This window comes from Euprymna scolopes, chromosome 2, assembly GCF_053919585.1.
Source record: "Euprymna scolopes isolate OS-2025 chromosome 2, ASM5391958v1, whole genome shotgun sequence".
NCBI lineage: Eukaryota > Metazoa > Mollusca > Cephalopoda > Sepiida > Sepiolidae > Euprymna > Euprymna scolopes.
Genome location: NC_136483.1, coordinates 182648666 through 182720754, shown reverse-complemented (window position 1 = coordinate 182720754; position 72089 = coordinate 182648666). Strand labels below are relative to the sequence as shown.

General features: G+C 34.5%; 2 protein-coding genes across 2 annotated transcripts in view; one reads left to right on the top strand and one right to left on the bottom strand.

Annotated features, from left to right (window-relative positions):
• Positions 1 to 21467, bottom strand: part of LOC145299319 (sister chromatid cohesion protein DCC1-like) — a 58151-nt gene extending 36684 nt beyond the window's left edge. Inside the window, exons 1-3 of the mRNA XM_080144392.1 lie at positions 21334 to 21467; positions 9356 to 9520; positions 3022 to 3187 (exon numbers count right to left, since the gene is read on the bottom strand). Coding sequence (XP_080000518.1) covers positions 3022 to 3187; positions 9356 to 9520; positions 21334 to 21386 — 384 coding nt within the window. The 5' untranslated portion in view covers positions 21387 to 21467. The remainder of the gene's footprint in view (positions 1 to 3021; positions 3188 to 9355; positions 9521 to 21333) is intronic.
• A 16833-nt stretch (positions 21468 to 38300) lies between these two features.
• Positions 38301 to 69999, top strand: LOC145299303 (cleavage and polyadenylation specificity factor subunit 2-like). The gene is made up of 3 exons (XM_080144391.1): positions 38301 to 38491; positions 61287 to 61741; positions 67515 to 69999. Exons 2-3 carry the CDS (start codon positions 61327 to 61329, stop codon positions 69428 to 69430), a joined length of 2331 nt encoding a protein of 776 aa, XP_080000517.1. The 5' UTR covers positions 38301 to 38491; positions 61287 to 61326; the 3' UTR covers positions 69431 to 69999.
• Positions 70000 to 72089: the final 2090 nt, after the last annotated feature.

The following is a 72089-nucleotide window of genomic DNA, read 5'->3' as shown; positions in this document are numbered from 1 at the left end:
AGAAAACGTTCACAGTAGTTTAATCCACCTGCAAGTGTTTTTAAAGGTTTTTTTTTTTATTCGTTATTAAGTGTATGTCTCTTTGGCGTAGGGGTAACGTGTCGGACATCTTTTTTTCCGCCTTAGCTCCGATGCTTCGGGTTCGAGCCTGTCTTTCTACATAAACTTTTGTTTCCTCTTTTACACCTTTTTTTTTTTTTTTTTACGTTTGTTCGCTGTTTTGTTTTGGTTTTTCCAATTTTTCTTAACGTGTTTTTTTTATAATATTAAAACAGGGTCACCCTCTCCAAACACCCGGGCAACGTCGGGTACCTCCGCTAGTAAAATATAAAAGGCATTGCTTTTGGGACACCCCTTATGTATGTGCATATATATATATATATATATATATATATATATATGACTACTTTATTTAATCACATAAATTAATATACAAAAGTATAAATTTATGCGTGAACTTGAAATATTTACTTCAACACTGCTCAAGACATAGGTAGAGCTAGGTAGTAAGTTATAAAATATTTTGGCAATTAAGCTACACAGAATATTTCGCATTTCATCCACGCTCGGATTCATCAGGCATAAGCTCATTCTGTGTAGCTTAATTGCCATATATATTTTATAACTTACTATATATATATATATATATATATATATATATATATATATATATATATTTTATAACTTACTATATATATATATATTTTATAACTTACTATATATATATATATTTTATAACTTACTATATATATATATATATATATATATTTTATAACTTACTATATATATATATATATATTTTATAACTTACTATATATATATATATATTTTATAACTTACTATATATATATATATATATACATATATATTTTATAACTTACTATATATATATATATATATATATTTTATAACTTACTATATATATATATTTTATAACTTACTATATATATATATATATATTTTATAACTTACTATATATATATATATATTTTATAACTTACTATATATTTATATACACATGAATAGGTAAGTCACATGTTAAGACTCAGTTAATATTCAAAAAAGCAACCTTGCACGCACATCATGATACGAGGGCGGTTAAATCAAGCTCATAGTAACATTCTTGAAAATACTGTCATTTTATCATCTTGGTTCAATGTTTGCCTCTTTATGCCAAAAAGAAATAAACAAAATGACATTATTTGTATCAGTTCCAGGAATTAAACATCATCAATATTTTTGGCGTACCATTGTTTCTAAGATAAATAGCTTTTTCTTATTTATTAAAATTCAATTTGTCCTTAATCCAGCATCAATTAACATCACGATTTGGAGTTGAACACAAACACAAACTTTATTATCCTCACATACATAGCCATTATATATGGATATAAAATATAATAATTCAATATTCAAAGTCAGGATTTTACAAACACATTTCATCAGAAAAAACTACTGACTAAGCACTTGGATAACCTATCATACTTTGATAAATTAGAGTCCATTTTCTGTAGGCTGTTTTTGAACCCAGTCAACGACGGGCACTTTTGCTAGTATATATATATTTCCTGCAACATCCACCATGACCCATCAATCCCATATTATCGCCGACCACGAGTTGTCGATTTCATCACACTGTCAAGCAAAGATCAACACACAGCAACTTTGACTCTAAGTACATTCAACCTTTTGATCAGAATTAGCTGTCAGACCATGCGTCCACACAAATCCACTCACACTCAGCCACATGACCGACAACTATTATTGAGATTATTATTAGGTAGAGAGGATCCGTTCTGAATTTTTTAGACAAAGGTTGATTATTTGTATTATTTGGATTCTTCCGACTACTGTTTTCATCTTGAGTGTTATTTTCATAACGCTTCAATCAATGTAACCTCCAACCTTTTTCAGGCGTATCTTGTTGAACTCTGAATCTTTTTGTCAAACTCGGAAACCTGCACAGAATTTTAAACAGAACCCGTTATTTAATCCACGGGGGTAGCATGCTCTCGCTCACTGACAACCATGACTGGGTAGAAGTCCTAAGTAATTTACAATTGTATTTTTTGGCGGCCCGCACTAAAGACTAAATTTAAATCCCAAGTTCGACAAAGATTTCCAAATTCGACACAAGACATCTGAAGCAGGTCAGAGGTTACATTGATCGAAGCAGTAGTCAAAAGAATGTACATATGAAGAGAGATGAGCAATTTTCCAGTTTCTTTTGTATCGAAGAAACTGTGCCAAAAATCTTTTTCAAAATTGAAACTGTTTGATATAGTTCTATTATTTCCAATTAGCCATCAGAAATAATAAAATGCTGTTCTTGTAGTGCCATCATTTTTCATCTCCATTCCCCTTTTAAAAATGATCCTCCTCAAAAAAAAAATCCCCATGCAAGATCAGGCCTAAAAGTTAAAGAGCCCATGCCTTCTAAAACTGGGATAATGTTATGGAGAGGTATGAGCGAGCTATTGCCCAAGCAAACGAAAATGAAACAATGGAATCCCCGGGATCTGAAGCCATGACGTCAAATCGTTTATGGGTCAGACAAGGCAAACGAAAATGAAACAATGGAATCCCCGGAATCTGAAGCCATGACGTCAAATCGTTTATGGGTCAGACCAGGCAAGCGAAAATGAAATGATGGAATCCCTGGGACCTGAAGCCATGACGTCAAATCGTTTATGGGTCAGACCAGGCGGGCAAAATCCCCGGGTTGATGACGAACTGGGTTACCAGGTCGAAATACTTCAATAAAAGAGAAAGATAAACAAAGCAGAGAGAGTCAGAGAGACGGACAGTCAAAGAGACACTATTGTCAAGTTTTGCAATCACCCCTGCCATTACTGCCGTCATTGTGTTGAAAAGTGTATATTAAATATTCCGTAAAATAAACTAAGTCTGTTTTTATAAACAAAAGTATCTCGTATTCATTGATAACTGAATTAACTGTCCATTTTAATTGCTTGATGATCACCAAGCAGACATATACGTAACAATATTTTTATGAATCACCTTTAAATTAGTGAGTGTGCAGGGGCCTTCCGTGGAGATGTCACTGCCAAAAACACAGTCTGGTAAAATGAGTAGATTATTGGACATCTCTGCTTCCTTAAGTTCAAATGTTCGATCATCCGTACACAGAATTGCACTGTTGTTTTTCTCACCACGGATCACGAGACTGGAAGAAAATAGAAAATAATAATGAAAAGAAATCAGTGTTTGTCCAGAATTCAACCTAATTAAAAGAAAACACAAAAATACAAAAAAGTCATTAGGATGTATGAAAATGTCATGTTCAAAAATTCACATAAATTGATCAAGAAATTTGTTTTTTTAACTAAGAGAATCAAATTTTATGAGGAAGCGAGACAGATCCGCCATGTTTTAGAAATCAAGGGAGAAAACTCAATTTGCCTGATTTTTTGTTTATTTTAATCAACTTGTAATGGCTGCAAAATAATATTAATTGCTAAAAATCATAAATTTGGATTTTCTTAGTTAAAAAAAAAGAAAACCTACTTGATCAATTTATGTGATTTTCAGAATATGACATTTTCATTCCATACAGATTTTTATGAATCACAAAGATTTTTCTGAATTTTTGTTTTTTGTTAAGAAGGTTGAATTCTGAGCAAAAGCCAAAAAAGTCATATCTTTAGAGTGAAGAATTGTAATTTACATTATTTATAAGTGGTTGGTTTAGAATCAACGTCGAAATGCTCAGTTTTAAGGATTTAAAAACAGACTAAACTTTGCCTTTATAGAGCGGCAAGCAAATTAGGACACACGAAAATGGATATTGTAATGATTTATGTGAATATTTTTTTCATATTTTGATGTACTTCATGTAGAACAGAGCCCAAATTATCATCAACATATTCTGACAGAAGATGCTGAAATGCTTAGCCAATGAAAATCATAGCAGCCGACAATTGGTAAATGCAATAAAAATATTGCAGAGAATTCTATAAAATTTAGCAAAACTGATTAAAGTAGTCGCCATTTCAATAATTTTGGGAAAACATGAATCTAGTAGAGTTGGGAAAGATACTGCAGGAAACAAATATTGAATTTTGTCAAAAATGGTTACTAAAAGGTGAGACTAATATTTGCCAACCTAACCCTAACTTATCTTCAATATTGTCAAAAAGAAGTGGACCAAAAAATATTGTTGAAAACAAGTGGACCAAAAAATATTGTTGAAAACAAGTGGACCAAAAAATATTGTTGAAAACAAGTAGACCAAAAAATATTGTTGAAAACAAGTAGACCAAAAAATATTGTCAGAAACAAGTAGACCAAAAAATATTGTCGAAAACAAGTAGACCAAAAAATATTGTCAAAAACAAGTAGACCAAAAAATATTGTCGAAAACAAGTAGACCAAAAAATATTGTCGAAAACAAGTAGACCAAAAAATATTGTCGAAAACAAGTAGACCAAAAAATATTGTCGAAAACAAGTAGACCAAAAAATATTGTCGAAAACAAGTAGACCAAAAAATATTGTCGAAAACAAGTAGACCAAAAAATATTGTCGAAAACAAGTAGACCAAAAAATATTGTCGAAAACAAGTAGACCAAAAAATATTGTCGAAAACAAGTAGACCAAAAAACATTGTCGAAAACAAGTAGACCAAAAAACATTGTCGAAAACAAGTAGACCAAAAAATATTGTCGAAAACAAGTAGACCAAAAAATATTGTCGAAAACAAGTAGACCAAAAAATATTGTCGAAAACAAGTAGACCAAAAAATATTGTCGAAAACAAGTAGACCAAAAAATATTGTCGAAAACAAGTAGACCAAAAAATATTGTTGAAAACAAGTAGACCAAAAAATATTGTTGAAAACAAGTAGACCAAAAGATATTGTTGAAAACAAGTAGACCAAAAGATATTGTTGAAAACAAGTAGACCAAAAAATATTGTTGAAAACAAGTAGACCAAAAAATATTGTTGAAAACAAGTAGACCAAAAAATATTGTTGAAAACAAGTAGACCAAAAAATATTGTTGAAAACAAGTAGACCAAAAAATATTGTCGAAAACAAGTAGACCAAAAAATATTGTTGAAAACAAGTAGACCAAAAAATATTGTTGAAAACAAGTAGACCAAAAAATATTGTTGAAAACAAGTAGACCAAAAAATATTGTTAAAAACAAGTAGACCAAAAAATATTGTTGAAAACAAGTAGACCAAAAAATATTGTTGAAAACAAGTAGACCAAAAAATATTGTTGAAAAAAAGTAGACCAAAAAATATTGTTGAAAACAAGTAGACCAAAAAATATTGTTGAAAACAAGTAGACCAAAAAATATTGTTGAAAACAAGTAGACCAAAAAATATTGTCGAAAACAAGTAGACCAAAAAATATTGTCGAAAACAAGTAGACCAAAAAATATTGTTTAAAACAAGTAGACCAAAAAATATTGTTGAAAACAAGTAGACCAAAAAATATTGTTGAAAACAAGTAGACCAAAAAATATTGTTGAAAACAAGTAGACCAAAAAATATTGTTGAAAACAAGTAGACCAAAAAATATTGTTGAAAACAAGTAGACCAAAAAATATTGTTGAAAACAAGTAGACCAAAAAATATTGTTGAAAACAAGTAGACCAAAAAATATTGTTGAAAACAAGTAGACCAAAAAATATTGTTGAAAACAAGTAGACCAAAAAATATTGTTGAAAACAAGTAGACCAAAAAATATTGTTGAAAACAAGTAGACCAAAAAATATTGTTGAAAACAAGTAGACCAAAAAATATTGTTGAAAACAAGTAGACCAAAAAATATTGTTGAAAACAAGTAGACCAAAAAATATTGTTGAAAACAAGTAGACCAAAAAATATTGTTGAAAACAAGTAGACCAAAAAATATTGTTGAAAACAAGTAGACCAAAAAATATTGTTGAAAACAAGTAGACCAAAAAATATTGTCGAAAACAAGTAGACCAAAAAATATTGTCGAAAACAAGTAGACCAAAAAATATTGTTGAAAACAAGTAGACCAAAAAATATTGTTGAAAACAAGTAGACCAAAAAATATTGTTGAAAACAAGTAGACCAAAAAATATTGTTAAAGAATACATTTCTTTACCATCAGTTTTTTGTCATGAAAAAATTAAATATTTTTTCATGACAAACAACCATATGGCGAGTATTGTTTTTTGCTCTAAATTTGAACAAGAAAAAGAAAATATTAAAAGACTTGCTCTGAACTATGTTCAGTTTCCGTTCTGTCTCTTGGATCTTCCGACCACTCAGTTGTATCAATTAAGATAAAAATGAAATGTAATAAGTCCTCAGATGTACCTCTCCATCGTACAGTATATCGATACACTATGGCTGACTGGGATAGTTTCCGTACATTTATATCGGATCTTCCTCTGCGTTCCATGTTTAAAAAGTATGTGTCGTCTATAGTATCAGACCTGACTGAATGGTTAATTGTAGGTATAGACAATTTCATACCCTCGAAAAAGTTCCAGCAAAAACCTAACAGCCAGTCATGGTTTTCTCCAGAATGTGCTGCTGCTATTGCGCACAGTAATCACTTTTTCCACTGCTTCCAACGTAATAGATGTATGGAAACTAAAGCCGCTTTCAGGACTGCCAGCAACCATTGTAAGAAAGTAATAAAGAACGCAAGAGAGTTGTATGCTCAGTCCGTCAAGTCGAAAGTAGCTGAGCAGCGGCTTGGTTCCCACCAGTTTTGGCAAATTGCAAACAGAATCCTGAACAAAAACATGTGCTCTATCCCAACTATCATCAATGGACCGGAGTTAATCTCGTCAGCATCAGACAAAGCCAAACTCTTTGCCAAGAACTTTGCAGCCAATTCTACCCTTTGCGATCAAGGCCGCCAACCCCCAATATTTCCTCCTGTATCAGAAAACACACTATGTGATATACAAATATCTGTATGTGATGTTGCCAAGCTAATCAAAAACCTTGATTCCAGTAAAGCAACCGGCCCTGACGGTATTCCAATTATAGTACTCAAAAAACTTCAACCAGAACTAGCACCCATACTTACAAAACTGTTTAAACGTTGTGTTAAGGAAAATTGCTTCCCATCACCCTGGAAAATCTCATCAGTATGCCCTGTATTTAAGAATTCAGGTGATCGTTCATCCCCCTCTCAGTACAGGCCAATAAGTCTCCTGTGCATCATGAGTAAGTTGCTGGAATCTGTGTTAAATACAGAAGTAATCAACCATCTCAGCAAAAATAACCTTCTTAGTGACACACAATATGGTTTCCGTTCTGATAGATCTACAGCAGATGTGCTTACAGTTATATCTCATAGGATTAGCGAATCTCTCGACAGAGGCAACCTTTCTAGGGCAATTGCTCTTGACATATCAAAGGCCTTTGATAGGGTATGGCATAAAGGTTTACTTCACAAGATCTCCAGCTATGGTATAGCTGGAAATGTCTTCTCAATTATTAAATCATTTCTCTCTGATAGGTTTATAAGAGTAGTAGTTGATGGGCAAAAATCAGAAGCTCACAGAATAAATGCTGGAGTCCCTCAGGGGTCCATCCTGGGCCCAACTCTTTTCCTGATCTACATTAATGATCTTCCAAATCACATCCTTACATCATTCGTAGACATTTTTGCTGACGACACTACGATCTATGGTAGCACATCTAAGACAGTAAACGACCAAGTTCTCTCCTATTCTCTCTCCTCTGATCTTGATCACGTACAATGGGGAAAGGAGTGGCTGGTTACTTTTAATGCATCTAAAACCAAGCTTCTATCTTTACATCATCAACGTTCTGATCCCCATCTGGCATCAATTAAAATGAATGGCTCTCGTCTTGGGGAGGCCTCAAGTTTTGACAGGCTTCTGGGCTTGACCATTACTCCTGATCTTAAATGGAATACGTACATCAAATCTGTTGCCAAGGCCGCTGGAAAAATGGTTGGATCCTTCTATCGATCTAGTAGATATCTCACTGCTGACGCAATTCTCTATCTATATAAGAGCCAGATACGTCCAAGGATGGAATACTGTTGCCACATATGGGCAGGAGCTGCTAGAAAAGACTTGTCCTGCCTTGATAGAGTTCAAAATAGACTTCGGGGCCTGGTGGAAGATGTTTTTTTCTCTTCGCTGCAACCTCTATCTCACAGAAGAGATGTTGCGAGTTTGTCTCTGCTTTATCGTTATTTTCATGGAAAGTGTTCGACTGAGCTTCAATCTATGGTCCCCCCTCGCCAAACTTTCACAAGAAACACTAGACTAGCTGAAAACATTATCAATAATTTTCCCTACTCTTTATCTGTGCCTAAACCTAAACATAGATTCCATGATCAAAGCTTCTTTCTTAGAATTGCACGCCTGTGGAATTGTCTTCCGTTTTCCTGCTTTCCAGCTGTCTATAATATGGTTGTCTTCAAGTCCAACGTGAACAAGTTTATGATGAGCCGTTCCACTTAAGTTAACAAATTTACCGAACTTCCATTACTATTGATATTACTATATTGTCCTTTTGACTACTCTACACTCTTTAACCCTTATCCTTGAGTGGCCGATCGGTCTTGATAAGTGGTGACGCTTATGTAAAAAAAAAAAAGAAAAAAAAAGTGTTTTTTCCTCGATTTTTAATGTTTTTACTGCTAATTTTCTTACAACAAAAAATATTATCTACATTGAAAGATTTGTCCAGCATTAAAAAAAAATATCAAGTTTTCATTCAGCACCATTGGCAATTTTTGTTTTTCTTTTTACAAAGGAGTCACCACTTATCAAGGTCCCAATGCCACTCGAGGATAAAGGTTAATGAGTGTACAATGGTCACTGAGACAACAGCATAGTAACCACAAATTGGGTAGAATTGGATTATTCAATGGTACAGCTCAGCAAGGACTTGTTTACATTAGACTTGAAGACAACCATATTGTAGTCAGCTAGAAAGCGGAAGAGTTTCACAGGCTGGCAGTTCTAGGAAAGAAACTTTGTTCATGGAATCCATATTTAGGCTTAGGTACAGATAGAGAGTAGGGGAAATTATTGACAGTGGTTTTGGCTAGATGAGTGTTGTTTTTGTGAAAGTTTGGCAAGGGAAGACCATAGATTAGAGTTCATACGAGCATTTGCCATGAAAATAACGCTAAAACAGAGACAGGCTAGGAACGCCTCTACTATGGGAAAGACGTTGCAGGGAAGAAAAAAGAGTGTCATCTACTAGGTTACCAAGTCGGTTTTGAAATCTGTTAAAGCAGGTTAGAATATTTGGACAGCTTCTGCCCAGATTTCTGTAAGTTTCAAGTTACGAATAAAATAAAGTAAACCTTCACATTTCTTTATTTATGGATGTTGAACACAAAGACTCACCTTTGGCCAGCTTCTAAAACTTCCAAAGTTTTCTTGTCGACCTCCAAGAGTTTCAACTTTTCATTGTCAAGGTCTTCTGAGAAATAGACGCATTGCGTTAATGGCTTTACGTCTGAGACTTTCAGCTTGGCATATTCAAGAATTTGTTGAACTTCTTCCACTGTTCTGAAAATTAAAAGATAATCTATATAAATAAAACAATAAATGTATGCATGTGTGTGGATCTGTGTAAAAATATTTAAATCAATAAACTCTTAAACTACTGGTCATATAACACTGAAATTAACAAAAATAATAATCATACACCAAGAATGGTGAATGGTTTATAATGAGTAAAATCTTTGTTTGGATGTCTAGAAGTGTAAGCCATTTTGAGTTTCAGAACAGTTTCAGATGGTTCGCTGTTACACACAAGTCTTGGGAGGTGACTTGTTTGTAGTAGACAGTTCCACAGAACAAAATATTCTTACCGTGTCAAAACCCGGGAAAAGAACATGTGAAATTGCTCCAGAAAAGGTTTAATATTTATGAAGCAACTCTGGTTTCTGATTGGTTGGTAGCAGAACGTGAATTAATTTGATTTGTCAGTTCTTAGCAGCATCGTTTATAAATAGAATCGTCCGACTGTGTGGGATCATACCCCATTAGTGTTCCAAAATATTGCAACATCCTCCCTATTTTTTATAATGGGGAAGTCCGTTGTGTTTGTTCTGCTCAAAAATAAATATATATTTTTATATTTACTTAGACATAACAAAAATTAGAAATCATTTGGATCTTAGAATTTTAACATTTAAAAAGACGCTATTTTTAATTGTGTTCAAATGTCAAAAAGGAAAATTACAAAGATTTTTTTTTCTTTTTTTTAACCAAAAGTATTAGTTACGCATTAGTAGGTTAAAGTGTTAATACCAATAAAATGGATACAGTTTAACGTCTTGTCCAGGACCAATTTTTTTTTTTTTTTTTTTTTTTTTGTAAAAACCCATCTGGTAGAAATAACATGTATGTTTATCTCTTGGGAGAGGCACTACCGTATAGGTATCATTTTCGGTTAAGGCATCTATTTCTTTTTTTCATGGCAATTTTCCATTCATCACAATGTTCTGAATTAATTGCTTCGTTGAAGCTTTTTTGGCGCATTTTCCATTGAACAGCAATAATCAATTTGATAATCCTTTATATTGTCGACCACAAAAAAATCGGGTAGTCTATTTCTTTTGGGATATCTCTTGACTTTATCATCAAAAGTCACATAATTTTTGTACTTTTCTTAGGAAAAAACCTGCTTTTGGCAAAGTTGCATTTTGTATTCCTGGCATGGGTATAATTCGATTTTGGTGTTTTTATGTGTGTATTTTTAAATTTCATAATATTTGTGGATTCGTTTTTTTCTGTGATCATTTTTTCAGTTTCTTCGTAACTTCTGAGTGCTACCTTGAATTGGCTAAAAGTCATGGGTTTTTCTTTCTGCGTTATCACGGTGGTAAATGGCTTGAAATCACTCGGTAATCCCTCAAGGACCATGGAAATTAACAGACTGTCACTTATAACTTCATCAGACATTTTTAAACAATTTGCAGTTGTCTCAGCTCTTATAATATAATCAGTAATAGTTTCGGCTTCCATTCGTTTTAGAGAGGTCAGTTCAGTGTATAAAGAAATAATTTTGGGTTTTCCTTTCGATAAATAATGCTCTCTCAATATGTTTAATGCTTTGCAGCCGTCGTCCAGGGCTTCTCTCATTACCAGTGATAGACTTCGGTCATCTAAACACTGTATTAATTCCGCAAAGACAGTTGCGTTCTTTTCAATGAAGTCGGGGTCATTTCTGTTTTCAGGTTGTGTTTGTAGTACTTTGTGTAGCTTTTGGATTCGTAGATATCCCAGAAATTTAACTTGCCACAATTCGAATTTTGATTCAGATCCATCGAAATAAAGACACACACTAGGCGCATAACCTCTAGAAGTGTAAGCCATTTTGAGTTTCAGAACAGTTTCAGATGGTTCGCTGTTACACACAAGTCTTGGGAGGTGACTTGTTTGTAGTAGACAGTTCCACAGAACAAAATATTCTTACCGTGTCAAAACCCGGGAAAAGAACATGTGAAATTGCTCCAGAAAAGGTTTAATATTTATGAAGCAACTCTGGTTTCTGATTGGTTGGTAGCAGAACGTGAATTAATTTGATTTGTCAGTTCTTAGCAGCATCGTTTATAAATAGAATCGTCCGACTGTGTGGGATCATACCCCATTAGTGTTCCAAAATATTGCAACAGGATGGATGAATAACATGTACAAAAATATGTTGGTAAGTTGGAAAGCAAAATATTCAACCTGCCAACATATTTCTATTACATTTGCGCATGTGCAAATTCATTTATAACTTGAAGTGGTTGAGTTTCAAATCTTTCCCTAGCTATCTGTCAATAGCTCAAACAGTAGGGAACACGGTTGGAGTGCTAAATGTTTTGGTTTCGATTCTAGCTGATAGCACCCAAGTCATTTTTTTTTTAAACTTTTTAAATCAGTACTACATAATATATAAAAGGCTATATGTCTGTCTGTCTCCATATTTTCAAACTATCTCCTCCGAAACTAAAAGCCGCAGAGTGGAGCTAGGGGTCTCAGATGATTGGAGTTTTTTACGAACCGTTCTTTCATGGGTCATTATCAGGTTAAGAGGCCAAAAATGGGTTAAAATTGAAAAAAATTGTTATACAGTCTGCCTTTTAGTTCAAATTCGTGCAAGTCTCTCATAATTCCATATTTCCACGTAGTGTCGTAGGCCTTCTCCAGATCAAAAAATACTGCTGATAGGTGCTCATTTCTAATAAAGGCTTCCCTTATGGCTGTTTCCAATCTAACCAAGTGATCTGTTGTGCTTCTCTTATTACGGAATCCACATTGTAGGTTGGAGATAAGGTTGTTGGTTTCTAGGTACCAAACCAATCTATCATTTATCATTCTCTCCATTATTTTGCACAAGCAGCTAGTCAGTGAGATTGGTCTGTAGTTTTGTGGATTCGAATGGTCTTTTCCTGGTTTTGGTATTGCTATTATTGTGGTTTGCCTCCACGAGTCAGGAAATTCACCTTCTGTCCATAATTTGTTGTAAATTTTTAGTAGCAACTTCAATGATTCCAAAGGGAGTTGTCGCAGGAATTCGTAATGGATTTCATCAGGTCCTACGGCTGTGTTGTGGGATCTTTTAATAGAATCTTCTAATTCAGTTAATGTAAGTAGTTTATTATAATCTAGGTTTTTTGATTTAAAGTTTAGTTTGTATTGTTCGATATTTTGTTTAATTGTTATAAATTTAAAGTTATGGTTTTGGTTAGATGAGTTTTGAGAAAAAGTTTCGGCTAGAAGGTCTGCTATATTCTTTTCATCGGTTACTCTGGTGTTGTTTTTAAGCAGGTGTTTAATTGGTGTTGATTGATGTTTACCTGAAATTTTTCTAATCATCTCCCATACTACTCTCGGTTCTGTAGAGGAATTTAGTTTATTGACATACTTTTCCCAACTCTCTTTTTTAGCTGCTTTTATTACCCTACGAGCTTTAGCTCTATTTAATTTGTATTCTATCAAATTTGAAGTTGTGGGTTGTTTCTGAAATTTCTTCAGTGCAATTTTTCGCAATTTGATGGATTCCCGACATTTATTGTCAAACCAGGGTCTGTTGTACCGATTAGATGCTGAAGTTTTAGGGATGCATTCATTTGCAATTTCTACTAGTGTTTCTGTAAAAAATTCTACAGTGTTGTTTGTCTCTGAATCATTCAACTTATGTCGACATTTTTCTTTGTATAATTGCCAGTTGGCCTTATTTAGCTTCCATCTGGGAAGTTTTTCGCTGTTGAATTCTGGAGTTTCTATCACTAATGGAAAATGGTCACTGCAGCAAGTGTCATCATATACTTTCCAGGTTAAGTCCATATATAGTGATGGATCGCACAAGCTAAGGTCAATGGCTGAATGGTTTCCACCAGTTGGGTTGATGTGTGTAGGTGTTCCATCGTTGAGGAAGCATATATCGTTTTCATTGATAAATTCTTCCAACGTTTTGCCCTTTTTATTGGTGTCTTTACATCCCCATAGTATGTTATGACTATTGAAATCTCCTAATAGGGCGAAAGGTTTGGGTAATTGATCAATCAATTTTTTAATCTCGTTTTTATCTATGTCATCGTTTGGAGGTATATATAGTGAACATACTGTCATTGGTTTATGTAGTGTGGCATTAATAGCAATTGCTTGGATATTGGTTGTTATGTTTATTTTGCTATGGGGTATATCGTTTCTGATTAGAATTGTTACTCCCCCGGACGCCCTGCCCCCAAAGTTATGAGTGAAATTAAAAATTTCATATTGCTTAATATTAATTTTGTCTCCTGGTTTCAGAAAAGTTTCTTGAAGACACACCACTGCAGGGCGCTCCTGCGCTAGTAGCAGAAGCAGTTCATTCATGTTTGTTTTTAAACCGCGACAGTTCCACTGGATTATTTTTTGTTTTTTGTTAGTCATTGGTATCAGATCTTCGGTCTTCTATGTCCATTTCTTCAAATCTGTTTTGTGTAGGGATTCTTGGTCTGGAACTTGAGCGTGATCTGTCTAGTTTTGTTTTAGTTTCTTTTTTGAGTGGAGGTTTATTTCTTTTCTCTTCATGGGCATATTTTGGTGTCTGTTTTTTCCCCTCTGTAAGTGGAGATGTTTCTATGGGTGTTGTAATTTGGGGTTTTATGGGTTTATTTGATTTAATTTTAGCTTGAGTGGTTTGTTCAGTTATAGGAACTTTTTTTTCATTGTTGAATTGTTTTATAATTTTTTTAAATTCTTCCATAAGTTCCTTCATTTAATTAAGTAGTTTAATAATGTCCTCAGATTTAATGATGAGTGAATTTATTTTTGTTTGTTTATTTGGTTCGGTAGTTTGCTGTATGTTTTTTTTTGTTATTTCAGAATATTTTGCATTTTCTGATAGTTTGCGAGCTTCTTGGAAGGTAATATTTTTTGTATATTTTATTTTGTTGATTTCTTTTTCACTCTTCTATTTGTCGCATTCTTTTGAATTGGCGCTATGGCCTTTTTGACAATGCATTTTGGCTCTTTTTTACAGTCTATATGAGGTTCATTATCTCCGCACCTTATACATATTGGAGGGCGGGTACACCGGTCTCGATGGTGTCCGTATCTCTGGCAATTGTAACACCTGAGTGGGTTTGGTATGTAGTGTTCAACGTTTACCATTTCATACCCTATTTTAATTTTGTTTGGAATTTGGTGAGTATTGAATGTTAAAATGTAAGTATTTGTTTTTATTATTTCGCCAAGTTTATTAATTTGGACTCTTTTAACGTCAGTGACGTTTTGTTTTTGTAGGTTAGTCTGAATTTCTTCCAAGGGGCACAGTGATAATTCAGTACTCCTGATTACGCCTTTGCTAATGTTCAGAGATTTGTGAGGTGTGCAAATTCATTTATAACTTGAAGTGGTTGAGTTTCAAATCTTTCCCTAGCTATCTGTCAATAGCTCAAACAATGCTAAATGTTTTGGTTTCGATTCTAGCTGATAGCACCCAAGTCATTTTTTTTTTTTTAACTTTTGAAATCAGTACTACATAATATATAAAAGGCTATATATCTGTCTGTCTCCATATTTTCAAACTATCTCCTCCGAAACTAAAAGCCGCAGAGCTGAGCTAGGGGTCTCAGATGATTGGAGTTTTTTACGAACCGTTCTTTCATGGGTCATTATCAGGTTAAAATAGATTCTAAGAGGCCAAAAATAGGTCAAAATTGAAAAAAATTGTTATACATTTTGTACATTCATCTTAGTTTATTTTTAATTTTTAATCAGGTCATATGCATGTCACATTGGTACAGTTACGACAGATCATCACAAGATCAGTATTGTTTTGAAGCTCAACGTCCAAGACGACAAATATCAAAAAAATTGTCCAAAAGCATAATTCCTTCACGCTCAACTGAGTAGTTTTATACAAGGAGGGATTGGTTTGTGCATCATCATTTTTTGCAAGTCATCTTTTCTTTTCGATTGACTTCACTTAATTTCGACATTCTCAACTTCTGGTTTTACCATGGACGCAACGGCAAAGATACTACTTTTTTTTTTTCCTCCTTCACGTAACAGGTTCAAGCCTGCTTGCCTACTAACGCTTTTTTTTAACACCTCTCTTCACCCAAACTGCCTACTGTTTTGATTCTATTTTTTTCGGGTTGTCTTATTCAACACACCTGGGCAACGTCGGGTACCCCTGCTAATTTAAAAATAATTCCAACAGTGAGTGTACATTTTGGGTGGGGTTTTTTTTGACGATTTTTGCTGGAAATTACAGCAGCTTTTTCGAGTGCTAACGACCGAAAATGACTATTTTTTCAAAAATTCTTTTGATTCACGTTTCTAATCACAAAATGTATCCAAAATGAGATTGCACTTCTAGATTTGCAAATATAGACTACCCATTAAATTAGGGTATTTTTCCACTGCTGAATCAGGAAATGGCATCCATTTCTCTTCATTAGGTCAATTTTTTGTACTAAGTTGATTTAAATACAATCAGATCTTGTGACAAAATCGATTACATTTTTGTGGCGCTATCAGGCAATTATTGTCAATACATATAACATTAATTATGTTTTTTAAGAGAAAAAATTTTTCGCCAACAACACATTGATTACCTGATAGAAATATTGATTACTGAAATGGTGGACATTGATAAATGAAAGTACACAGAAATGGCATGTTTCTTTAGGATTCCTTCCATTTCTTCAAACTCCTGGAATGCTCAGTGGCAGGTACGTCTCTCTTCAGATTCCAACAATTGTCAGCTATCATGACTGCGTCCTAGCGAAACTGATACCTAGTTGCCATCTCTTCCAGGTCCTGATGGAATCTCTCCTCACTGCTCATAACTCACTGAACTCAGGTTCTCAGCAAACCACTCCATATGTGAAAATAAGTAGAGCATCTTGACGCTCATGTTTCAACCCAGGTTTCTGAAAGAAGTCAGCTTGTGGTTGACAAGATTTCCATAGTTCCTGGCCTTATTGTTGCCAAAAAAGTTCTTTACTACCAAGACAAATGCTTTCCACACTTCCAGTTCCACTTTGTTCATTGAGTTTTTGAACTTTGGATCTCTGATGAGCTGCCGGATCTGATAACCATCAAAGATGCCAGCTTTCAACTTCTCTATGGTCAATCCTGGAAAAGACTGATACAAGTAAGTGAAGTATTTACTATCTTTGTTCAGAGCATTGACAAACTGCTTGGTTAAGTCGAGCTTGATGTAGAGCAGTAGGAAAAGTATTCAGTCTTTGTCTACCAGAGGGTTTTTAATAATGTTCCTTTCTTTGCAAGACATCAATTCCTCCTGTAGAGGCCAGTTTTTCTTTGTGTATGCTGAGCACCAAGTTTTGAAAGATTTCGAGCTTTTATGACTTCAAACTGATTTCGTTTTCGACATCCAGAACTATCAACCTTGAAGATGCCGTCATTAAAACAACAATTTCCAACTAAAACTATTATTCGACATAGCATTTTACCCCCACGAACTTCTAAAATGCTCTACACATGTATACGAGAACAAAAATGTAGAATGTGGTTGACCTGATTGAACAAAACCAATGTGATTTTTGGATTCAGCACATCAAATTTACCCTAAAAAAAAAAAAAGGGCAGACAAATTTTTTATTGACTAGTGATTTTAAATAAACTTGCAATTTACTCCAAAAGCACTTTTTATTCGTAATTAATTTTCTACTTTATCATTTTTAATAATTTTTGGATATGTTACTAATTTTGACTTGACAATCAAGTGGATAAAATTGCTTTTAGCTGAAATTCAATTTTTCAATTTTTGATATTCCGAAAAAACATCTTTCTGTATTTTTGTTTCTTTATTTAGATTGAACTGTAGAATTCGCATCAACATCGACTTTATTATCAGTTAATTACTATTTGTAATTAAAAAAAAATTACAGCTTGTTATATTTCAAATCCATTATATATATAAAAAAAAATCTAATATGAATCAGAAAATAAATTATTTTCCTGACTAAATGAGTCTAGGAACTATTTTCCAAGGAGGGGGGGGGGGATACCGCTATTATCACAATCGGTTGTCATTGTAAGTGACAAATCTTCAATATTATGAATTTGATTATCTTTTTGATTACTGCTTCCACTTTACTTCCAGTTGTTCCTTCCATGTTAAGTCTTTTATTTTCTAAACATTGTTATTAATTAGAAAACCCTTCTTAACATGGAGGGAGGGGGCTTTGTTTATTAGGTACATGCTAAATGAATGGCTGATCCTTAAAATCTAAAAACATTTTGACCTTTCTCTTCACTTAATTAACAATTCATCAAAATTCAAGATTACAGATAGATTTTGAAATTTGCTAGCTGGAAGCGTTGTTGGCCAGTCTATAGCAAAAACTCATGGGAGTTTGGGTTTCTTCCGGAAGTTTCGTTTGTGTGAGTGTGAAATTACGCACCATATTCATTTTGCCAAAAATCTTCAGTTTCTGTTCTATTTCATTGACGTATCGGTCTCGTCTGGATGAGAATCCAATTCTAAAGTGAAAATTATTCAGACTCATTCTATTCTGTTGTAGTTTATTTCCTTATATGGGATCTCTGAATTATTTTCCCTGTTTGGGAAACTTGTATTGTGAGAAATTTCTCATATCTCAATTTCTTCCCTGCAGAGGCAAAAGAATCCACAAATACAAAAGCCATACCTTTCAAAATCAAAATTTATTCAAATGTAACTGCAATAAAAGTTTATTGGTTCTGGTAGTGTACATTTGCAGAACGGTGGCCCGATTTGCTCCCATACGCATGGAGCCTTTAGTTCAAATTCCTATTGTTGGAATGTTAGTTCGTTGTTCCTCGTAAGGATCCATGAATGTTTATGGTAAACTCGGCAGGAGTGATGGCACCTATAATTAGGCATAATGTGAGCCCCTTGGGACTCAAGATGAATTGAGATAAGATCCAATATTTGGTAAATAAACATGCAGAACAGTTCTTGAATGTCATCCTCAATTAGGATAAATACAGCAATATAAGTTGTCTCTGCTTATAGAGATGTGGTCCTTCGTTCACCAACTGTTTGGTGTTCATGAAGGAATTGTCTTAGCTCCCTCCAGTGGGATCCGCTTTGTTTTTGAGTCTATCCCGACGCCAAGCTTTGTCTTGACTGAAAAAGAAAGCATGATACAAAAGCATGCCAAGTCAATCACCTGACACATTCAAATTTAAACCAATGACAGCCAACCACTAATGAGTGGGTGGACAAACAAGAAAAGATGGCTGCCGTATATGAAATTTCTCACAGTATGAAAGAAGAATCGATCACAGCATACTATTTCCTTCTTTCCAAGTCCATGTAGAGAAAATTCCTTCAAGAATTTTATTGAATTTTTTAATATTTTTATAAAAATCCAATGTTGCTTTAATTACAGAATTGTTTCATCAAAATTATATTTTCTTACGCGGATTTTTAAATAAATGTCTTTTACAATTATTTGTTTTGGTTTTCAGATACTTTTGTGTTTGGAAAAAACATCTTGTTTGTTATTTTTTTGACCAAGAAGAGATTGGGGTTATCGCCCCCTAACAATGGCGCTCGCCCGAATATTGCAGAAGTGCCGAAAATAGTAATATATCCAAATATACAGAAAGGTCAATGTACTCCGTTATGCCAACTGAAGATGCCTCAACATTTTCTTTAAAAAATGACTTTTGGAGGTTTTCGGGTATGCTGAAAAGGAATATCGCAGGGAAAATTAGAGCAGAAAAATAGTTTGAGATATAAATATCTGGGGTTTGTATTACTGTACACATAGATTCGAAAAAGTTGTCAAAAAACAAATATATAACAAATAAATGTTATCAAAGGCAAGATAAGTTACTTTTCTACCAAACTGGATATATTTTTTGTGTTTTTATTCAATGTAACATATTTATTCAGCTCGAAAAACATAGTGTTTACCGATGTATTCGAAAATTCAAGATGGCGTCTCACACCCTCTTTAACACCGTAAGTTTGGGAAAAGGTGTTATAAATAATAAACTACACAAAATACTATTAAAAACCCGCCGAATCTATGTCAACCTATGTCACGGTAACATATATTGAGCGAGTTTTTAACAGTATTTTATTCGGTTTTTTATTTATAACACCTTTTCCCAAACTTACCGTGTTAAAGAAAGAATCAGACGCCATCTTGAATGTTCCAATACATCGGTAAACACTGTATGCTTTTCGAGCTGAATAAACATGTTACATTGAATAAAAACACGAAAAATATATCCAGTTTGGTAGAAAAGTAACTTATCTTTCCTTTGATAACATTTATTTGTTATATATTTGTTTTTTGACAACTTTTTCGAATTTATGTGTACAGTAATACAAACCCAATATCTGTATTAAGCAATGTGATTTCTAGTGGTTTGAATCGTCTGCCATCTTTATTTCAATGAAATGGTTCAGTGAGCATGTGCAGACGAACTGTGAAATGAAGTCTATGAAATGCAAACGTTTGTTCATCGTCATTTCTAATTAATTCCACTAAAATATTACTTTCGAGAATTCAAATTCAAGAAAATTCGGTTGTCCAACCCGTGTCCGGAAGGTATTCTTAATATGGGGAGATTGAAAATAAGACTATGCCTTTCGGAATAAACACCTCCAACCTCCTTATGTTAAGAACGGATTTCGGAATTGCGCTGAAAAAATCTTTTTAAAAAAATTAGGGTTTGCCGCTTTCATATGCCGCCCGTACAAACATGGCCGCCAGTGATTTACATTTCAAAATAAAGGTATTTATATCTCGAAAATTATTTGTCTGCTCTAATTTACCCTGCGATATTCCTTTTCAGCATACCCGACAAAAAGTAGATTTATCGAAAAATGTTGAGGCGTCTTCAGTTGACGATACGGAGCATATTGACTTACGAAAATTCGTTGAGTGGAAAGTTATTTACTATTAAAAATTATTTGTTGTCAAAAGTAATTTGCATGTTTTTGGAGTAAACCGTGAAGATTGCAGAAACAGGAGATATAATTCAGAACGCATATTTTAGATTACATTGTGAGGGCAACCAACATGTTTAGGCGATACATCTTTTTACTAAAAACTAAATAGCAGTCGTTGTACTCGATGAATTTTCGTAATTTTGGGATATATTACTATTTTCGACATGACAAGTAAGTAATATTGTTTTTACTTAAAAGGGGATTATGGGGTTGTATTACTGTACACATAGATTCGAAAAAGTTGTCAAAAAACAAATATATAACAAATAAATGTTATCAAAGGCAAGATAAGTTACTTTTCTACCTAACTGGATATATTTTTCGTGTTTTTATTCAATGTAACATGTTTATTCAGCTCGAAAAACATGCAGTGTTTACCGATGTATTGGAAAATTTAAAATGGCGGCCGACTGTCTCTTTAACACGGTAAGTTTGGGAAAAGATGTTATAAATAATAAACTAGACAAAATACTATTAAAAAACAACCCAATATATGTCAACTTATGTCACGGTAACATATATTGAGCGAATTTCTAACAGTATTTTGTCTAGTTTATTATTTATAATACCTTTTCCCAAACTTACCCTCTCCGAGAGAGAGAGTCGGCCGCCATTTTGAATTTTCCAATCGGTAAACACTGCATGTTTTTCGAGCTAAATAAACATGTTACACTGAATAAAACACAAAAAATATATCCAGTTAGGTAGAAAAGTAACTTATCTTGCCTTTGATAACATTTATTTGTCATATATTTGTTTTTTGACAACTTTTTCGAATCTATGTTTACAGTAATACAAACCCTAAAAATCAATTAAAAACATGGAGCAAACGGAAGTGAAGTGGAAACGGTAATCTTAAAGATAGATACTAATTCAATTGTTAACAGAATAAAATAAAACATTAACTAACCTTTCTTCTTCAACTTCATTGTTGACGTTCTCAGAAATTAAGCTGTCTGCCATGTTTCGCGCGGTAACCACCAAATAAAGCTAAAGCTAGTGTAACCGAAGTTTCGTACAAAAAGTTATTTTAAATTTTTAAAATTTTTTTAAGGTTTTTAAAAAATATTCTTTGAATAATAAAAAATGATATATTGATTATTCATCGTTTCTTATTATTTACCGAATATTCTTTCAACTTATTTTAAAATATACTAAACCCAATTTGTTCATCTTTCGTCTGATATCAAGTATTCTTTCTACGGATGTACAAATGGGCAATAATTATTATAGATAGTACTATAACGTACACGGATTTTTTTTTTTAAATATACAACAGATACTGTTCTGATACTACACTTCATCTGTTCTGACGTCGGTGAAGAAGAAATTCTTCTGGACTGAGGCAATTTTTATTTGTGTCTCACTTCAGAGTGCTCCTTTTGGGGGGGGGGAATGGTTTTTCTCTTCATTAAAACTGACCTTGTGTCTAACTCTGCAAAGGTGGGCTCCCTTTACAGTGCTAGAAAATTACTCACACCAGAGAGTAGTCTATATCTTTACAAAGCCACAGTTTACTCATTCATGAATTATTACTGACGCATCTGGGCTAGTGCATCTACTGCTAGTCTCTTACTTTTAGATAGGATCCAAGAGGCTTAGATTTTGTGATTAAAATATCCAATTGGAGGCATCTCATTTGCATGTTAGGTGACATTATTGCTAGCATATAAAGAGAAAAGGTGGCCATTTTTTTTTTCTTTTTTCTTCATTCTTTCTGTCCACACGGAACTCTATAGATTGCACACAAACAGGTTTTTACTAATTTTTTTAGTGTTTAATTACAGAATAGCAACGTATTTTGCCTTTGGTAGCATTTTAGACCACAAATCTAATAGTCAGCCAAGCTCCAACCTCTGTCCCTTCGCTGCAATATTGTGTCCCTGCACTTGTTTTACAAGTACTTTAATGTGCTCTGTGTCCCATCGACGTACTTTCTCCCAACTAAGCTAGAAACTAAGCAAAATTCCACCTCTTCACTGTTGAGGATTGGTAAAGCCTTCTACTCTAAGAAATTTTTCCTCTGGGACTGCTAGACTTTTGGAATTCCTTCCCTGTGTCCTGCTTTCCTGACTGTATTAACATGCAAAAGTTTAAATATAATGTGAACATCTTCCTACTGTACGCTGTTAGACACGATTCCAAAATAGTAACCCCTTGCATTCAAATGAAAATATTCTTTTCTTTTTTTAATTGTTTTTTTTTTTTTTTTCACCCCAAACAAGACACAGTGCCACTTTGATATAGGGGGTTAGTATTTGGGACACATTTTGCAGGGACACTATGTAGAGAGTTGAGCAGCAAGATGTCTGTTCATATTACACTTGAACTTCTGTATGTCAGTACAGTTAGGAAAGCAGGAGCTTGGAATGACATTCCAAAGTCTAGTGGTTCAAGAGAAGAAACTATTACAGTAAAAGGCTTTCTGGCAGCTAGGGATCTCTACTGTCATCAGTCTGTGTCGTTAACCACGTGACTACTGTCACTTGACTTATTTTCTCTCTCTCTGAGAAATGTCCCTGCTAGATGATTTGGTTATATACTGACCAATCAGCTTGCAGGGTGCATTGATTCTATCTGTTTCCTGAAGAACTACTTCAGCCACTTTGGGAATCACAATTGGTCAGCTGAAAGAACCCTGGAAGCAACAAGGAATGATATCTCTCCTCTCACTCCTGTGCCTGTCCACTGGACACTCTGTTGACTGAATTTCTGTATACTTTCTATCTTTCCTTCCTTCACTTGGACATTGTCCAACATTCTTACGCTTATAATGAACAAAGTAAACAAATTAAATAAATAAATCCTTTCATTGTTGTTATAAAAAACGCTTTTGTTTTTCCCTTTGAGTTATATTTTTTTCTTTTTTTTTTTTTGCAAACTACGAATATATAGGAGTTGGTTTTAGCACCTCCCTGATGAAGCCAGCTCTTATAAAACTTTTCTCCAATAATTTATACAAATATCTATAAAAAAAGTTTGTATTTAGACAACCCACCAATGATTCACCTGCGCGAGCCTTTTCTAGTCTCACACAAAAACACGCGTTCACATTTCAAGCTACATTACTTGTCATTTACGTACGCGCACACAAACGTACGTGCCCACGTCTACACATGTACATATATTCACATTCGCGTACATACACTCACATTCACGTGTATATACACCCGCAACCCGCAACAAATGAATGTTACACCCGCGTGGACATAAACACGTGTTATATCTAAAATATTCATTCTTTCAACAATAAATAAACGACACGTTTATCTATTCCAGCAATTGAGTTTTTGTTTCCTTCATTCCATTCGTTTCATTATTTTTCTTTTGTAACGGGATTAGGATTTATATATCCTAGTCCTCTACAGGAAAATGGTGACCCCCTTATTTAAAATGAAATGAAATGGATGCGGTTGAACGAAACACTCATACACACACTCACTCTCTCTCTAGAACAATAAACTTTCCCTCTCACCAGCTAACAATGAGAGACGCATGCCAAACTATAGGCTCGTTCTCACCAGTTAACAGCGAGAGACGCACGCCAAACTAAACACGTGTAGTACCCTTTTCTTTCATTTGTTTCTTTCACGAAAGAAATTCCTGTTCGTTTAATTCAATTTAACACGTCGTTCATTTCTTGCTCGAGACAATTCATTTTCCCTATTTTGCACCACCACCACAAAATGGTGACACCGGAACGCGAGAGGATCACGCATTTCTTCCTATGCCACAAGTCCACAACAAACTGGCGCCTGACTGACGCAAAACGAACAAGCATGGCGACCCTACCTTTTTTTGAAAGGAATTGTTTTGAGCGAGACGCGCATTTTATTTGATAAAGAAAAAAACGAACTTTTCAACGAAGAAAAACAAGTGAACTTCTACCGACAAAAACCTCAATGAACTACAATGACGAAACCTCTTGTCAGACTCGACAGAAAACAAACACGGAGCTGTCGACTTCATAGCGAATTTAAAGAAAACTTCGAGCTCGACAAACATTTTTCACAGTTTCCTGACATTACCCTGCAACAAACGCGAGGAGCAAAATCACATGGGCCTATACACATTCTCTCCCGCACAGCAGACGCAACAACAAAGAAACAATTACAGGACATCCCTATCAACACATAGGAAAAAGTTGAATCAACAATACGAGTTGAGATGCACCAAGCACACTGATAAACTCACAACTTGGAAGTTTCGTTGACAGCCGGCAACCACATTCACGAATGCACAAGTGCCTGTACAGACAATGTATAATCTATCGTAGAATCACTTGCGAAGACACGTCAACACAAAAATTTTCCTTCCAAACAAACAATTCATTTCACTGTCCAAGCAACTCGTTGCACATGTCAACACACAAAAAAACAACCAAACAAATATCACCCTAAAAAAAAGAGTAAATGCCTTTTCCACGCGTAAGTAAATACCTTTTTTTTACAAAAACACTCCGTTTTTGACGTTTTTTTTTTTAAACAACCACGCCAACAGAAAATAATAAAAAAACAGGACAAAAAGTCAATTGCCGAAAACATCACTTATAAAAAAACACTGCATATATTTTTTTTCCCTAGGAAGGGGAGTATTGCGCAAGCCTTTTCTAGTCTCACACAAAAACGCGCGTTCACATTTCAAGCTATATTACTTGTCATATACATACGTGCACACAAACATACGCGCCCACGTTCACTCATGTACATATATTCACGTTCACGTACATACACTCACATTCACGTGTATATACACACACGCTAACGTACGCACATACACGCACGCATGGACGACGTCACTTCCCCTTCCAAAGGAAATCCACACATGCGCAAAAGACCACCGGAAACAAGTATAAAAGAAAGAGCAATAAGCAACTTCTTCCTTTTCAAACCAGCCTCCTAGCTGGTCGGTCTACGGATCAACCGTGTATCTCACACCACTTGCTACTATGTGGGACAAAAAGTTAACAGACCGTATGTACACTTTTTCTCTCTCTATCTACTACTTGTGCCAAAGAACACCACCGCATAGCTGATGACTGACATGGCGCACAGTTTAACTGAGGTCAACCCTTTATCCTTTGTCTTTGTCTACACACGGGACTATCATTCTCATTTTCCACTACATTCACTCACTTCTCTTCCCACGCACAAACAAACGATAGTGACCCGAACGTGAGATGAACACACATTTCCTTTTTCCTTCTATACTACCAATCCCGCAACAAACGATGGTTACACCCGCGCGGACATGAACACGTGTTATATCTAAAACATTCATTCTTTCAACAGTAAATAAACGACACGTTTATCTATTCCAGCAATTGAGTTTTTGTTTCCTTCATTCCATTCGTTTCATTATTTTTCTTTTGTAACGGAATTAGGATTTATATATCCTAGTCCTCTACACACCTACTTTAAATATCAGAATCTCATGACCAGTGCTGGACGATTTGCCCTGCTGATCTTTTACAACATGGGGTAGTGATGATTCATCAGACAGGACCTTTCAACACCTAGTGCCTTCACCAGAGTGACCGTCGGATACTAAGTGACCAACTGAAACTCAGAACAACCGAATTTAGTGACATCACTCACTGGGCATCATTAGGGGAGAATAGGCAGATCTCCACTAACATGCCAACTTGCAAGCATTTGGAGGGACCCTTTTTAGGGGTTTTAATTTGGGCGAGGTATTTTAGAGGAGAGCCGGTTCCAGAGAAACATTTTCAGTAAAAATTGCATTTAGGTTGATAATTTGTTTTATGGAAATCACTCCAGACAAGGCATGAAGCCACTTGATGTAAGGAGTTAAAAACAAATACAACTTAAAGGTTAAAAACGTGCCACTGATAAGTGTTAGATGGAATAGATCCTGACTCAGAAAACAGCAATTCTTCCGCCTTTGTCAGAAACATCTCTCATGGAATATAAGGACTAAAGGACAAAATAAGAGAAGCAAGAGTTATGCGGTTGTTGAAAGAGGCAATTAAATATGAGAAAGCGATAGAAATCTTATATGATAAACACAACTAAAACAATGAGTTCAAAAGTGTAGATTCACACAAGAGATATTTTTAAATTTGTTTAAATTGAAAGTTTACATCAATAGGAGGACAGAATATTTGAGAGCCCTTGCAGAACAAGCTGAGATATCGAAGAAGTCTGAGTCGATAATTTTTTTTTTTTTTACTTGGGAGTCACCACTTATCAAGGCTCGAAGGTCACTCGAGGATAAGAATTAATGAATGTAAGGTGGTAGTGTAGTAATCATTAATGGTGTAAATTGGGTATAATTTGATTATTTATGGGGACGGCTCAATAAGAATTTGTTTACATTGGACTTGAAGGCTACTATCTTGTATTGAACTGAAAAGCAGGCCAACGGAACAGTGTTCCACAGGCAGGTAGTTCTGGGAAAGAAGCTTTGTTCATGAAATCTGCATTTAGATTTAGGCACAAATAGAGAGTGGGGGAACTTATATCTAGTGGTTGTAGCTAGTTGAGTGTTTTTTTTTTAAGTTTGGCAAGGGGGAATAATAGATTGGAGTTCAGACGAGCACTTACAATTAAAATAATGACAGAGCAGAGATAGGCTCGTAACATCTCTTCTGAGGGAAAAGGACCATAAATTACACATAAAATCGCAAGCAAAACTTCTGTAACAGAGCGCAGACATGCGTACAGCAGCTGTACGCAAATGACCAAGCCATGTGAGCGTGTGCGCAGACCGATGATCATGTTAGAGACATGTGGCTGACGTCACAGCTGAGAAAAAATGTCACACGTGGTGGGAGAAGTGGGATTAAAGATCTTTTGTTAAAACCTGAAACACAGAGTTGAATTTCTTTCTTATTCCTTGTCTTTGTCTCCTTTGCAATGGAGTCTATCACTTTTCGAGACTCACTCGTCATCCTTGTCAGTCAGCTCAATGGAGTATCAGTTTTTTTCTTAGCGCCTATGGTCCATCCTCGCCAAGCTTCCACAAGAAAAACCTCTCTAGCAGAAAAGACTATCAACAATTTCCCCCACTCTTTATCTGTACCTAAACCTAAACGTAGATGCCATGAACAAAGCTTCTTTCTTAGAACTGCACACCTATGGAATTGTCTTCCGTTTTCCTGCTTTCCAGGTGACTACAATATGATTGTCTTCAAGTCTAACGTAAACAAGATTTTGATGAGCCGTTCCATATACGTTAACAAATTTACCGAATTTCCATTACTAACAATTACTATATTGTCCAATTTCTACTGTACACTCTTTAACCCTTATCCTCAAGTGGCCTCTTGGCCTTGATAAGTGGTGATACCTATGTAAAAAAAAAAGCCCCTAAATGTGCTAACAAGGTAAAAATCCAAATATATATATATATATATATATATATATATATAACTTTATTCGATTGGAAAACATTTTAGAATAATTGTAAAGAAGTGAACCATAGCGGAAATTCAGTCGACTAAAATAAGATGGAAAACGAGGTGAGGAAAGGGAAAGAAAAAAAATGGGGGAAGTTACATGTAACAAATGTTCAATTCAGTAAAATAAATAAGTCAATTAAAAACAAGATCGTTAAAATATACCCAAAGCGCTTTTCGTTCAGACTAACTTTTCAAGGGTATAAGTCTGAAAATTATTTTTTTTTTTTTTTAGGATATTTGGTAGTGGGTTGGAGTAAGAGTGGAGAGGAGGTTAATAAAAAAATAAATAAATAAATAAAAAAGAAAACTGTGACTACCCAAATAATTCTAATTGAAGCCGGAGGTTTCTCTACTTGCACAAAGTAGGGGGGGTTGGAAATGATGGCAAGTGCTTCGAGGATAGACAGGTGGAACTTTGTACATCTTCGGTACGAAACAGAAAAACACCCCGGAGAGAATGCAAGACTGCACTCCTTTTTATCGACCAAGTGTTGGCCGATGGACGATTCTATCAATTGAGACTTTCTGGTGGTAGGTTGATGGTCTCGGATGAAGCGGGGAACATGTTGGGCGATTCTGACCTGAAGACGCTGGGTCGTCTTGCCTATACAGACGGCACCACACCGACATTGAAATTTATAAGTAATATTATTTGTTTGAGAGATAGGCAAGACATGCTTATGAAATGAGGGAAAGGCGTTTTTTGTGGAAAAAGCAATACGGAGCGATAGAGCACCAAAATTAGAAGACACCAGAGAGGAAATCTTATCGCAAATAAGTTGGCCTTCAGGTCCAATCCAGGGTAGCTTAAGGTATACCGGAAATCTAAATGGACCGTATTTTGGTAGCTCAGAAAAGGATTGAATTTTTTTATTAATAACTAAGTTAACTAATGGAGGTGGATATCCATTCATAATAAAAATCCTTTTAATGTTTTCAATTTCCACATCAATAAAAGGTGGGGAACAAATAATAAGTGCCCGATGGGTTAGGTCTTTATCTCAGTTGGGACTCCTTTGCACCCACAACCAGGAAACTTAATCTTATTAGAAACCTAACCTATCGGGCACTATGGAATCTTCTGAAAGTAAAAAAGTATAAATTAGTATATTTTTTATTTAAAATACAAAAATAATTATGGCATTCAATTTAGGAAAACAAAATGACTGTTTACCCAAATTGATTAAAATAATATTTATTTAATATTGAGCACTATCAACATATTTATATATATATATATATATATATATATATATATATATATATATATATATAAAACAAATAAAGATATCCAGAATTAAAAACATTTCATTTAAAAAGTTTGTTGATAGTGCTCAATATTAAATAAATATTATTTTATTCAATATATATATATATATATATATATATATATATATATATATATATATATATATATATATATATATATATATATATAGTGTGTGTTTATATTATTATTCTGGTGTAACGGTTTTGGGTCTAGCCCAGGAGTTTAACGTGTATTGGGATCCCTGATGGAAATCCCATGTGTCGATAGCCCGGGGTTAGGAATTTCAAATACTTAGCTTCTTGATAATTGGGCCGTCCTGACGAGCGTCGTTAACACAAATGTCTTTTCTCTTCTTCGTCACCATTCTCTTTTATTTTTATTTTTCTTTAACACTATTCCTGATGCGTGATTTTTAGCATAGGATTCTCCATTGGAGGGATGTTCATCTCCAAGAATAACATTCGGACAAGGTATATCCAAGATTTGAGTTGGTTTCCCTTTTTGGTCCGCTGGCGATCCGCCGATCCGAGTTAAGTGGACTGTATTTCACCTATGCGTCTTTCTACGCTGGTGTTTACCCCATTTTCTTTGGGGCACTGATTTTTAACCAGTGTTCTCCTGGCTGTTCGCAGCCCAACTAAATTTCCCGCTCAAGTTTTTTATTTCCACGTGTTCCCTTCTGAGATGGGTGGGTTGGGATTTCTGTCTGGTTTACATCTGTTATGTTCGCCGTCTTTTCGAAAGGCGATGGGGATGGGGTGGGGTATCTTGTCTTTGTGACTTCCTTTGCATGGGTGGATGAAGGGAGGTTGGGAATGGGGGTGTCTTCTTGACTAATACATACATTTATCATGACATGAAAGGAAGGAGGGGGGTATAGTTTTTCCTTATAACACCCTCTTCCATAAAAGAAAAAAAAAATGAAGAAGCCCTATCTAAGTGATTTAAAAATAAAAAAATTTATTTTATCTAACTTAATATTTTTCTTTTTTTTTTTCTCTTTTTTTTTTGTCTTTTTGTTTACTCCGATTCGTATTTTCGCGACACAGCGGCGGCTACCGTATTATTTTTCCCTCTTATGTGCCTAACATCTATGTCGAACTCTTGCAGTATCAGGCTCCATGAAAGTAATCTTCGATTTTTGTTCTTCATTCTGTTGACATAAACTAACGGGTCGTGGTCTGTATACACAACAGTTGGGCCATGTACTGAGAAAACATATATTTCAAAATGTGATAAACTCATCATTAATCCTAATGCTTCTTTCTCTATTGTGGAGTAGGATTTTTGGAATTTGTCAAGTTTCTTTGAGTAAAAACGGACTGAGTGCAGTTGATCATCTTCACCCATTTGGAGTAATACTGCTCCAATCCCACTATTGCTAGCATCCACAGCTACGCTGAAAGGTTTGTGAAACGATGGGACTTTTAATATTGGTTTGCTACTTAGCATTTGCTTGATCTTTTCAAGCGCATCTTGACACTCAGGTGTCCATTAAAATCTCTTGTGCTTTTTCAACCATTCTGTTAATGGTGAAGTGAGACTAGCAAAGTCTTTGCAGAATCGGCGGTAATATCCTGCCATGTCTAGGAATTTTCTTAGACTCCTGACGTTTCTTGGGGTCGGATAATTCTCTATTTCTTGTACTTTTGTTTTCACTGGAGTGATTTTCCCATGGCCCACTACATGTCCTAGATACCTTACTTCAGCCTGGCAGAACTTTGTTTTAGCTAAGTTTATTGTCAAGTTAGCTGCTCTTAACCTCTGAAGTACTCTTCTGATCGTTTCGATGTGTTCTGGCCACGTGTTGTTGTATATGACTATATCATCAACATATGCATCTACATTTGCAATCCCAGAAAGGCACATTAGCCTCACAAATGTCGCTTGGGAATTTCTCATTCTGAATGGCATCACACGATACTGGTATGCTCCCTCTGGGGTTACAAACGCTGATATTTGCTTTGCCTTTTCGGTTAGGGGCACTGCCTAAAATCCCTTCAGGAGGTCACATTTTGTGATGTACTTGGCCCGGCCTATTTTTTCTATGCAATCGTCCATTCGAGGCATAGGGTATGCATCTGCTTTAGTCACTGCATTTAATTTGCAGTAATCTGTGCAGAATCTCACCGTTCCATCAGGTTTATCAACCAGTACGCACGGCGATGCCCATTCGCTTTGGCTCTATTATCTCATGCTTTAGCATGTAATCTATTTCTGTTTTCATTATTTCTAATTTCTTCCGGCTTAAGCGATATGGGTTTCATCTAATTGGTTTGATTTCCTTGAGATCAACGTTTGTGCATTACTGTTTTTGTGCGTGTCGTGCATCAGTAAATAGATCGCTATAGTCCATTAGTATTTCTTGTAACCTCTGCCCTTCTTCTAGTGGTAAATGTGCAAGTTTCCTAGTATCTCTTCAACTTGATAAACGGGTCTTTCTCTATGTGAAGGTTTCCTTCCGGATACTCTTCATCTGTAGCTTTATTGTGGCCTAACGCTGCCAGTACTGCTTTTTCTTCCGCTCTCCGGGAATATTTCTTCATCATGTTGATGTGACATATTTGTGGTTTGTTTTTACACCCAGAGGTAGATATTCGGTAGTTTAAGGGACTTATTTTCTCAGAGATCGAGTATGGTCCTTGATACTTTGCTTTGAATGGCTGACCATTTATGGGTAGGAGGATTAACACTTCTTCCCCTTTCTCGAATTCTCTACTTACTGCCTTTCTGTCATATGTGGCTTTCATAACCTTCTGGCTATTCTCTAAATGTGACCTAGCTAACTTCTGTGTTTCAGCTAAGGTTTGTTGGACCTTAGTGACGTAATCTGCCATATTATTCGGCATGGGTTCACTACTGACCCATTGCTCTTTGATCAATTTAACGGTCCTCACACTTGGTGACCGAAGACTAATTCAAATGGGCTGAATCCTAGTGATTCCTGGACTGCTTCTCGAGCTGCAAAGAGCACAAACGGAATCCTCTGATCCCATTCGGCGTTGTGCTCCACACAAAAGCCTCTTAACATGGTTTTCAGAGTGGCGTGGAAGTGCTCCATTGCTCCCTGTGACTGAGGGTGATAAACGCTGGACGTTATATGGGTGATTCCCAAAGCTCTGTGACCTGCTTAAACAGTCTCTATGTAAAGTTGGACACTTGGTTGGTCTATATAAGGAACTGCTAGTTTAACAATAAAAAAAAATGACAAAATAACCTGTGCATTAAAGAATCAGAAATGGTTGCTTATTACTGTGGTTCTCCACACCGTTCTAACACTTGGTGAACTGCTTGATTAAATTGAGCGTGATGTGCAGCAGTGAGAAGACTATTCTGTCTCTGTCCACCAGAGAATCGTTGATGGCATTCCTTTCTATGCAAGACACCAATTCCTGCTTTTAGTCTGGATCCATCAACTTTATACTTTACCACATCTTTGGAAGATTTTGAGGTTTTATGACTTCAAACTGATCCCATTTCGACATAATCACCCAGAACTATCAAACCTGAATACTTCTTGTCATTAAAGTAATAATTTCTAATAAAATCAATTTTTCGACATAGCATTTTACTCCCATCAACTTCTTCTAAAATGCTCCACACATGCGTACATGAGAACCAAAAATGTAAAAAAGACATGTGGCTCAAAAACTTAACCTGATTGAACAAAACAAAAATGAAAAAAAGGATTGCCATTCATATTTCTGGGAGTCACTTCAATCTCTTAAAAATGTCAAATTTTTCTTCAATAAACGAGGTGAGCCAAAATCCATGGATCGGTGTCCTCAGCACCCCTCTTTTGGGATTTGAACTTGCTGGCATGTCAACTCATGCATACTAACACTTACAAGATAAAACACACACACACACACACACACACACACACACACACACACACACACACACACACACTAAACGTAGATCCCATGAACAAAGCTTCTTTCTTAGAACTGCACGCCTATGGCATTGTCTTCCGTTTTCCTGCTTTCCAGCTGACTAAAATATGGTTGTGTTCAAGTCTAACATAAATAAATTTTTGATGAACACTTCCATATAAGTTAACAAATTTACCGAATTTCCATTACTAATAATTACTTTATTGTCCAATTGTCTACTGTACACTCTTTAACCCTTATTCTCGAGTGGCCTCTTGGCCTTGATGAATGGTGATGCCTTTGTAAAAAAAAAAAAGTAGTGGAAATTTTGTAAATTGAATTACTTAAGGGGACAATTAATCAAGAACTTGTTCACGTTAAACTTGAAGACAATCTATGATGCCCCCCTCGCCAAACTTTCACAAGAAACACTCGTCTAGTTGAAAAACTATCAATAATTCCTCCACCATTCTTTATCTGTGCCTAAACCTAAACGTAGATTCCATGAACAAAGCTTCTTTATTAGAAATGCACACCTATGAAACTGTCTTCCGTTTTTCTACTTTTCAGCTGACTACAATCTGATTGTCTTCAAGTCCAACATAAATAAATTCTTGATGAGCCGTTCCACTTGAGTTAACAAATTTACCAAATTTCCATTATTATCGATTACTATATTGTCCAATTGACTACTGTACACTCTTAACCCTTATCCTTGAGTGATCTCTGGGCCTTGATAAGTGGTGATGCCTGTGTAAAAAAATAAAAAGGAAAAAAGACAATCAAATTGTAGTCAGCTGGAAAGCAGACAAACAGAACAGACTCCCACAGGCGTGCAGTTCTAAGAAAGAAGCTTTGTTCATGGAATCTACGTTTAGGTTTAACAATTTTTAACAGTGTCTTTGTCCATTTGAGATAGATGACCCTCAGATTTAGTCACCTAATATTCAACCTTTATGACATCAAACTATTTTGTCGATTACCATTAATCAATTATGACATCATCTCTTTTCAAGTAATAAACTTTTTTATTGGTAATTAGATTAAGCACTACCAGAAGCAGTGACAAGGCAAATCAGTTTCATCGCTTTTTTTCCTCTCTCCTCCCTATATCTCCCCTGCGCACGTGCTCTTTTTTTTATTACATTCATCCGACCTTTCTTTTTTATTTTTTAGACTTTCATAAACATATATTTATTATATAAATTCAAATAAAAAACTTATTTTTAAAATTCCCCCCCAAAACAACTTTTATTTTTATAATTTCTTAAACAAAATTTCTAATGAAAACTTATTTTTTAAATTTTGTTATTAAAAGTGCAAATATAGGCTAATTGTGTTATTTTTATCTGTATAATTTTGTTAATTTTTATTCCATAATTTTCAGTAATGTCTTTTCTTATATTTTATTTTAATAAATCACTTCACAATAAAAATACTGAAGAACAGTGAAGGAAGTAATTGTCCTTGTCACCGCTTCCGGTAGTGTTACGCCTGAAATTAGGAAGTATGTTAACTGACTATAACCAATAACTACATATAACTTGATTTCAAAAAGTAGAGAATTTCATACCAAGTCAAGAATACGGTCTTGACAATCAGTCCAACAGTGTCTTGTCTATTTGAGATAGATGGCCATTTTTCTGTGCAGTCCTAGGAGGCACACCTTCCAACTTTTTACCTTCTCTCTTTGAAAAGGAGTTAGTTTATTGCTAATAATCTGAGGCACCCTGGCCTGGGAATGCTGACGGGGCTACTCATACATTCTTTGTAAGCCAGAATGCTCTACCTTTTATGCACTGGCATTTTCATCCCAACTTCTGACCTTGTGTCACATCTTGGGAGGATGGTAAGTACTATTTTGAACTATGTCTTTGTTTTGGCCTTGGTTAGCAAAAAAGAAATCTGGAGCAATTTTTCTTTTTGTCCCATCCAAAGTTCATTTTCTGGTGGAGAGTGCGAGGCACTTACTTGATATCTTCTACTTTAAACTGACCTTGTGTTACATCCGAATCCTTACGTGGAGGGGTAGGGGTAAAAACGGACTGAAAGAATGCAAAACTGTTCCTTCTGTTTTACTGCTGCACTTCGTTTTTGTTTTCAGTCAGTGAAATAAAAGCCCCTCTATACTATGTGCTGTCACTCACTCTCACACACACACACACACACACACGCACACACACACACGCACGCACAAATAAACGAACGTTTATTCATTTCAATTTCCCCACGGATTTTGCACAAAAATAAGTTCTGCCAGCAACGACATCATTTCAAATACGCCCACACGCTTTTCTCACAACAACAAAAGTAAAATGAACATATTTCTGGCGGACATAGTTGAAGACAGTATCACGTGACACAAGCGACCAATGAGAAAATTCAGAAGATTGTCTTTTTAACACTTTTCTAAAAACCAAAATATCAGCAGTAGCAATCTTGTTTTGGAGCCAGTCCAAAAAAGTATTTAAACGCATCAAACATTCTTTCTTCCCTCCTTTTTCTCTTTCTTCTTCTTTTCTCGCTCCGACGTGACATGAGAACATGCCTCTCGTTTTCGTCTCATCGCCGCTTTCAAAGCTGTCGAAACCATAATTACACATGCCACGCGGGCACTCAAAAATCATACTTATGCACACACTCACCCATTCTGTACATTTTGTAGAGGACTAGGATATATAAATCCTAATCCCGTTACAAAAGAAAATAATGAAACAAATGCAATTGAAAGAAACAAAAACTCAATTGATGGATAAGATAAACGTCATTTATTTACTGTTGGAAGAATGAATGTTTTGATATAACACGTGTTCATGTCCACGTGGGTGTAACTATCATTTGCTGTGGGATTGGTAGTATAAAAGGAAAAAGGAAATGTGTGTTCATCTCAAGTTCGGGTCACTATCGTTTGTTCGCACGTTGGAAGAGAAGTGAGTGATGTAGTGGAAAATGGGAATGATAGTTCAGTGTGTAGACAAAGAAAAGGATAGAGGGTTGACATCAGTTAAACTGTGTCGGAATTTATCTTGCTTCCAGATAAATTCGACGCTAAAGTAACTAAGCTGAAAAATAAAACATGAAACAAAAGAGGGGGAGGGGGTAAAAATGAAATCTAAAGGTCTTGATTTGAAACAAAGAAGAAACTTTATTTACAATAAGTTGCAAATTTTTCCCTTTGCGGGCATTAAACTTAAACGCCAAGGTAACATATGAAAAAAGTAACATGTAATGAAAAAAATAACAACACTGGTTCTTATAAAGAAGTTGTGTGTATCCATAAACGAATACAACAATAATGTACAAAATAGTAGTATCTCCTAATCACACTCGCATATGAAATTAATTTTAGGAGCGTGCTCACAATTGAAAGCCAGTCAGGCACGTGCCTTTTTCTTTTTTTTTGTTTAAAGTTCTTTTAGAATTTTCCTTCCCTCCATATTCGCATGCAAACCATAGAGACACACATGTATTACAGGAGCAAGACCTCGTCGCTTGTCCGGATAGGAAATCCTATTATTCCTTGTCACGTAAAAAGGTATTTTCTTTAAATTCCACTCCTTGTAAAATAAATACGCACAAAACCGCAGCCACATAGTTAATTTTCAAAAGTCTGTCTCGACACAGCCGGGTATTAAGTTCTTGCCGGGTTTACTTCTTTGAAGGAGGCTCATCAAAATTCCATTTTCAGCGCCGGGCAATGAACACGTTCACTCTCCATGTCAGCAGAATTTCAAAAGAGGACGAAATACGCGCTGGGCTCGTGACGTCACCACAGAGCTAGCGTTTCCCTTTTCTCTAAATTAAAGGGAGTTTTGTACAAACTGTAAATATACGAAACTAAAAATCATAATGGATACAAAATACAAAAAATCATATGTAAGAACCAGATAAACAATAATAAATGTAAGCAAGGGGGATGCACCATTATTGGTACAAAGAAAATTCCAACAACTGTGCGCCATGTTAGCCATCAGCTACGTGGTGGTGTTCTCTGGCACAAGTAGTAGATAGAGAGAGAAAGAGTGAGAATGTCAATCCAGTTCATGGAGAGAGAAAGCGTATAAAGTGTACGTACTGTTTGTTAGCCTGTGCCCCCTACATAGTAGCAGGGCACATGACGCGCGTTGGCGCCCTGACAGGGGAGAGCGAATGGTCCGACGACCGCTCAGCTCGAGAGCTAAGTCGAAAAGGTCTGGAAACAGCTTGTCTCTTGCTTTTATACTTGCTTCTGGTGGTCTTTTACACATGTGTGGATTTCCTTTGAAAGGGAAGTGACGTCATCTATCTGTGTGTGTACATGTGCGTACGTTAGCGTGTGTGTATACACGTGAATGTGAGTGTATGTGCGTGAACGTGAATATATGTACGTGTATGTATGTGACAAGTAATATAGCTTGAGATGTGAACACATGTTTTTGTGTGAGACTAGAAAAGGCTCGCGTAATTTTCTATAAGAATTAATATCAATGGATTACTTTCCTCATGGGACTTTTGAATAAGGCAAACTTCGCCAGTTAAAACCCAAACTTTGAAATAAGGACATTATTTTCACACAGGACTTTTGCTTTCTAATCTTATTAATTCAACGAAGGACTTTCATCTAACAGTCTAATCATAATGATTTATCAAGAAGTTACCGATCAGACCTTTACTTGTTCATCTTGTTATTTCTGTTGAAAAATAAATGCGGTGCATTTTAAATGAGAAGGAGGTGTCATTTTGGTTTATTCCTTTTTTTTTATTATTTTGTTTGGGGTAGAGAGATTTAATTTCATTTAAGCTTCTTTTCCCCTACACCTACGGCAATTTTAAATTTTTGTTCCAATCCACAGTGTCTCTTTTTTGGAAGTTGGATATTCCTCACATTAAAATTAGACCTTGTGTCTAACTCTGCCCTCGTGAGGAGGCAAGTAAATAGAAACCCCCAAGCCTCAGTTTTAATAGTATAAAATAAATAGATTGTGTGTATATGTAAATTAAAAGGAAGCATAAATTAACAAAAGGTAAAATAAAAAAGTGTTTTTAATTTAAAGTTGAAATGAAATTATGAAATAAATTTAAAAAAATATGTGCAATATTTTTCTTCTTTGTAAAAATGAATCAATTTAAATAAATTAAGAGATGTCCAAAAAGGTGTAATGAATAATATAAATAAATAGCGATATGTTAAAAAAAAAGAAAGACAGAAAAAAAAAGAAGTTGTTTGTATGTGCTTCCATACTTTCATTCGAGCACTTTATAGTGAAGGGAATAATTGCTTTGTTGTATTTTCGTTGATTGACTGGAAAACGTCATCAAGGGAGATAACTTCAGAAAACCCGGTCAAAATTCAAAATGGAGTCCACATTCTTTTTTATCCACTAAATGCAGCATGGCTTTTCTTTTATCGACGATCTGGAAACTAAAAATATAATTTCTTCACCCAGCAAAGCTGTGGTATCCGAAAAAATATTACTTTTATATATTCTAGATCAGCTGTTTTGTTTTCTTATAAAGTCAGGTAAGTTTTAAAAAATGTATACTCTTTCTTGTTAAAAAAAAACGAGTTTTTTAATAGCATTCAATATTTTTTGTTTATTTTGATTAACAAAGTTTCTGTTAAATTTTTTAAGCTGAGTAAATTGTATGATAATATTCATTAAGATTGTATATATATATATATATATATATATATATATATATATATATATTGTTTTATCTATCTTCCTCTTTTGTTTATTTACTTCGTCCAAAGAAACGAACGAACCGTTTTTACTTGTGCAATTTACGGACCAGGCTATTTTTTGAAATAGGATTTTCAAGTTAAATTCAATTTTTCGTGAATTTTAATTTAGGTGTTGGGTGAAAGTACGGAATAGTTAACAAAGGTCCCACCTCTCCTCATGTTAAGAATGATTTTCTAAATAATGTTATTTTAGCACGATCCGTAAACTGCACAAGTGCCATTTTTTTTTTTTTTTTTTTTTTTTTTTATTCAGTTGAGAAATAATTTTTTAAAAATCAATCCATACTTTGACCTCAGTTTGTTCCATCAGCCGATGTAATTTAGTAAAATCTATTCTCACGAACTAAAAACGATAACTCGATTCGGTAATGTTCAAAATTTTAGTCGAATGAAGATTGAGTTAAAGAGAAGCATTTTTTTGGTGTTTGTACAAAGAAAGGCGACAGATCAAACAAGGGAGATAAATCGTGAAAATATGGATTTTTTTTGTTTGTTGTTAAATTGTTAGGTGAAAGTACAAAGTAGTGATTACAAAACACTCTCCCTTCACCATGTTAAAAATGACTTTCTAAATAATAACGTTATTATTTCAGTGCGGTACAATAAATGCATATAAGTACCAATTTAGTTAAACAGCAAATAGCAAAAACTACTTTAATGGGTGCGTTATTCAAATTGGCACTTATGGTGGCAAAGTAAAGAAAATGCAGAAAAGTTTTTATGATATATGTACTCGTTACAGAACGAAGGTGTTATATTCCCACATTTACGTAAATCGATCAAATAGTTTGGGTTTGTATTACTGTAGATTCGAAAAAGTTGTCAAAAAACAAATATATAACAAATAAATGGGGTTTGTATTATTGTACAGTTTGAAAAAGTTGTCAAAAAAACAAATATATAACAAATAAATGTTATCAAAGGCAAGATAAGTTACTTTTCTACCAAACTGGATATATTTTTTGTGTTTTTATTCAATGTAACATATTTATTCAGCTCGAAAAACATGCAGCGTTTACCGATGTATTGGACAATTCAAAATGGCGACCGATTCTCTCTTAAACACGGTAAGTTCGGGAAAAGGTGTTATAAATAATAAACTAGACAAAATACTATTAAAAAACCACCGAATATATGTCAACATATGTCACGGTAATATATATTGAGCGAATTTCTAACAGTATTTTGTCTAGTTTATTATTTATAACACTTTTTCCCGAACTTACCGTGTTTAGAGAGTCGGCCGCCATTTTGAATTTTCCAATACATCGGTAAACACTGCATGTTTTTCGAGCTGAATAAACATGTTACATTGAATATAAACACGAAAATTATATCCAGTTAGGTAGAAAAGTAACTTATCTTGCCTTTGATTGTTTTTTGACAACTTTTTCGAATCTGTGTACAGTAATACAAACCCAAGTAATTTAATTTTTTATGTTCTGCTGCCATCTCTGCTTAGGGTTAGTATTTGGACTAATGAACTGCATGTTTTTGTTTTCATTAACCCCCCCCCCAAAAAAAAACCCCAATGAATCGAGCCCCTCAACCCAAACATTAACTCTAAGTCTGGATGTCAATACAAAAAAACAGATGCATATAAATATGAAAGTAATTTTGCTGGTATGCAGACCACGTCATTAGCAGTGTCATTTTCTTAAAAATGCGTGATAAAAAATTGAATAATTCGACCTCCTATCTTTCGAAGCTTATAACTACTTGAAAAATGTAATTCAAACCCTAATTTTTTTTTCAATTAAAGGAGCAAAGACCAAATTAAAAAAAAAAAATAACAGGTTTAATAGCAAAGTATACAATTTTTTTTTTTTTTAAATCGGTTTTCTTTAAAAAGACTTAAAGAAAATCAACGAATTTTAACTTACTTCGATAAAATATGTGTATATAAATTAAAAAATATCACTTACCTATAAAAATTACTATTCAATGGGTACTTCCACTCTTCATTGTTAAGAATTTATCCATATTTATATTCTATATTCCATGTCCTTTTTAAATAAAATACTTTAAGTGAGTATTAAAAAATACTGCGACTTCAGCTCATCACAAATGGAAAAAGGGGAGATAACCGTCTCCCTTTCTTAGTTATGAACTATGGTGACCTGTAAGCGACAGAATTAATGTCTCTTTCTATTTCTGGCTGTAAACAAAATTTAGTAAAGATGGTCCACCGTAGCTGAAAAATAGTCCCATTTCACTTATCAGTTTTTGCTGATAAAAAAAAAACGGTGCGCTATTTTTGAATAGTATTTTCAAGTTTTTACGATAACTTTTTATATTAAATTGTTAGTTGGAAGTTCAGAAGCATTACAAAACACCCTCTCCTCTCCATGTTAAGAATGGCTTTCTAAATGTTATTTCAGCACAGTTCGCTAAGTGCATAATTACCGAAAGTACAGACTAGACTAAATTAATAAAACAAAAAACAAACACATCCTCTTTTCCGCATGTTAGTTGACTTCATAAGTTCATATTCTTTTCTTTTCTTGTTTTAACATTTATTTTTTATTTTTGTATAATTTATTAAATTGTTAGCTAAAAATACATGTTAATTAAAAAAAAACACACACACACATACACCCTCTCCTCCAAATGTTAAATGTGGTTTTCTAGATAATAGTTTGCTTCACAAATACTATTGTTTAATGTATTTTATTCTTGTATCGTTTATTAAATTGTTAGGTGAAAGTACAGACTAGGTAAAGAACACGCTCCCCCTCACATGTTTCCTAAATAAAAGTTCACTTCATAAATACCATTGTTTTCATTATTTTAATTTATTTTTATTCTTGTATTGTTTATTGAATTGTTAGGTGAAAGTACAGACTAGTTAAAAAAACACATACTTCTCCACATGTTAAGAATGGGTTTCTAAATAGTCTGTTTCATAATTACTATTGTTTTGTTTTACTGCTTTAACATTTATTTTTGCATTGTTTATTAAATTGTTAGGTGAAAGTACAGACTAGTTAAAAAAAAAAAAACAACTCTTCTCCACATGTTAAGAATGGGATTATTAATAATAGTTTGCTGCATGTTTGAAATTTTAATTGGGAATATTTTTATTGCAGACGACTGTAATTTCAAGAAATTAAAGGATATTTTCAATTTCACTGGAAGAGGTAGAAGACCATCCATTCCCAAAGTTAGCATAAACAATAAACTCCTTTTACAACTTTTTTACCTGAAAGATGAAAAAAAAAACCTGGGATGATATTGCCGAATTTGCATCCAATTTCATCACCATCAATCAGTTAAGAATAAGATACTTAATTGAAAAAGTTCATGCTAATGCCAGTTTGCACATGAATGACTCTGACAGATTCCAAACATTTTGAATGGAAAATTTGACATTCGTTGAGAATTATTTGTCATGTGCTGGTGTTTCAAGAGATGAACTGATTAGTTCAAGTTTGTCAGGTCGATCAGAAATAATTGCACTTACAAATGGCATCATTCTAGACTTAGTTTCCTTCCAAAAGAAAGAAGTACTTCCATCATCTTGGGTATGTCAGGCCGCCGAGTATCTATCTGGGCGTTCTATTGATAGGCAGTTTTTTGGGAAACAGTTAAAGAAAATTCAGGCAACATCTAAAAATCTCGGCATCGTAATAACAATTATGAAGACTTCATGAAAGCAAATTACTGGTGTCAACCAGTCAGTGAGAATGTCAGCACAGCCATTATAAAATCTAGTCCAGGTACACCGAAGGCAGCTATGCTAGCCTGTAGAAAGATACTGATGATTCAACAAACTCAGACTAATGATGATGAAAGCAACCTAGAAAACTCACCATTGCTCTCTGGCTCAAAAACCATTCAGATAAAAAAACTAAAGAGAAAGATGGAAGATATGCAGAAAAAACTGAAAGATAACGTGTCGACCATAAAAGATGTACTTTCAGAAAAGATACCGTCTTTTTATGACGATTTGCAGCAAAAAAATGAAGAGCTAAGAAGAAATAAAGATTTGTTGTCATCATTACAACAGCAATATGAGGAAATTCAAATTAAACTTGAAAGTACCTTGACTACCCTGCAGTAAAGAAATCAGGAGCTTTCAAAAATTAGACACTCAGCATTTTACAAGCGTTTGAAAAGATGGGAAACAAGATTGAGTAAGAAAGAAAAGATGGAAAAAATGCCCAATCAAATATTGTCTAAACAATTCAAAAAAACTTCATAAGAAAAGCAAAGAAGAGAAAAAGAAGAATGAGTTGAAGATTCAACAGATGAAATTTGATTTTCTTTATCAGGCCGAGAAAATTATTATTATTATTATCAATTATTAAATCATTTCTCTCTGATAGGTTCATAAGAGTAGTGGTTGACAGGCAGAAATCAGAAGCTCGCAGTATTAATGCTGGAGTCCCTCAGGGGTCCATCCTGGGCCCAACTCTCTTCCTGATCTACATTAATGATCTTCCAAGTCACATCCTTACATCATTTGTAGACATTTATGTTGATGACACTACTATCTATGGTAGCACATCAAAGACCGTAAACGACCAAGTTCTCTCTGATTCTCTCTTCTCTGATCTTAAGCAAGTGGTACAATGGGGAAAGAGGTGGCTGGTTACTTTTAATGCATCTAAAACCAAGCTTTTATCTTTACATCATCAACGCTCTGATCCCCATCTGGCATCAATTGAAATGAATGGCTCTCGTCTTGAGGAGGCCTCATGTTTTGAAAAGCTTGTGAGCTTGACCTTTACTCCTGATCTTAAATGGAACACATACCTTAAATCTGTAGCCAAAGCCACTGGAAAAATGGTGGGATCCTTCTATCGATCTAGTAGATATCTCACTGCTGATGTATTTCTCTATATAAGAGCCAGGTACGTCCAAGGATGGAGTACTGTTGCCACATTTGGGCAGGAACTGCTGGAAAAGACTTATCCTGCCTTGATAGAGTTCAAAATAGACTTCGTAGCCTCGTAGGGGGTGTCCTTTTCTCTTCCCTGCAACCTCTTTCTCACAGAAGAGATGTTGCGAGTTTGTCTCTGCTTTATCGTTATTTTCATGGCAAGTGATCGGCTGAGCTCCAATCTATGGTCCCCCTTGCCAATCTTTCATAAGAAACACCTGTCTAGCAGAAAACACTATCAATAATTTCCCCCACTCTTTATCTATGCCTAAACCTAAACGTAGATTCCATGAGCAAAGCTTCTTTCTTAGAACTGCACACCTATGGAATTATCTTCTGTTTTCCTGCTTTCCAGCTGATTAAAATATGGTTGTCTTCAAGTTTACCATAAACAAGTTTTTGATGAGCCGTTCCATATAAGTTAACAAATTTACTGAATTTCCATTACTAACGATTACTGTATTGTCCAATTTCTACTGTACACTCTTTAACCCTTATCCTAGAGTGGTCTCTTGGCCTTGATAAGTGGTGATGCCTATGTAAAAAAAAAAATAAAAAAAAAATATGTTTCTATGAAAGAACATAATAGCAACCGGTACACCAAAGATGTCATCAAGTGTGTCATTGAATTGATAGGGCAAGCAGAAGTATCTGGCAAGAATTGTGAAAAGATAATTGATATTGTAGCAAGACACATCTTTCACACAGCTGTAGATTCAAAAGACCTGCCATTAGAGCGATCATCTCTAAGGTATGCTGACAAAGGGCATGCCCTTGCCAAACAACAGATAGCTGAAGCATTACTGCAATCGAGCAATGTAGACTTATATTCTGATGGAACAACTAGGAAACGTCAAAAGATTGTGGGACACCAACTTTCAGCAGATAGTGGTCAGTTGTTTCATGTGGATTCACTTCAGTATTCAAGGAAGATTCAGATACACTTGTTGATGTAGCCTTTAATCTGCTCCAGGAGTTGGCTGATCTCTATACTGATAGTGAAGTGGATACTGTATTCTGGTCAATGTTACAGAATCTGACTGGTCTTATGAGTGACAGAGCAAGTGTCATGAAGTCATTCGACAAAGCCTTTAACATGCAGAGAATGAATACACTTGGCTTGGCATTGATGAAAACCTGGAGTTTTTGCATTGTAATGCTCACTTCCTTCTTGGCCTCAGTTCTGAATCCGAAAAAGTATTTAGAAAATGGGAACAACATCTGAATGAGAAAATCGGCAGAGATGGTCTTGAAAAATTCAAAAGGTTTTCTTCAAGTTCAGAAAATGCAGCATATCGGTTTATCAGGACTGCTTGTGATGTGTTGGGACCAAGAGGTGATGAGAAAAATGGATGCAGAGCCTCATGGGAAGCCTATTGTCACCTTCAGTCATAAAATTCTAGCATAACAAGTTTTAGAGGGAATAGGTTTAACAACCTTTTTCAGGCTGCTGCTTCACTTCACTATCATCGAAATGATATTGTGACATTTTTTTCAAGATTTCATGGCATCATGAATCTCAAGCAAGAAAGTGTGCTTCATGACGTGAGGAGTGGTTCAATTGACTGTGCCATGGTTGTACTTGGACTGTTATACCACAAAGTTACTGGACCTTACTGGATCCTACTCAGCAGACAACCAAAATACTTGGACTTCTTTTGCTATGTTGTGAAAATGAATGCTGCTCTTGGAAGATGGGAACATGATACCAAACAATTGACAGATGGCAACTTTTCACCACTTTTTAGCATCAATTTAAACAGCCCTGTTTTTCTGCCCTCTACAAAATGGATGCACAAAAGAAGACTATTGTTCAAAGTTTACTTCACAGACTTTGTTCAGCATACAAAGATGACAGACTTCCTGCCAGGTGGAAGACTATGACATTAAAGATGAAAAGAAACGTCAGCAAATGTAGCATAGTCAGATAACCAATTTGATAGAAGAATGCTTTAGGGATTTGGATTTTAGCATTTTCAAGAGACGACATGCATCTTTACACCACCATAGCACCATCAATATGCTGAAGAAAAACAAGACTTCAATTTGGCTTGATAGTAAATCTGAAAAGGAACAAGTTGCTTGGATTGTATGGATCCAAATCTAAAGAAGTCCAAATTAAACACCAGGCATTTCAGAAGGTGGTACTTCAGAAGAGAAAGCAACAACTGGAGAAAACAAAACAAGAAAAGGAGAAAAATGCAAGGAAGCAAGCGATAAGAAAAAATCTCATCATTGAGAGGGTGAAGACACATGATGGGCCTCGTTTCAGTGAAGAGAATGTCCCACAAATGCTACATGTGCTAGGAAGCAGGAATAGTAAACTTGAGGCCCTCAAAGATGAAATTAGCTCATGAGACAATTGAGATGAAATAGACTGTGATGAGGGTCGTTGACACGCTCACCCAAAAGGACTTCCATGGGACGTTCAAGAAGTTGTTGGAATGGTACAAGTACATTTGCAGGCGGAAAAGATTACTTTGAAGTGAGGGGGGGGGGGGCTATAATATCATGTGTGTATTATCAAAAGTGCCCATACAAAAATTGTATGGAAATTTATTGAAGTCACCTCATAGATAAACAAATTTGTTTTATCTCTAGTCATCCTCACCAGCATTATCTCTTCCTTTCGGACCCCTGCCCCAAGAAAAACAAAAAAAAAACTTTATTATTATTAAATAATGCAGTGTGATCCCTCGAAATTGTTACCAATGAAACCTTTAATAAGATTTACAATCCTTTCTACAATTCTAACAATATTTCGTACAAATAAACTCTTGTCTATGCTTGACTTTTCCACAAAGAATAAGCTATGAATGTTCCACAGTTTTTGTTTTATCGCCGTTCAGTGATATGAAATTTGACTTTGGTGATTGTCTAATCAGTGTGAATTGTGATTCTGAATGGGCTTCACACTCACCAGATCATAAGCTCCCAGGTTTTCATCTGTGGGATATTTTCTCAAACATAATGTCTGTCAAAACAATCCTTCAGATCATTTTGGAATTTAAAAAAATCCATGGCAGTCAAATCAAGAGCGGAGTGTATCAAAGTTATTGACAATATTGGATGACATATTTAGTTATATTATTTTAATTGGAATTTATTATTGAGATGAGTATTATTTATAATAATTTATTGCGGACTATTATTCTCATCTTTTAATAGTTGTTGTTTCACAACGTTTCAACCAACGTTTCCTCTGGCCTTCGTCAGGTGGTAATCGCGACATAGGAACTTTGAATCTCCTAACTGCATTCTTAGCAATCACTGCCATCCGTAGTTGTTGTTGTCTCACCACGTCGTGAAACAACAATTAATAAAGATGAGAATAATAGTCCGCAGTAAATAAATTAATATAAATAATACTCATCTCAATAATGAATTCCAATAAAAATAATATATATATATAAATATATATATATATATATATATATATATACCATTCAGCACCGACCCGACCATGGAAGATCAGATAATAAATAAACATGGATTTATAAGGTAAATAAATCCAACCATGATCACCCTTTGAGGCCCGTGGCGCAGTTGATAGACATTGAATCTCTACAGTTCCAGTTGAGAATTGTCTGAAGATAGCGGTTTCAATCCTACCCAATGCCGGCCAGAGGCTTACTTGGCCAAAAACGTGATGAGACGACAACAACTACGGGTGGCATTGATTGCTGAGAATGCAATTAGGAGATTCGAAGTTCCTATCCGTTGTGTTAACCATCTGACGAAGGCCAGAGGAATAGTTGGCCGAAACGTGAAACAACTAATTAAGATGAGAATAATAGTCCGCAATAAATAAATTAATATTTAGTTGTTTATTATTGAATTGTTGGAACTCCACGACTGAAACTTGGTAGATAAGTCAGGCATAGGTTGGAGTTTATCTATATACCTATAAAGTTGAGTTTTTTTCCTGTCGTTGATATTAAAAACCTACTTTTTCTATTTAAAAATTATTAAAATGAACTTTTTAATATAATCAATCATGGATATGCGAGTGACTACATATGAAGGTTAATTAATTTGTATATTCCTTTGAAAAGCAAGCTTTAATTAAGTACTTATTCATGTTTTATGATTTCTTAGATTGGTTTCATTTCACTGTTATGCTGGATTCTATTTATGCATAGTTTCTACATTCTGCATAACTGTAAAATTTAAAATGAAAACATTATAGCACACAATATTTATATATGTGCATATATAAGTGAAATTGTGTGTGTGTGTATATTTCCCTACCAAACTACTCTGTCAATTTTCAGTCTACAGATTCGAGATTTGACATAAGTGGTATTGAGATTTGTTAAAATCTTTTTAATCGGTTTTCGGCCAGAAATTTGGCTGTCAAGGGGTCAAAGTTCAACGATTTGACCTTTGAAAACTCTACCAAACTCTTCCACTTGGACATGGATCAAACTTTTTGATTTGAGCTCAAAACAATAAATGTTAAGGGATCAAAATTTGGGTCAAAGTTTAAAAACAATTTGACCTCTGCAGTCTCTACTTAGCCAATTTTTGGCCTAAACATTTGAAATTTTACATAAAGTGACATAGAGCAAGCTTTTCAATCAGTTTATGGGCGAAAATTTGACTGCCAAGAGGTCAAAGTTGAAAAAGTTGATCTTTGCAGACTCTACCAAACTCCGCCAATTTTGGGCCTAAAGACTTGAAATTTTAAATGTAGGTTACCTGGCCATGAGTCCAACTTTTTAATATATATATATATATATATATATATATGTGCACATAAAGTTATGAACAGTACATTGGGCCCGAGCAAACTCCTATTTGAATATTTGATCTACAAAGTTGAAATTTGATATATAGGGTATTTGGACCTGTAGCACACTTTCAATTTGGTTTTTATTTGGCAAAAATTGCTGCTAAGTGGTAAAAATTTAAAACAAAACATTTCAGTGTGGCAGGGTAAGTCAAATAAAACATTACTCCTGCTGTATTTTTTTGTACATGTGCAAAATTAAACATTCATAGCCCAAAGTCATTTAAATTTGAACCTTTCATGTTCATCTTTAGGTAGCTCCAAAGATAATGCTGGTGAAATAAATAATAGTAGCAATACACGGGAAAAAAATTTAAATGGCTTAAAATATTTCAATATTGGTATATATAGAAAGAGTTTGATAAGCTAAGAAAGAATCTTTAAATTTTTAAAATCCAATTAAAATCAAGGAAGTTATGACTATTTTTATGCCCTGCATGTTTGGATATTTTCCCCTCTTTAAACCATATGCGTTTTGTCACATTTTTTGCACTACTTTTTCAGTAAAAATGCTATATCTTTGTTAAAACACAAGACTAAGCAATGAAATTTGCCATATAAGTGTATTTTTCTGCAAGAAATCTGAATATGCTATTGACAATCTGCAGAAATGAATGGTTTCCAAATAATCTGCAGTAAATGCACATAAATATGCTGCGATTGCTTAAAAATGCCATGTATTCATTAAAAGAAAAGAAGTTAGAGAACTGAAAGTTTAGTTGTGATGCATTTTATATGCCAAAAACTGAAATCGAAATCTAGGATTGGCTAAAAATGAATATATTGCAATATTTCTTTGGTATTATTGTAGATTAATACCTTCTGTTACACCTCCCCATCTGACCACCTCTCCAAAATATGTGATTCTACCTTTATAGACAATTGCATGTGAACAACTTGAAAAACTTTAATAAAAGATAAAAATTATTTTAGAATTTAATGTAAAATGATTTCTCATTTTGAATCATTCAAACGTTTTAGGGCAGTTACCCCCCCCCCTTTTCCTATGAAAGATAAATCCTGGGCGTTTTTTTTTTGTTTGTTTGTTTTCTAAAAGGTGATTATACGTGGTTTTAAGAGGGTCTTTGTGCAATTATGAGAAGGTGAGGAGGTTGCCACTCTGACTTTCCGTTAATGATAGGGCTAAAGAAAATTATGTGTGAACATCCTGAAGACTTGATAGAAACAAAACAAAAACAATTTTAGAATTTAGAGTGGGGGTTGGTTTCACATAAATGTAAAATAATTCACCATTTCAAGATGATCCTAGCGTTTTAGGACAGTTGACCAATTTATTTTTTTTTTGGGGGGGGGATTAATCATGTGCACTTTTCTTTAAACGTTTTTATGCTTTTTTTTTTTTTTTTTTTTTACGTTTATATGAGCTCACAGAGGAAGTTTGTTTAGTGGGGAACTCTGCCACTTGTACTTAGCGTTATTGTTAAGGCTAAAGGTTTTAGGAGGAGGCTTGCCACTCATACCTAGGATTAGACATAGAATTAAGCGAGTTTTTTTTTTTTTTTTTCATTTTTTTTTTAGAGGGTGTTTGATACTCATTGTGAAACTTTACAAGAATTATCACAAACAGACAAAAATAAATGTTATTTAAAAAAGTGACGTCCCTCTAACAAAAAACATGATGCTTGGAAAAATATCAAGTATTTAAATTCTATTTAAATATAAAAAAGAAACAAGTTTTTGCTAAAACTGGCAAATTGTTAAAAAATTTGAATTAATGTTATTTTGATTTTTAATTACATTTCATGTCTTTTCCTACCGTTGTTATTTTTTAACTGAGCACCTCCTACAAATATTTAAATATTGATTATTTTTTTTTATTTTTATTTTTTTTAATAATCGGGTAGATTAGTTTCCATTCGATAATTCACTGAAAATATTTTTTAAGGGACGAAAATTAGAAGTGTGAGTACTGTTCGTACACGTGAACCAAAACAATGATAATTCACATTTTCGCTTGTTAAAATATTTTAAAATTTAATACTACCCAATTTTTAAAAATATTTGTATGGTTGATAAAAAAATAGCTATAACTAAACATGTAAGATTTGAAAAAAAAATCGATCTGGAATAAAAATAAACAACAAAAACAAAACGTCTGTTTACGCCATGCTTATTGCTGCTGCTGCTACTATCACTAATACTACAGAAGTCTTGATTCAAATTCATAGCGATTTTTTTTCGGATATCATGTTTTTAAATTACTACGTACCACTAGAGAAAACACTGTCCAATCATCTTTTTAACAAATAAACATAGTAAAAAGATTGTTTTTAATAGTGAGTGCCCGAAGAAAATTTTTTTCAAAACTTTCAATAGTCATCATTTTGAAATATTTTTTTTAACACAACAAAAAAACGAGTGGTAAAATGAATTTTGGACGCTCGAAATTATTAAAAATGACATCTCTTTTGGCTAATTTCCAAATTTCATTAAAAAATTCTTAACAGGAACACGGTATGAATGTTTAGAAATTAGGGTGTGTTGTTACAAAATCTTACCGAAAATGCTGTTTTATGATGTTCACATTTTTATCGCTTTATTTGCTTAAAACTCTAAAAATATATAATGTATGTTATTCATTTGAAAGTATATTCATTTCCAAACAAAACTGATATTTTGAAGACTTAAAGTGCTTTGGTTTTAAAAATTTGACTATTTTAGCAGAAGCCCCTTGAAATCTGTGATTATCCAAAGCATTTTAACGGCCATGTGTATTGCTAGATTAAGGCTGGAGCACTAAAAGTTTCGGTTTCGATTCGAGTGTATGGTATCCAAGACCTTTTTTTTTAATAACTTTTGAGATCATTACTATATATGGGATAATAATAATAATCAATAGAGAAATGCCTGTATGATAATAAGTGAGGAATTTGTATAAATTGTAATATATTTATGCATATTTTATGACCTGGCAACTTGCTAGTTTGTACGAAATATGGTTAGACTGCATCTGAAATTTTGAATTTCATTAATGATTTCCATTGGTGCATTTTTGTGGAGGCACATACAAATATCAGTGCGTGAGGTCGCCAAGCTAATCAAGAACCTTGACTCCAGTAAAGCAACTGGTCCCGACGGTATTCCAATTATAGTGTTAAAAAAATTACAACCAGAACTTGCCCCCATACTTTCCAAACTGTTTAAGCGTTGCCTTAAGGAGTAGTGCTTCCCAACACCCTGGAAAATCTCATTAGTATGCCCTGTATTTAAGAATTCAGGAGATAAGTCATCCCCCTCTAAGTACAGACCAATAAGTCTCCTGTGTGTCATGAGTAAGTTGCTGGAATCCACAATAAATAGAGAAGTAGTCAACCACCTCAGCAGAAATAACTTTCTTAGCGACACGCAATATGGTTTCCGCTCTGCTAGATCTACAGCAGATGTGCTAACAGTTATATCTCATAGGATTAGTGAATCTCTCGACAAAGGCTTCATTTCTAGGGCAATTGCTCTCGACATATCAAAGGCCTTCAATAAGGTTTGGCATAAAGGCCTACTACACAAGATTTCCAGCTATGGTATAACTGGAAATGTTTTCTCTATCATTAAGTCATTTCTCTCAGATAGGCTCATAAGAGTAATGGTTGATGGGCAGAAATCAGAGACCCACAGTATTAATGCTGGAGTCCCTCAGGGGTCCATACTGGGCCCAACTCTCTTCCTGATCTACATCAATGATCTCCCAAAACACATACTAAAATCTTTCGTTGACATCTATGCTGATGACACGACCATCTATGGCAACACATCAAAGGCTGTAAATGATGATGTTCTCTCTGATTCACTCTCCTCTGATCTTGAGCGCGTGGTACAGTGGGAAAGAGGTGGCTGGTTACCTTTAATGCATCTAAGACCAAGCTCCTATCTCTACATCATAAACACTCTGATCCCCATCTGGCATCAATTGAAATGGATGGCTCTCGTTTAAGGGAGGCCCCAGGCTTTGATAAGCTCCTGGGTTTGACCTTTACACCTGATCTTAAATGGAACACATACATCAAGTCTGTGGGCAAGGTTGCTGGGAAAATGGTGGGATCCTTCTACCGCTCCAGAAGATATCTCACTAATGATGCAATTCTCTATCTATATAAGAGCCAAGTACGTCCAAAGATGGAGTACTGCTGCCACATCTGGGCGGGGGCTGCTAAAAACAGCCTATCTTGCCTTGACAGAGTACAAAATAGACTTCGTGGCTTGGTGGGGGATGCCCTTTTCTCTACCCTGCAACCTCTTTCCCACAGAAGAGACATAGCGAGCCTGTCATTGTTCTATCGTTATTTCCATGGCAGGTGCTTGTCTGAGCTCCATTCTCCGGTCCCCCCTCGCCAATCTTTTTCAAAAAACACCCGACTAGCTGAAACCACCATCAATAATTTTCCCCACTCCCTATCTGTGCCTAAATCAAAACGTAGATACCATGAACAAAGCTTCTTTCTTAGAACTGCACGCCTGTGGAACTCTGTTCCGCTGGCCTGTTTCCCTCCCGACTTCAACCTGGATGTCTTCAAGTCCAACATAAACAAATTCCTGATGAACCGCCCCCCCCCAAGTAATGACACCTCACAATTTCTCCAATACTATTGCTACACTATCCCTTTGATTACTGTACACACAATAACCCTTATCCCTGAGTGGCCATTGGGCCTTGATAAGTGGTGAACTCCATGTAAAAAAAAAAAAAAAAACCCCAAAAAACCCATAGTCTCATTTAAAAAAAATTAAGTTGATGTGAATATTAAAAATAAAAATTGTAACCTTTGCATCCACACTGTCAACAGAAAACGAAAAATGATTTTTTTTTTGTTTTTTTGTCGTTATGTCAACATCCTGAAAATAACTTGAAAAATGAAAAACAAACAAGAAAATTTAGAGTTTTGTTAAGTGGGGAGGCGGGAGTGTCACTTTACTTTATAAATATAATGTAAAATAATCACTCACTTCCTGACCAGAAAGTATTATTGATTACAATAAGAATGGAATAGATATTTATTTTTATATTTATATATTTTACAAATAACCGCTATTTGAAATTAAAAGCCAATTTTACTTTTTAAATTACTAGCCTGGTCGTAAAATACACATATTAATTATATTTTAATTAATACAGAAACTGAGACATGTACATGCTAGTATTATGTTTTTTTTTCTAAACCAGTCACTTCCTGTACGTAAAAAAATAATAAAAAAAATATTGTAGCTGAGATTGAAATCAAAACTTACAGAGAGTCAAGTATGATAACCATTAGACCAGCGTGACACGATCCTACTTATTCTTAACATGAGTAATCTTTAATGTGACGCATGTGCATTCGTGAAACAGCGAGTAGATAAAAATCTGACTCCCATGTAACAATTTTCCAACTTTGACCTCTTAGCAGCCCTTTTTTTTCCAGATAAAAACCGATTAATTTTCCATATGTCTGAATATCCTATATTCCGAATTTCAAATGTAGATCAAAAATGTTGAGTACATAGGTTGAGAAGTGTCCTCACACACGCATTCTTACTTTTCTACATATATAGACGATATATGTATGTTTTATATATTCTTTTTTGTATTGTCATGCTAAATTTAGAATTAGTGTTGAGATTACTGAAAATGATTTCACTAAAATTTTTCTTTGCAATAACAAAACTGCATCACATAAAATATCTTATTTACATTTTTTTAGTGAAAATTGTTATGGCAAGAAACGTACAACAAAAAAAAATTTTAATTCGACTAAAGAAAAAAATGAAAGGAAAGTTTTTTAAATGATTCTTTTGTCAAAACTTTGCACTAATTTGCACACCTGATATTTAAAAAAATAAACTTTTTTAATTTGTCTCATATGAGCCTGTAAAGCTAATGAATATATGGGTAATGTGTAGACACAGCTGCCTTAAAAGAAAATGGCCGCTGAATTCGAATTTTATGTTAAAACTGAATAAAAAGTGAAAACGTGGTGTAATTATTTAAAAAAAAAAAAAAAAAAAAATATTCAAGTGACTAGATCTGATGGCTCCTTGATGGTATTTTTGCTGAAAGAATATAGTTTCTTTGATCTCTAACCTCTGTCAGATATCCATGCTCTCACATGCCCCTCTCTCCCAATTCAATAGGGATTTGCTCTATGAATTGGTGACCTGTCTTTCTTAGAAAATTACTTCAATCAACAAAGCCTGCTCTACTCAAACTTACACCAGATGACATAACCGTGAGAAATCAAAGATGGAGGATGCTACCATAATCGGCTTAAATCCTCATCATTCAATAGTAATTCTTTCAGCTGTGAAATTGTTAAATAAATCATTTAATCTACTTGTCCTTCTATATTATATTCTTTTTCTTGCTTTACTATATTAAAAGGAATTTAAAATTCCATCAACGACTGCTACACTCTACTCTGAATTTGCTTCGTGAATTGGATTTTGAAACTGAACTGCCCTAATTCACTACAGAGCTTCTGTTCATTAAGAATATAAAAAAAAAAGGTATTTCTATAACTACTTTGCATTCAACTTGAACCTAAGAACACTGGATAACATATCTATTCCTTTCTCTCACTGTAAAATTTTTCTTCTTTTATTTTTATTTTGTCTCATTTTACTTTGGATTTTATTTTTATTTTTTATATTTACTACTTTTTGTACTTATATTTTTATATTTTTTAATAATTTTATACTTTTTTATACTTTTTCCTCCCTTATTCCTTTATATTTTTATCTTTTTATTCTACCATTTGTTTATCCTTTATTTTATTCATTTGTATTTTTTCTTTTCATCTTTTATATCTTTTTATTTTATAATTTATACTTCATTTAATTACTAAGTTGTAATTCCGATACCCCTTCTAATATATATATAGACTTAGCATAAGTCTTCTACTTCAAGAAAACCCCTTTTCTAGTTATAACCTCTAACTCTGCATAATTAAAAAAAACCTTTACCTTCAATCACTTCTATATTCTTCCCTATAGTATAGATGCACATTGGCACACATATATAGTACACTCACTTAATACACTACCATAGCATACACGGTATCCACCTATATTCATTTTGTAATATCAGCTGTAGTCCTCCTCTATCGCATAGATTACTGTAGTTATCCCATTTCCCTCCCCCAACAATTGGTCAATATATTACCCTTTCCCTCTCATGCTCAATTATTTTGCTCCCGATGTAACTATCACTAGATGTAGCATCCCTAATGTTATCTAGAATCTTCTCTCCTCTTCTGATGAGAAGCATTAGGCTTCAAAATATCATGGTATAAAGAGTTTTACTTATCCTACACCCATGATTGATGTAACATCCATCTCTCTCTCTCTCTCTCTCTATATATATATATATATAAGGCAAAACGGCCGCGTGCATTTTTGTATGTCCAGCAAAGTTTTTTTTTTTTTTTTTTTTTTTTTTTTTTTTGCTGGGGTTCTCGGGGAGGGGGGTACTATATTTTAGAACTTTTTATATACTCCCTAGATTGTAATATCTATGATTTGCGAGCGGTCGTTATCTCTACATTTATTTTGAGGGAGTTTAAAAAAAAAAAAACTGGTTTTCAGTGTTTGTTTGTCTTTTTTGTATAAATAAACTGACACTGAATTGAATCAGATCAGCTCGCTGGCCTTCGTGGCTAACACGTCTTAAAAGGCAATCAGCTTTGATCAATGTGGGGAATACCCTTCATATCAGACAATTGCGGTTCATATCAGACAATTGCGGTTCATTTGAGAGCTCTCCCTTTTTCGTGGAGAAACAAATAAATGAAACAGTGGAAAGCTGAACTGGCCTTCAGCCAACTTTCATTTCTGTACTAGCGTATTCACTTAGCAAGTCAACTTTTTGATTGACATCGCTAAATTTGAATGCTTTTCACTTCCTATGGCCTCGTAGTGGTAAAATGTCACGTTTACTTTCTTTTCTGACTTTGCATCATCGCGTCACGGGTTCGAGCCTGCTTCACTATACTAACACATTTTTTGTTTCTTTTACACCTCCAAACACCCGGGCAACACCGGGTACCCCTGCTAGTATTAAATAAGCGAATAAATCTATATGCATTGGTATTTATTTTTATAGTTTTTTTATTTTTTCATATTTAAGCTTTTCATTATACCAATATGTTTCCTCTTTAAAAATCAATCTTATTCTTTTAACTTCCTATATATATATATATATATATATATATAGACAAAAAGTCTATATTCCAAATTTCAAGATGTTGTCCATCTTACCATTTATTTCTTTTAAGTATGTTAAAATGTTCAAATCCTGAAAGCACCCGCCGGAAAATAAAGGATTATGAGCATGATTACAGAATCTGAAAATCTGAAGAGAAATTGCAATCGTTTGAAAAATTCAATGATGGCGTAACTAAAAGAAAACACTATTGCTACATCTCTTCCAATTTTTGAATTTTGTTATCATGCCCATATTCCTTCATTTTCTTTGAAAGTTGATGAGTTTTTTTTCTTCTGATGATTTGAGGGTGGAATAAATTAAAAAATTGACATAATTATCACATGAATATTTCTGCACTATGAAACAGGTGCTTTGTGGAACAAATTCAAAATAGCTGCTAAGGGGTCAAAATTGAAAAATTGAAACTTGGCTAGCATAAGTCGATTAAACATGTATCTTCTATGCATGTGCGAATATACATTTATACGTTTAATTACATTAATTTATTTAAGTTTTGATATGCATATGAACGTAACTCTAAAGAATAACGCTGGAGACTATAGCTGTATGTTACGGTTTCGATTGTAGCTGATCACACACAAGTCATACTTTTTAAAAAAAATTACTTCTATATATTGGGTACAATATAATAATCAATAGAGAATAAGCTTTATAATAATAAATACAAAATCTGCATAAGTTAAAATATCATATTTAAGTGGCCTGTTAGTACTAAGATAAAAACACAAAAACTTAAAGCTCTCATGAAAAAGGAAAAAGAAAATCAATGCGCAAAAACAAATGTACCAACAATAAACAATATTTTCAAATTAAAAATAGATAACTACACAAGTAAATGATTTACTGATAACTACTTTTGTAACAAAGCACATATGAGTGCATGGGGAAATATCAGCAGGAGTTGTAGGATAGCTGGCTTGTGAAGATATTAGCAGCAGTAGCCGAAAAAGCACATATGCAAATTAGGAAGCGTGTGCAGGCTTGAGTGATGGGAAAAAGAAAAAGGACACCATGTGGTCAGGGAAAAGCAAAGTGCACGCCGAGCAAGATAGACGTGTGAAAGTTGAAGGCAAGAAATGCCTGTCTATGGCCAGCACGAGGCCGAAGCAGAAAGAGAAACACACCCGGATGAGAGGGACATGTGGCCCTGTGATGGCGACGAAACTTTTAAGCTGGTGTCGAGACGGCAGGGTTTTGTTTGTTAGGCAGATGGAATGAAGAGTGAAACAAAAACAGAAATAAGCATGGTAATAAATGTCTTTCGTTAAACCAGGAAAAAAAATGCTGAGTCACATTTATTTATTTTTATTTTTTTGTTCCTTTTTGATGGTACCAGACGGCGTGGGCTCCGAGAGAGGTTTGAACTATAACAAACACGGTTTGAGCATAACTGCGACGTTACATTTCTAACAGAATCAAAATATAGTATCTGTTTTGATATTTAGTTTATCTTTTCTGTCTGCAGTCATTACCAACTTTCATTCACTAGCCCTTATCCTCGAGTGGCTTCCGGCCCTTGATAAGTGTTGACTCCTTTGTAAGAACAAAAAAAAAAGATCAGTAAAGTAAAGATTCTTTGACTTGTACAGTTTTTATTTTGTTTTGGTGAAAGAGGTTATAGCAGGATTATCTGCACCTGCCTATATATATATATATATATATATATATATATATGATACTAGTTTTGTCATTGTTTGATGTGTTTTTGCCAGATATACAAACACAGACACAAATTTTCGCTTTTATATATTAGATGATATAACAAAGTGGTAAATCCAAAATAGAGGTGCGACCGAAATTTGTCGAAATCCTCCTCATTCAGTTATTTCTTCAGTTGTAAAATTGTTAAATAAATCATTTATTATTGTTGGTCCCCCCCAACAAAAGGAGGGAGGACCTGTAAATTCACCCTCGTCCGTTTGTCTGTCCGCACTTTTCTCAATAACTACACTTTGGAATTTTTGGAAATTTTGCACAAACTTAAGCATAATGAGTAAAAATAGTAGCAGAAAGGATTTTCCAGGAAAACTCTGGTTGCCACCCCTGTTATGAAAATGGACAGACTCCAGTTAGTAAGAAAGCAAACTAGATAAGTAGAAAATGATATTTGGAAAAGGTTAGAATCGAACCCATTAAGAAAAGTTTAAAAAGAATACATATTGAAAACCTAGGAATGCAGAACGATTGTTATCGTTCTTGCAAATAACTAAATATTATTTATGTCAGAGATAGATATTTAATTTAGGAATGCAGTCGATTGTTCATTGTTTTAGAAATAACTAGATATTAAATATGTCAGTTAAAAGAATGGACAATACGAGTTTAGAAATAATGATTAATAGGTTAAATGAAACCAATGCAATTGAGGAATTCTTTGTTTGCCAAAAGTGTGTTTGGACATACATAGATAAAATCCATGTGAATAAATAGGGTTCGAAGTTAGAGAAAGTCACAGTGAGAGACTGAGTCAGAGAGAGCTTGAGTTGGCCACGCTAGGAGCTCACGCCTCTTGGAGGCTAAAAGTAGGGAAGATAGGACAATGTGATTGAGAAAGCTTGAATCCCTGACCATCATCATCATCCAGCTCCTATGAATAAAGAATCATCTATATTTGTAAACTTGTCGTCATTATTACAACTGAAAGGTAAATATGTTTTGTCTATCATCTTGTAAACAAACTTTGTGTATAACTCCCTCAAAGTATTATGTGTTCCCTCCATTGTCATCAATAATGTATCTCCCCTCTATCTATGTTAACCAGAACTGTTACATAAATGTCTCAGCTCCGTATTAATAATATGAAGAATCGTCACAGTCGTCGTCGTGATGTAAACTGTATATAAATGTCATTATCATCTTCTGTATTTTGTGTCTCCGATATGTACTCCGACTACACAACACCCCTACAGGTGCCTTTCAGGTTAAAATAACTAAAATTGACACTTTTGTGCTTATTAAAAAAAAAAAAGAGGCCTTGGATTTTTATAAAACTTTCTGAAAAGTTGTAACTGATTTCTATATAATTTTGTTTGTCTATACTTCACGATAACTCTTGGGTGTACCTCAGGGTCTCTTAGGGCTAATAAAAACTCTCCACTTTTGGGACTATTTTACCATATTTGTCAAAAATTTTCTGTGTATGTCTACTCAGCAGTTTTGCATGGTGCTGAACTCAAATGTAAATATGTTAAGGCCTTGAGGACTTTTGGGGCTAAATTGGGGAGGGGGCAAATAATGAACTTAGTCATTTTATTTTTTGCATGGTGTAGAACTGAAATTTACATTTACATATGTTAAGGGCTAAAACTGCACCGTTTTTTCATTTTCACCAGGATTTGACATCCCCTGGGGACTTTTGGGGCTAAATGGGGGTGGGTGGGTAAATGCTGAACTTAGTCATTTTTTATACCTTGTTCACTGTGCACTCAGGGTGGACCATGCATGCTTCATTTGTTTATCTCTGCTTTCTGTAGCATTCTTGATTGGTTTCCATGCACTCAGCACTATGCGGTTGCATAAAATAGTACATTTTGCGCTTGCAAATGAATAAATGATCCTCTGTGCATGGCGAAGAGTCACACCCTGCCATAGACAGAACACGTCAGATCTAGAGGAGTAAACCTTGATAAACTATCCTGCTATTCCCATGGGTAGCAGTAGTTCCTGTGGTGTCCAACGAAAGTGTCGTAGCGTCTCGGAGAATAGCATGTTTGTGCGGATGACCATCTATTTGACAACAGACAAGCACATTGTGAATGTCTACCACCAAATCGTCTCTGGAGTTCTGTTATCATATTTGAGCTGATGAATCTCTAAGAGTTATTTACCTATTTACTATGCCTCCCCACGGGACAGAGTTAGACACCAGAATGTATTTGTAATTTGATTGGCCAAATCATTTCTTTTTCTCAGACGAGATGTCTCAGTCTTTTCTATGACTACTATTATGACATGTTTTCTTCAGAATTGTCTGATCTATTTCTTAATTGGTCTGGTGTTCTCATCAATTTTTTTTTATTTTGATACCCTATTGTAATACAGTTTTCTATTTGAGTAGTTTATTTCTAAAAACTGCATGCTTGTTGGAACTTTCTTTCTGCTGACTGTTTTCCTCCTACCTATAACTTTGATCTTCTCAGGACTAAGGTCAATAGGCATCTCCTACCTTTGCAATAATCATCTTTCATCATGGTTAGCGTCTTACATCAAGTGGCGTCATGCCTAGTCTGGAGCGATTTCTATAACTAAAAACAACCAAGATAAAAATAGTAGTCCAAATATTACAACTATTTTCTTATGTTTCGAATTATAATTAATTTTAATCGAATTCTTTTTTTTTTTTTTTTTTTTTTTTGTTATGGTTTACTTCTAGAACTTTTGTACAGTCCATGAAGCAGGAACCTGGGAGGGAATTCCGAAGTTTAACAGCTCGAGGGAAGAAACTATTAAAGTAGAAGGCTTTCTAGCATTTACAGTTTGGGGGGGGAGGGGTGAGATTTTGCTGATTGTTGCTATTGCTTTTGAACTTTTTTAAGAAATCGGTTTATTTATTTTTTTTGTATGAGCAGGCATGTTTTTTATCTCTTGAGATTCAATACATTAGTTTCGGCACATTTGTCAAAGGTTGACCACCCCTCGTTTATAGTCTCGTTGATGTATAGAATTTCTTTTTCTTTTCCAGATTAATCGAAAGAAGAAGTTTCCTTTTGACCCCTGTCGTCATGACCTCGATTGTTAAATTACAAGTGTTCTCCGGTGCGTATGATGAGTCTCCCCCTTGCTACCTCCTACAAGTGGATGAGTTCCGCTTTCTCCTCGACTGTGGCTGGAATGAGGATTTCAATATGACATATATTCGTGAGGTAAAACGTCACGCTCATCTCATTGATGCCGTCTTGCTAAGCTATCCCGATCACAATCACCTAGGTGCTCTGCCATATATGGTTGGCAAGTGTGGCCTCTCCTGTCCTGTTTTTGCCACTATTCCTGTCTACAAAATGGGACAGATGTTTATGTATGACCTCTACCAGTCGAGACATAATACTGAGGACTTTGATATCTTCACTTTGGATGACATCGATGCGGCTTTTGATAAAATAACACAATTAAAATACAGTCAAACAGTCAGTTTGAAAGGTAAGAAGTATTTATTTATTCATTTTTTTTTTTTTTTTTGAAACGAGTTTTTTCTTTTCTTTTGTTAAACTGTTTTTTTCCTCTTTTTTTTTTTTAAACTTTTTTTTTTTTTCGCATCCTAAACAAGGCACTATATATATTTAAGCATATTTTACGACTGGGCAAGACTGAGTACACTGTCAGTGTAAAATAAATGAAAAACAGAAGACTTTCCATGAAATAACGTAGACTAAATTGTAGCAAATCATATGAAATCAATTAGGAGGGGATGGGCAGCAACATTGCTGAAGTGGAAATGAGAGGAAAGAAATTTTAATGTAAAATTGGAAGATCAAAGCCGAAATTTTGGTGCTTATGCAGACGGAGGCAACAATGAAAATTACATTACACCAGTAAAAATTTCAGATTCAAATAAATTTATATGAAAACTATTTGATATAAATAGGTAGCTACACCAAAAAATTAGGAAAAAAATATGGAATAGAATTTTATAAATTTTATTGGATTTTGGAGATCCACCATTGTTCCTATTTACAATGCCTCCCCACAGGACAGAGTTAGACACCAGGGTCGTTTTTTTAATGTGGAGAAAAGGAACAAAAATAAAAATTGTCTCAGTCTGAAGGATTTCTCCTCCACTGACAGAGAACAAGAAATTGAAGTGCAGCATCTGAAAAACAGATACTACACTTTGATCTTGTCTCGAAGGCCAAGTAGGTATTCCCTATTGTTAAGAGTGGCAATTTCATTCAACAAGGGGAGATAAGTCAGTCTGTCATTTAACCAACTAATAATGAATAGTGGATTGGCAAAATGCGAAAACTAACTTTGGTTGTTGTCCAGAATTCTATCCCCTCTCATATTAAAAACAAAAGTATAAAAAAAATCTTTATGATGTACATACCCATGATGGAACAAAAAGATCATATTCCAAAAAGGATGTAAATTGATCAAGTATTTTTATTTTTTAAAGAAAATAATTTTAAATGATTTTAAATGATTAATGGGAAATCGTAAGCATTACAAGGCTGATCTCACAAGTTTGAATTTGATGGTTACGTGAGATGATCCCTTTTTGCTTACTGGTAAAATTTGATTTTCTTTGTTAAAAATAAAACTACTTGATTAATTTACGTGATTGTTGGAATATGATATTTTCGTTCTGTCATAAATACGTACATCATACAAATTGAAAATCTTTTTTGTTTTTTAATAAAAGGAGAATTTCGAAAAAAACTCTAATTTTTATCTTTGATTAAAATTCTGCTTGATAATTTTTCTTAAATTTTGCTGAGGATACTTTATTTTTGCATGATACATGAAATTTATCAAATAATTTTTGCTTGGAATGCAATAGTTACCTGTGCCTTTCATACTTTATAAGCATTTCTTTTGTTAAATATATGTTACTTTGTTCAATGTGATAAAACTGAATTTTGCTTTTTTATAATCATAGCATACTAGAAAAAAAAAAAAAAAGTGACCTGTTGGGTCATCCGCTGAGATTTGGTTAAATTATTTGAATTTTAAAAATTTTTTTATTACATCTCCACCCCAAACAAGGCACATTGCCACTTTGGTGTAGGGGACTACTATCAGGGGCAACAACTACTGGGGTACTATGTAGGGATTTGGGCAGCAAGATGTCGGTTCACGTTTCACTTGAACTTCTGCCCGTCAGTACAGTTGGGAAGCAGGGACCTGGAATGGAATTCCAGAGTCTAGCGGTTCTGGGGAAGAAACTACTAGAGTAGAAAGATCTTTTACATCTAGGGATCTCTACAGTGTGGGGGTGGTATTTAGTAGCCTGTCGGGTTTGTCGAGGGTGTTCACGTCATGGGGGCACAAGTGCTTGCAGTTCGTCAGAGCATTCACCATTAAAATACTTGTAGAACAGGTAGAGGGATGCAACATTTCGTCGATGGGACAGAGGCTGAAGCTTAGATGCCAGTTCAGGGCCTATCAGATTGGTGACTCTATTTTGAACCTTGTCAAGGAGTGAGAGACTAGTAGCAGATGCACCAGCCCAAATATGACAGCAATATTCCATACATGGGCGAATGGTGGCCTTATAGAGATACAGGATACTTTTGGGTGTTAGTAGTTTTCTAGCACGGTAGAGAGAGCCCACCTTCCTTGCAGTGGCCCTGGCAATGCTTTCAATGTAACTGTTCCAACTCATGTTTCCTGTGAACGTTAGGCCAAGGAGTTTGAAAGATGTACTCTAGGATAAAGAGTCGTTGGCCATTGCTATAGGTGGTAGAGGAGGTTTCTTGTAATTATTGAATGAAACTAGTTTAGTCTTGGCGGCATTGAACGTGACCATCCATTTTTGTCCCCATTCCACTACAGATTGGAGGTCATCCTCTAGTGTCTCTGCCATTTCTTTAGATATGTGTTTATTTGTTTTCCTGTCGTGCCTGTTATAGAGTGTGCTGTCATCAGCGTATATACCCATCTCAGAGGCAATTTTGTCGGGGAGGTCATTTATGAATATCAGGAACAATAGAGGTCCAAGGATAGCCCACTCCTGGATTTTTCCCTTATCTAAGGATTTAATTATGTTAAGTATTCTACCAGTGATACCGTATGATCTAATTTTCCGGAGGAGACCCTCATGCCATACCCTGTCAAAAGCCTTAGATATATCTAGAGCTACCGCTCTGCCCTTCCCCGCTTTGTCCAGTGAATGGTATATACGTTCAGAGATTAGTTAGGATATCTGCTGTGGAACGGGCTTGTCTAAATCCATATTGTTGGTCAGTCAGAAGTTTCGCATCTGTAAGGTGATGGACTAGAGTATGGTTAATTAAGGTCTCAAATATTTTGGCAAAAAGTGAGAGGAGGCTAATAGGGCGATAATTTAATGGGTCAGTTCTTTCGTCAGAATTCTTGAATACTGGTACAACAGAAGCAGTTTTTCAACAGCCCGGAAAGCAAGATTCATTAAGGCATTTGTTGTACAGTTTAGAGAGAACTGGAGCTACTTCGGCTGAGCACTTTTTTAATAGCACAGCTGGGATGAGATCGAGTCCACATGCTTTTGAAGTGTCAAGGTTTTTTATGATTGCATGCACCTGGGCAGGGGTGATTTCCAGATCGTCTAGCGTGGCGTCTGTCCGCATAGGAAAGTCAGGTAGGGGGTGGTTGGAAGGGTCCAGTGTGGAGTTTGAGGCAAACCGACTGGCAAGCATGTTAGCCTTCTCGGTAGCTGAGCAAACAAACTCGTGATTGTTGGTTAGTGGGGGAATTGTTGATTGCCCATTATTTACTACACTGTTGTAGATTTTCCAGAAGTCACGGGTTCCTAGTTTTTGTGCTTCGATGCGTTTTTTTAGTGGTTTTCGTAAATTCTCTCTTAGCTATCGCTATTTCTTTCTTAACGTTACTTCTAGCTTCTATATACTTTTGTCTGTTTGAACTGGACTTATGTCGGTTGAAGGCAAAATCGAAAATTAGTCTCTCTCTGCTCACTATATATTTTTCTTTCTCTCTAACTCTTTCCAGATGTTGATTAAATAGGAAGATTAATTACCTTGTTAATATTCAAAATTTCAAAGGAACTTTGCAACATTTATACTGTTGAATAAAAATCATGTAAATTGACTTTTGGTTGTTTGGTTGTTTTGTTTTATGGCATATCAACCCTTTTTAGGTTATTTAATGCTGAAGCCAGTGATTTTGAAAAAAAAATTTTTTAATAGAATATGTTTTTTTTTTTCAAGTCTGTTTCTATTTACCCCATAGTTGGAACCCAAACAGGTACTACGACTCCGGGTCAGAGTGGACCTGAGAGCAATGGCAATTAAAGGGCGGCTTCACACTCCCCAAGGCCTGCAAACTGGGGCCTCACCATTGGATATAGTTTAAGGTCATATCCAGGAACAAAATTGACTTTTAAATTCTTAGCAAATCTTCATCTATTAAAAGATTATAAGTTTTAGAACCTGTTTACAGCTGATCAACCAGAATGCATTATGGTTTCTTTGTAAACAAGTCAACTTTTAGAAGTTATTAGCATCCAATAAAATTTTATGAATATAAATTAAAACTACTGATGGGACGATTCCAATAGTTTTTCTTGATTCTGATACAATTACAGATCCTGTTCGAAATTACTGATTTCGATTCTTTTCAAATTTCTAAATATAGAGTTGCTTTTTTATTTTATTTTTATTTTGGATTACAGTAAAATTCAGTCCCTTTTTTCATGTGCAATTTTTTTCTACTGATATTTTTACCTAACTTTATGATTTATAAATTTTAGCTTTACTGGTAGTTTAAAATCAATAAATATTTTTCATTTTATCATTAGTACCAGAAAATGAAAAACAAAGACAAAAACAAAGAAGGGTTTTGGAATCTAAAATCAGTCTAAAATTTTTCTGATTTCATAACCCTGAAAAGTTCTGATTTTTCTAATTGCTAATTAAATTAAAAAAAATTTCTTGTTCACCCCGATTATTAATGCCTTTATTTAATCTCGAAAGACAAAGGATACCCCTGTAAGGGCAGCTGCACATGTAATTGTGAGGCAAGGGTTGAGCAATCTCCAACCACACCTCTTCTGAATTGACACTGCTTGAGTCTAGTGGCAAGGAGAAGTCCAGGACTGGAAACAATGCTGAGATAAGCGGAGAGCACATACAGCATCTGAAAGTCCTAAGTGTTCACCCATTTAGTATTGACCAGGTTCATTGTTGCTTAACTTTGGTGATCCAATAGGAACCGGTGTGTTAACGTGATTTGTCGTACATCTATTGTTCACCCCAAACCAGGCATATTGCCACTTGGACTTAAGGAGCTACTATTTGCAAGTGCATGTACGTGTGATCGTCTATCTAAAGTTTATGTGTGTATGTAAATTTAAATACAATTCATGACAGGAAAAGAATATACATATAAATACCTTTTACAACACGAAGGACGAATAATAATAAGAGAAACACAAACATGTTTGCTGTTGGGAAAAAATGACAAGGAACAGGTTTTCAAAAAATTAGAATGAGACCAGAAAATTAATTGCATAGGCAACGATAGCCAAGCACGAGTTAGTCCTATGCTTTTACTCAACTTTCATCTTTTGATGATGGTCATTCTGGTTATCTAGTGATTATTGATGTTTTTTTTTTTTTTTTTTTTTTTTTTTTTTTTTTTTTTTTTTTTTTTTTCAGAAAGCCCATCTTAAATTGGGACTGTGTCAGATATGTTTGTTTGTTAGCAGAATGTTTTTTTTTTCTTTTAACCTGCAAAATGTCAGATTTTCACTTAAGTTGCTAGAACCTCTCATGAATGTGAATTTTCCACTATATTTTTTTTTCTAAAGAAAAACTACATTAATTCTCCTCACACAATCAAAATACACATGTTACTGGCGTAAACGAATAGAGAAATCTGCAATAAATAATTGACATTATTGATGTTTTAGTAGTCTTGTCTGACAAAAAATGTCAAAATGATTGGCTGTTCAGAAAATGTTCTAATAATGCCTCTTGAACTCTGGTAAAAATCAGATAGATGTTCAGTTGCTGAATTTGTATGTGGGTAGAATTTAATATAGTTTTAGCTTCTGGAAATAGAAAAGTGCATTCTCAAGCAGTTAGTAATGTTCAAGGTAGATAACTTGTACCTGGTTCAAAAGAAATAACTGAGCCAACAATATTATTAAACTGAACAGTAGAGAATGAAGGCAATAATTGCTTAAAATTTTTTTTTTTTTTTTGTATCTTCTCTTCATGCTATTTTGACAAAGGTTTACTGTTCTCTTCTGCAGGTAAAGGCCAGGGTCTGCAAGTGACCCCTCTTTCTGCTGGACACATGATTGGTGGAACCATCTGGAAGATTGTTAAAGATGGTGATGAAGAAGAAATTGTCTACGCAGTCGATTATAATCACAAGAAAGAGCGACATCTTAACGGCTGCGTCTTGGAGAACATCAATCGGCCATCACTTCTAATCACTGACTCTCTCAACTCCAATTATGTCCAGTCACGGCGACGTCTTCGGGATGAACAACTCATGACGACCATTCTTTCCACGATGAGGAACAGCGGCAACGTCCTGATTGCTGTTGATACTGCCGGCCGAGTGCTTGAACTTGCACAACTCCTTGATCAAATATGGCGAAGCACAGAGTCTGGCCTGTCGACTTACTCCCTCGCGTTGCTTAATAACGTGAGTTTCAATGTAGTTGAGTTTGCCAAGTCGCAAGTAGAGTGGATGAGTGATAAAATCATGCGATCGTTCGAGGACCATCGTAACAATCCGTTCCATTTCAAACATTTAAAACTCTGCCATAATCTTGCCGAGTTGTCAAAGGTCATGGAGCCAAAAGTAGTGTTGGCCAGTATGCCAGACCTCCAGTGTGGATTTGCACGTGATCTTTTCATGGGCTGGTGTGGTAATCCCAAAAACAGCATCATCTTGACCAGTAGGACGTCACCGGGTACCCTTGCACGCTGGCTGATTGACCATCCGAAAGATAAAACCGTCACCGTTGAAATGCGGCGGAGAGTCAAGTTGGAAGGATCCGAGCTGGAAGATTATTTGAAAAAAAAGCAGGAGAAGGAAGCAGAGGAGCGTATCAAACAGGAACAGGCGAAGAGAGAAGCTGAAGATATGGAATCGAGCGACGAAAGTGATCTCGAAATGGAGGTTGAAGGGTCAACTTGTTTACCGAAGGCTAAGCACGATTTAATGATAAAAAGCGAACGGAATTCTCGTTCAGGCTTTTTTAAACAAGCCAAAAAAGCCTATCCTATGTTTCCATTCCACGAAGAGCGGCTAAAATGGGACGAATTTGGAGAGATAATCCGTACCGAGGAATATACTATATTAGATCTCCCGCCTCAAGACGAGGAAACGACGCAAGAGAAATGCATTCCTGAAGATGAAGCAATGCAGGACATGTCAGAAGTGCCTACCAGGTGTGTTTCTTCAACTATTACTCTGGAGATTCATGCAAATGTTCAGTATATAGACTTTGAGGGTCGCTCAGATGGTGAATCCATCCGTAAAATTATCACTCAGATTAAACCACGCCAGCTCATTTTGATCCATGGGAAACCGGATCCCACGTGTAGCCTCGAGGAATATTGTCGTAGCAGTGGCGGTCTTTCTCAAACCCCAATCTTTGCTCCACACGTCGGTGACGTAGTAGATGTAACACGAGAGAGACATATTTATCAGGTGAAGTTAAAGGACTACGTTGTATCAGCGTTATCGTTTTCCAGGGCAAGGGATGCCGAACTCGCGTGGATTGAGGGCCAGCTGGACATGATGGAGGCGAAAACTGACACGAGTGCCAGATACGAGCCTGATGAAGTTGAGATTGCTCCTGAGGATGCTGAAAAGAAGAAACTAATGGATCTCTTTAAAAAAGACGATCTTGATGCTGACAAAGAGGAAGAGGAGGAGGCCCACGTACATGTGCCAACGTTAGAAGCGATATCCAACAATAAGATGCCTGGTCATACGCCGATCTTTATTAATGAACCAAAACTTTCTGATCTGAAGATGTTTTTCTTGCAGGCTGGAATCCAAGCTGAGTTTACTGCAGGTGTGCTCATCTGCAATAACAACATAGCCATCAAGAAGAATGAAGCAGGAAAGTTACAATTGGAAGGAGCTTTATGTGAGGACTATTTCAGAATTAGGGACCTGGTGTATCAGCAGTACGCCATTGTATAGAATTGGACCATTCCATATGTTTACGTGCTTATCCAGTTTTAACCCCAATATTAAAAAATTATAATTGCACCAAAAATTTATTATGTACTTACCTGTTAACATAAGAAAAGGCTGTACACCAAAATTGATGCAAGTTCATCCAGTATTTTGATAAAATTATATTTGATAGGTAAGTGATATCTGACTGGTAATATTATAATGACTGTGTTGAATTATTTCCCTTTGCTGTGGACCTTAATGTAAGCAGAAAATGGTGAATGACATTTTGCAGTTAAAATGTGTTATTTTTGTTTTTAAAAAATATCATTGATGAATTTGTGTAATTTTTTTTAATGTACTTAACATATAAGTACATAATCAACGTTTTTGTTTTATTCTATTTTTACAAGCAATTTTTAATATTGAAAAACTGGATAAGCACCATCAGTTATCATCATGATATTTCATTTTCATTATTTTTGTATTTTTTTTTTTCAAAAACAGAAACATAATTTTATCTTCAAATTAAAAGATGAAAAAAAAAAATATTTCTTGAGAAAAAATAACTGACGATTTATTTTATTTTTTTTTTTAATTTTTTCGTTTTTCTTTTTCCTTATTTTATTTTCTCTCCTTTTTCTGTCATCTTTTTTATATTTTATTTTTTATTTTAAGTAAATAAAAATATATAAAAGAAAAAAAATATAAATAATTTTGGTACTTATGCAGTTTACTGTCTATGCTTAAATAATGTTATTACTTAAAAAAAACTATTTGTAACACTTGAGAGGGAGCTTTGTTTACTAATCTGTACTTTCACCTAGCAATTTTATAAACAAAAGATAATTTAAAAATTGAATTTAACTTAAATTCTAACTAAAATATAGTATGGTCTGTTAATTACATAAAAGTATCAAAATTTTTTACTTTTTTCCTTTCTTTTTCCATTTTCTTTTTTTTACTTTATTAAAATTTTCTTTTTTTTTTCTTTTTTTACTTTATTTAAATTAAGAAAAAAATATCTTATTTATTTATTTATTTCCTTTCTTTATTTTCTTAGAATACAAACAATAATTAAAAAATATTGCAAGAATTTTATTCCTTAACAATTTTTTTTAGATATTTTTCTTTGTTATTTATATATTTGCACTTGTGTCTTCATTTTGCACAGGCTGTGATCATTCCTTCATTGTGCAGGTCGAAAGGTACAATATAAATTTGGACTCAGTCAATCCTGCAATAGAAGAATTCTCTATTTCAAACAAGTAATAGAGAAACTTGGTCACATCTTTTAAAATATTATTTCACAAGTTTAATTTGAAAAGTTAGAAAACCAATTTTTATTAAATGATTAAAACCACTTTTTTCTTTTTTCTGAAACTTTTATTGTTAAAACAAATTCATAGGAGAAGAGTTAGTGTTATTTTAGTGGTATTAACCCGAGGGGTTGGCCTGTCGTGGAGGGAGGATGGTACATGTCTGGTGTTACTGACAGTTTCCTTAAGTTTGAATCTCTGTGGATTACGTGGTTAGCACAAATTTTGAATCGAATGAAATAATGTTTTCGAATATGTGACAGTTTCTCTATTTAATATTCATGCTAAATATATATATATATATATATATATATAATGAAAAAAAAAAAAGAAACATTGTCTTCTATGAATAAGTTCTTTTTAACAAAGAACGTCTCTGAAACAACAAAAATGATTTTAATAATTTAATAAAAATATTATGTAACACTAGCTGTATATATCCGGTGTTGCCCGGTTGAAAGATTTTGTCAGGCGAAGTATTTGGTCTCATACTATTTAAGATATATTGAATATCTTAACTTGTTAGGAAAAGTGACCACATATTGGATTTAGGGAAGTATAAAAACACATCCATTTTGATTTATAAAAATCAAATGTGAAGTAACTCTCATAGCTTAAAGGGGAAATAACTCTCATAGCTTAAATAAGTTTACTTCCAGTTTTAAATGCAACTGTTGTTGGCTATTAATAATTGAAAATAAATTAAATATTAATTAAATTAGAAATAAATAAATAAACTTTGAATAATGCTTCTAAATAGAACAAAACAATTCTATTATAACAAACATTAACATGGAGCTAATTATTAAAATAGATTTTCTTTAATGTAATATGCAAATGAGATTATTCATTGAATGTAGATTTCTTTATTGAATACATACTATATATAGAAATCATGCGGGAGTAAAATTGTATAAAAAACAGTTTTCACTAGTAAAATTAATTTGTGAATCAATGTTCATTTTGTACATATTAAATTGTGAACAGGCAGGAATACGACTTTATTATAATAGATTATCTAGTTTTCTAAATTTTCAAATTGCACAAGTAACAAGGTTACAAAGATGTTCGTTTTATTATTTTGATTAACAAACTTACAGATGAGAAATCCTTGCCTAATCAAATCCAAACACAAGGCTAATAAACACGATCCATTAGCTAATGGCCTCTAAGGCCGATCTCTCACTGAAAGGTATACAGACCCAACTGACAGTCAGCTCCCAGAAAACTAAACTTTTTTTCCTGTCCATCTGTTGAAATATATTTACTTTCAACTGGAAATCGTGGACACGTAATCTTTTTCTCAGTCATCTTCATTTGACCACCCAAAAAGTGACCTCTTGAGATAATGGTCAGCCTTTTCC

What these genes read in the sequence shown, in the direction of transcription:
- LOC145299303 (XM_080144391.1), top strand. Translation starts at nt 61,327, where the DNA reads ATGACCTCGATTGTTAAATTACAAGTGTTCTCCGGTGCGTATGATGAG. An exon ending in TCAAACAGTCAGTTTGAAAG is followed by an intron (nt 61,742 to 67,514) that starts GTAAGAAGTATT and finishes TCTCTTCTGCAG; the next exon opens with GTAAAGGCCAGGGTCTGCAA.